Here is a 72,089-nt window from a genome sequence, read left to right on the forward strand (position 1 = left end):
ATCCTTCTAATATTTTACTTGTATCTAATTGTGCACCAAGATACATACAAGTCAACTTATAATTCTTGTGAGATGTAAATATTAGTTTTATTCTAATCTAAGGGATCATGTATATCTATTTAGGCATTTTAAGTTACGATCATCCATCTAGGATGACACTTAATAATTAATGTCATTGTCCTTAATCGCAAAGAATTAAAGCTAATGCAGGATGATTTATGACATACATTAAAAATGAGTTTTTTTCAAATAAAAATATCTATAGCTACATGATGTATGTATGACATGACATATGATATCTTCATAAAAATATGAATACAAAATATGATGGCATGGCATATGATGGGTAATCAATCATGGTAATTTAGCATAAATAATATACATAGATTATCTATCTAAATATCTCTAATTAATTGCTAAATTTAAAGAATTGACCTAAGTTTGCCTTTATCTCTCAAGAGAATGTCAAAATTCTAACTTGGCATTTATTTTACTCTGCCTATTTGTGTCAATTTTAATTAAGTCCAAATCTTTCAATTTTGGGGCATTTTACTCTTTCAAAAGAGTAACATTTAAATCTACATTTCAATGGTTAACAAAACCTTGAACATATCTCCAAATATCAACTTTATCAAGGTTGGGTTAACTACCCTTCCAATTGGAGTTGACACTCTCTAAACTCATCTAGGGTGTAAAGAACGCACTCTTAGGAACACAAAATCTATTGGTGCTCTTTGGGTGTGCTAGGTACTCACTAGGAATAATTTCCCTAGCTACCTTCCTAATGACCTTTTTAGACTTCTTAGAAGCCTTGGTCACACTAGACTCTTCTAGGTCAACTCTAGGGATAACTTCCCTTGTGACATTCTTAGTGATTTTCTTAGACCTTTTAGAAGCCTTAGTTACATTGATCTTTTCAAGGTTAATTTTAGGGATAGCCTCCATTGAAACCTTGGCTTGACCCTTAGGCCTTAGGTTGGTTCCATAACTATATGAAACCCTATGATAAGAAGGCACATCCTTCTTGGCTTTAGATTTGTAACCCAAACCTCTCTTACCTTGTGATGATTCTTGTCTATTTTGACCTAAGTTTGACTTCCTTGACCCTTTGACACTATTTGTCAATTTTTCTAAGGTTCTCTCCAATTTTCCAAGTCTTGACCTCAAGACTTGATTTTCACTTCTTAAGTTTTCAAATTTTGATTTTTCATTAAAACCTTGAGTTTTCCTTTTCTTAGGCATGTATCTAAAATCCTTAGGGTGTGTTTAGTTCAAGTTATCATGTATAACCTTGGTTATGTGATTACCTGGTAATCACATAACCAAGGGTATGGGGAATAAAATATAATCAAATATTGTTTGGTTCAACCTAGGTAATGCAACAAAAACTTGTTTGTTTGAAAGTTTTAATGAATACTCTAGTTTAATATTTTACCGTATTACCCTCAGTTACAAAACCAACTATACATAATATTATTATTATTATTATTATTATTATTTTTTTATGTTTTTTACTTTTCTTTTTCCTGTATATTTTTTTTTTACTTTTTTATGTGTTTTTTTTTATTTTTTAATGTTTTTATATTTTTATATTATTTATATTTATATTTTTTTATTTTTTTACATTTTTTAAATTTTAATTTTTATTTATTTATTTTATTTTTAAATTTTTTTATTTTTAAAATTTTAAATTTTTTTAAAAATTTTTAAATTTAAAAAAAAATTAAAATTTTTAAAATTTTATTTTTTATTTTTAAAATTTATATTTTTAATTTTTTTTATTTTTTTAATTATTTATTTTTTTAAAAAAATAAATTTTAAAATTTAATTTTTTAAAACAATTTTTAATTTTTTTTTACATTTTTTCTTTTTTTTTTCATGTTTTTTCTTATCGGAGGGTATTTTTGGTAAAAAAAAATCGTTAACCCCGGAATCATGAAAAACCTTAGTTTTCTAAGGTTTCCCGATTCCGGGCTGCATGACCCTTTTGCTAACGTGTCGGGCATGGAACATTACTCGGGAATAATCGAATACCTAAACCAAACAAGGTTTTTGTTGATAACCTTGGATGGATAACCAAGGTTATCAAGAATAACCCCGAACCAAACGCACCCTTAGAGTTATTGCCTAAGTTATCACCTACCTTCTGTTGGATCCAAAGAATTTAGATATCTCCACAATGGTATGATATTATCCATTTTGGGCCTAAGTCATCATGGTTTTGCTCTTGGGCCATACCCAAAAGACCTCATGCCAATGGAGATATCTTTTCTCTTATAAACTCATGATCTTTTCCATGTGTTTTCAATGTGGGGCTATGTTTGCAACCTTGCAACCCCAACACCTTCCTCGACTTAGGTGAGGTAGTCCTAGCATGATATGAAACACATTTTTTCTTAATCCTATCATACTTTCTATTTTCATGATAAATAGCATTAAAATGATATAAACTAGACCTAGCAAGTTTTTTTTTATCATAGTACAAAGGAATTGGTTCAATAAATGATATCTTGGATTTATTTTTTAAAACTCCCCTTTGAGTTGAGCTTCCTTCTTGACTCTTGGTTAGTATCTTCCTCTATGGGCATTAACTTTGGTAATGTTCTTTTTTACTATACAAGAAGCACACAATGTGCTCCTTACCCTTTCGTATCATGGGGCCGACCTTTCTTGGCTTCTCCTTAACCTTTGGTACCACTTGACCTTTCTTCTTAGTCAATTTGGGACACTTACTCTTATAATGCCTACTTTTCTTATACTCAGAGCAAATAATATGATCTTTATTATTAACAATTAAAGTTATTATACCTTTGCTGGTAGGATGACACATGATCCTTCATTTGATTCGGATGTAGAGGCTTCTTCTTGATTCGGCATTTATGATGCATGCTCCCCCTCAATCCTTGAGATGGATGCTTCTTTCTCTTCACCCTCGAATGTTGAATATCTCTCAACCTCCGAATCCTCATGAACATGAAACAAAGAGTATACTCCCTCATTGCCTTTATCGTTGCACTCCATTGAGGATGGATCTTCATGGAGCTTCACCAAATTACTCCAAAGATCTTTGGAATCTTTGTAATCCCCAATCTTACATATAATTGTGCTTGGCAATAAACTAACCAAAATTTTGGTTGCCTTATCATTTGCCTCGCATCTTTTGATTTGTTCTAGCTCCATTTGCTTTTCAAACGAATTTTGCCTTTGATATCCGTTAGAGCCTCAAATCTTTCCATTAGAGCAAGTCATTGCTCTATCTCCATCATGAAGAAGTTTTTGATCCTTGATTTTCAAGAATCGAAACTTGTACATACAAATGGTGGAGGCATACTTGTGTCATATCCAAGTCCATCTCAGAAATCCATCTTGAAGTCGAGCTTATTGATGAAGTCTTTGACTTGTTGACTTTAGGGCTTCAAATTCTTTTTCTTCCTCTAGCTCGTTGCCCTTCCGGCGATGGGTCTGGTGAAGAGCGGCCTAACTATGATGCCACTTGTTCGGTCACTTCGGAGTTGGAGAGGGGCGTCTTGCTCAATCGCTTGCTTTGTAGATATTGTTGCAGCAGATAAACTCGAAGCAAACTCCTCTAATGCTAACAAGATGGATTTACTTGTTATCCACCTCAAATGAGATAACTAATCTAAGGATCTCCAGCCCTCTCTCATACATCCACTATGAAAATACTTCTTCTCAAAAACACTCCAGAGGTGAAGAAGCCTCGTACAAGCTCACACACAAAAATACAAGAAGAAGAACAAGAAAAAGTTAATACAATATGAAATCTTACAAGATTTACAACAAATGAAACCCTAGCTTCTTACTTCTTGCGTGTAGACACCTCTTGATCAAATTGGAAGTGTAGCAACACTTCTTTCTAAATCTCCAAGAATTGGTGTTGAGTGGTGAGAAATTTGTCATGAAAGCTCTAATGAAACAGTGCATGAAAAACTCTTTACTAGGGTTACCATTAGCACCTTAATCAATTATTATGTCAACAACTTGCACAACGACTACTTTTCTAAAACTTAATCGATTAAGCCTTCCTAATCGATTAGCCTAGTCGATTAGGAAGCTTTCTATTCACACGAGAATTAGCTATAAGCGATTAAACTTCCCTGCTTAATCGCTTACCATAGCTACTATTTCCCACAGAATCAACCTTAATCGATTAGCCTAATCGATTAAGGTTTGCGAAATCAATTACCCTAATCGATTCAGCTCTATTTTGTTTCCGTGATCAAACGGCTTAAACGATTAGGGTAATCGCTTAAACTATGGTAATCGATTAGCCTAATTGATTACCAAACCCTAACTTCCAAATCTAAGTCTAGGGTTTTTTTACCTAACATTCGGTCAATCGTAACCTATTATGACTCCTCATTGTCAAACATCCGGTCAACCTTGACCTGCTGGGACTTCTTCACCAAGTGTTCAGTCAATCCTTTGACCCACTTAGACTTTTCTCCTCGTGCCAAGTGTCCGGTCAACCATAACCCACTTGGACATACGATCTCATACCAAGTGTCTGGTCATCCTTAACCCATTTGGACTTCCAATCACCCAGGTGTCCGGTTAACCTTTGACCCACATGGATTTTCAACTACCTGGCTTCACTCACCAGAACTTTCTCACTACCTAGCTTCACTCACTAGGGCTTTTCACATGACTTCACTCACCAAGACTTTTCATCACCTAACTTCACTCACTAGGATTTACATCTGCCTAACTTTACTCACTAAGACTTTTCACCTGACTTCACTCACCATGACTTTCAACTGTCTAGCTTCGCTCACTAGGGTTTTTCACCTAGCTTCACTCACCAAGATTTTCCATCCGCCTAGCTTCACTCACTAGGGCTTTTCAACTGTCTGGCTTTACTCACTAGGACTTTCACATCAAGTGTCTGGTCAACATTGACCCACTTGGATTTTCTTCTTCTGTCAACCATCCAGTTAGACTTGCTCTTGCTTAACTTCTAATTAGAACTTTCCAGTCAAGTATCCCGTCAACCTTTACCTATTTGACTCTTCTTTACATCAACCTGGTCAAAATTGACTAGAGGAAAATTACACCAACAATCTCCCGAAACGGATAATTACACATGCAATCTCCATATATCGTCAAATATCAAAACTCAAACATAATGACTCAAGCTTGAGCCAACTTAAGCTTCGTCAAACTGTTCAACCTTGACCTAAGAAAATTGCACCAACAGATTCATCTCATTTGGATATTTTGTTTGATATGATCTGGCTAATTCTGGAGGTGATCAGCCCAATTTTATGAAAACTTTTATCGACAAATGAGTCATGACAGACGATCCAACGTTCAAATTTTTTAAACTCCTCGAGTATAATGTGTATTGGATGAGATTTGTGTTGGTCCCTTGGCGACCAATTAGAGGGGTGAATAACCTGCACAATAAAAATAAACCCTTCTCGACTTTATAGCTATATTAACATAAACACTTGTACAAATGAAAACTAATCAAAGAAAGAAGAGGCTCAGAGATTTTACTTGGTTACAACTGGAGAAGTTGTTAATCCAAGGAAGATGAAAAGTTCACTAAACAATCTCCTTTAGGCGGAGAAGCCTCTTACAACAGTTGAAACACTTAATTACCAAACAAGACTAAAGAATAATCAATTACAAGTATTGTTTTGACCTTATGGGACTAGGGTTGTATTTATAGCCTTGGTCGGGACGTTTGGAAGGGATCCAAGTGCCATGAGGGGGATAAACTTTGATCCCCGTTGTAACGGGACGTGCCATGTCACGTTTGGATGAAATTCCTAATCCAAGCGCCCGGAAGGGTTCCAGGCGCTCGGATCGTGCACATAAGGCTCCCTCTGGGCGAGGCGCTCAGGGGGCACCCAGCCGATCTAGGCGCCCAGAATCAAAAGTAAACCCCTAGTTGACTTTTTGGTCTGGGTCTTCTACTCTAGTTCCGCTCGCATTGTTCCGGGTCTTCTGCTCTTGTTCCACTCGTTTGGGTGATTTTGGTCATCCAAAATAGGGCTCACTCGAACCCAACTTCCGATTTTCTCGAGCAAACTTCCGCTTCGGCTTCTCGTCCCTTGAAAATGTCGCACACCTCCTTCTCGTCCGCCCGCGTACTCTTTTGCAGTACCTCGTCCCTCGGACGCACCGAGCCTGTCAGCTCTCTCTTGTACCGTCTTCTCGCTAGCTGCGTCTTTCGCTCGACTTCCTGTGCTCCTAAGTTACTGCACACTTAGACACAGGGGTTAAATCACAACATGACCTAACCTGACTTGGTTGATCATATCAAAACTATCTTGGGGTACTAACAATCTCCTCCTTTTTGATGTGAACAACCCAAGTTAAATTAGGGTAAAACAAATATAAATAAATAATAACAAGTTAAATTTTGCAAATAATAATGTGCAAAGTCTAAGGGAAAATACTATTAAATTTTTTTGAAAAATCTGGAGTCTAATAATGAACTTAAAAAATAAATTTACTAAGGGTTGAGCAGACATAATTTTTTTTAAAAAAAAAAATCTTTTCTAGAAATATGATAATGTTTCATAGAAAAAAAATTTTTGAAATTTTTGTACAGCTAGGTGATGAAATTTTCTTTGTCGAAAAAGAAATTATCTTCTAAATAATTTCTAACAATTTGTTTAAAAGCATTAGATAATTTTTTAATTAAATGCTTCACAGTTAGTAATTAAATATTTATTTCAGTAATTGACTTCCAGACTATGGCGAGGCACTAGTCCTTCTTGGTTATTGGAACAACAACCACTTCTAGATAAAGCCTTTTAATGAAAGTAAATATTTAATTTTCTCTCTGAAAGTCCAACAAAAATAATTAATCTAAATATAATTTTGGAACCCAAAATAGATTCCTTCCTACATGATTAATAAAAAATTTCTTAGGAATATATTTCTGTGATATTTCCTAATTTGGCCCTTATGGTATTTAAAATACCAATTTAAACCATTATATCTTCTAATATTTTGAACATGTGAGTATAAATGATCTTTCAAATTTTCTATTTCAGACTTTTCAGTTTTTAATTTTTCATTTTCAATTTTTATTTTGTAGAGATCTTCTAATTGACAAGATATAGCTAAGGTTGATTTTAACTCTTTATTTTCTTTTTCTAACTTACAGTAATTTTTTGATAATATTTTTATAAACTGAAATAACTTGTTAGGAGGAAGAGACCGTACCTAACTTATCTTGTCGATCCTGAAATCTGAAGCTCCCCCTGAAGTGTTGCTTTCTTCCGATGTCGCTCTCCCTTCATCAATGCTTTCGATGCTCATTTTGGACGAGCTTGCTTCATCTTCGTCTTCTTGGTCTTGCCACTAGTGCAAGTCCGGCTAGGTCTTCTATCTCTGATTCGGACGACGTTTCGTCCCATGTCGCCGTAAGATTTCTATACTTGTCGGTTTAATCTGGCTTCTTGTTCTTGTCCTTGTCTTTGTTCTTCAATTTTGGGCAATGATCTTTCACATGCCCTTCTTCATTGTAGTGGTAGCATCTTATTTTTCTTTTTCTTCTTGTACCCTACACTTGATTAAATTTTTTTATTTTAAATAATTTTTAAAATTTTCTTACCATGAGTGTCATTTCGCCGTCATCGAGAGAAGATTCAAAATCTCGTTCGTCCATTTTTGCCTTTAAGACAATGTTGTGCTTTAGCTCCTTCTTCAGATCTGCACATCTTGTTTCATGGACTTCAAATGTTGAAAATAATTCTTCTAAAGTACTTAATTCTAGATCCTTAGATATATAATAAGTATCTACTAATGATGCCCATTCAGTGGTCCTAGGAAATGCGTTAAGTGCGTACCTTAGCGAATCTCAGTTGCTTAACTTTTCTCCGAAATTCGTGAGTTCGGTGATGAGTTCCTTTATTCTTAAGTGAAGGTGTGCAATAGTTTCTCCTTCTTCCAATTTGATGTTGTTGATCTGGTTCCTGAGCAAATCCCGTCTCACGAGTTTTACCTTAAAGGTTCCTTCGTGTAGTTCCAGGAATTTCTCCCAGAGCTCCTTGGCAGATTCGTAGGCTTCGATCCGGTTGACTCCTTGTTGTAGTAAGACGCTCAGCAGATGGAACTCTGCTTTGCCGCTTACCACGAAGTCGACTTGCTCCTTCATCCATTGGTATTCTTCTTTACCCTCAGGTGCTACAAAATCAAATTTCATTATTAAAAGTAAATCAAAATCTGTCTTAACGAATACCTCAATCTTTTTCTTTCAGGTCATGAATTCTCCCACGAACTTCGGTGGGTTGATGCTCGATCCGACCATCTCTTGTGTTTCATTCGACGGTTAGTCCTCCTGAAGCTGTTGGACTCTAATACTACTTGTTGGTCCCTTGGCGACCGCCTAAAGGGGGGTGAATAACCTGCACAATAAAAACAAATCCTTCTCGACTTTATAGCTATATTAACATAAACACTTGTATAAAAGAAAACTAATCAAAGAAAGAAGAGGCTCAGAGATTTTACTTGGTTTAGAGTTCCAAAATGGTTCTAAGTTGGATCGGCACCTAAGTTCCCTTCCCGGGAACGCGTCCTCACAGTCACTCCCCTCCAGTGACTTACCTCAACTTACCCGTCAAACATCCGGTCAGTCCTTTGATCCGTCTAGACTTCGTGCCAGCTATCAGGCCAGTTCGTCGACCTAGCTAGACTTTGTGTCAGACGTCAGGTCAGCCCGTTTAGACTTCGTGTCAGCTATCCGGTCGGTCCGTCGACATAGTTGGGCTTTGTGCCAGACATCCGGTCAGCCCGTCGACCTGTCTGGACTTCGTGCCAGCTATCCGGTCAGCCCGTCGACCTAACTGGGCTTCTTCTGCATACTTGGTCAAAGTATTAGATTACAATGAAACTAACTTAACCTACTTTGTCATTCATCAAAACTTGAGTTAGACTGTTAGTGCTAACCGCACCAACAATCTCTCCATTTTTGATGCAATGACAACTTGTGTTAAGTTAGTGAAAAAATATGCAAGTAAAACAACCAATTATAAGGTTATTTTAAGTTAGTCAGATTAAGGAAGTAAAAGAAAATATAATAAAGAGTTTGAATTAAAGTCAGATCGACTTAGGGAGTCTAAAGTAGAAAACATAGAATAGTTTACTTTAAACTTTAGCTTTTTCAAAAAAAAAAATAGTTAAGTTTTTAAAAAATAGTCAACTTAGAAAGATAACTTTAGAAGAATAACTTTGTGAATTTTAGAGTAATTTTTAAAGATAAACTTTGCAAATTAATCTGATTTTGCAAAATAAGTTTTGCAAATTTAAAACACTTTTAAACACAATTTTCAAAAATAAGTTTTATAAAAGTTAATTTTCAAATATACTATCTTTGCAAATCTTTGCAAAAGTGAGATTATTAAAGCCAAGTTTATAAAATCCAAATTTCAACTCAGTGGATAAAATTAATATTCAAAATTAAATTTGTAAAATCCAATTTTCAAAATCAGAAAAATAGATTTAAAATTTTTAAGGAAATATTTTTCAAAAACTAATTTCAAAATAAGTATGAAAAATAATTAATTCTCCCCCTGACATAATTTTAAAATAATACTTTTTTAAATATTTACCAGAAAAATATTTAAAGTAAGATTTTTAAAAAAATTGAGGTGGGATTTTAGAAAACCAATCTAAGAAATTTAAATAAACTTTAGGAGATAATTTTTTTTGAAACAAATGATTCTCTCTCTAAATTTGGTATTCTCCTAAATTTATTACTTCCCCTTAATTTATCTCTCCTCCTTAAGTTAACACTAAGGTTTGAGTTAAATTTCAAAGCCTTAATATATTTTTCTACGTAGGTATTTGGATTCAATATTAGTAACACTTATTTTTATCGAGTATATTATTTACATAAGTATTTCTATATACTTGGTATAATTGTTTGATAAAAATAATATTATTGAAATTAATCAATAATCAATTATTTTCAATAATTTGTTACCAACTTTAATAATAGTTAATCATTATCAATAATTTATTGATTAACTTGACTTATCTAATTAAATTTCGTATTGATTGACTTAATATCAATGGAAAAAATAATAGTTATAATTTATATTTTGTTTTTCATTTACTTAATCTTTAAGTTTTGATTAAGTAACTTAAGTTACATTTAATTAGGATTAGCTAAGTTTAGAATTAGTATTAATTGATTAAGGTTCAATTTGAATCAGTCGTTAATAATGATAAATTATGATTTAATTACAGTGAAGTTAAGATTTTGACTAACGTTAAAATTAAGATTGATTCAGTTAAATTAAGGTTAACTTTTAAGGTTAGATTTAATTTAGAGTACAGTTAATTTTTTGAAGTTTTTTACTTTAATTATTTAATTCAGTTTAGAATTTTAAGTTAATAAAATGTTAATAATTTCATTAGGATTTTTAAATAATTTTTTTAAAAGAAAAAGGATTTTTAAAATGTTTTTTAAAATATTTTCTTAAAAGAATTTTTAAAAAGATTTTTTAAATGATTTTTAAATAATATTTTTTAAAAGAATTTTTAAATAGATTTTTCAAATAATTTTTTAAAAGGATTTTTTGAATAATTTTAAAATAATTTGTAAAAGGATTTTTAAAATGATTTTTTTAATAATTTCTAAAAGGATTTTTAAAATAATTTTTTAAATGATTTTTTAATGATTTTTTAAAATAATTTTTAAAATAATTTTTAAAAGGATTTTTAGAATAATTTTTAAAATATTTTTTTCAAAATAATTTTTAAAAGATTTTTTTAAATAATTTTTTCAAAATAATTTTTAAAAGATTTTTTTTAAATAATTTTTTAAAGGATTTTTTTAAATAAATTTTAAGTTAAAAAGATTTTTAAAATAGATTTTAAGTTAAAAATATTTTTAAAATAGATTTTAAGTTAAAGGTTTTTTAAAATAAATTTGAAGTTAAAGGATTTTTAAAATAAATTTTAAGTTGAAAAGATTTTTAAAATAGATTTTAAGTTAAAATGATTTTTAAAATAGATTTTAAGTTAAAAAGATTTTTTAAATTAATTTTAAGTTAAAAGTTTTTTAAAATAAATTTTAAGTTAAAGGATTTTTAAAATAAATTTTAAGTTAAAAAGATTTTTAAAATAGATTTTAAGTTAAAAAGATTTTTAAAATAAATTTTAAGTTAAAAAGTGTTTAAAATAAATTTTAAGTTAAAAGTTTTTTTTTTAAATAAATTTTAAGTTAGGAAGATTTTTAAAATAGATTTAAAGTTAAAAAGATTTTTAGAATAGATTTTAAGTTAATAAATTGTATGTTAAAAGGAAATTTTAAAAAGAATTTAATTTAATTTAATCTAATTATTTTAATTTAATTTAATTAATTAATTAATTTAATTTAAATTTAAATTTAATTTTTAATTTTTAATTTAATTTAATTTAATTTAATTTAATTTAATTTTAATTTTAATTTTAATTTTAATTTTAATTTTAATTTTAATTTTAATTTTAATTTTAATTTTAATTTTTAATTTAATTTAATTTATTTTTATTTTAATTTTAATTTTAAGTTTAATTTTTTATTTAATTTATTTTTTAATTAGATTTGATCGATTCGATTTGGTTCGATTTGAGTCGATTCGAAGTCCTTAGTTATCTCACCCGATCTATATTTTCAATCAGTGAAACCTATAATTTTTGTGAGATGAAGTTAAGTTCAATTTTAAGGTTGGGTTTAACTTTGTGTTAGATTCAGGTTTAGCTTTGGGCTCAACAAATAGACATTTTTTGGATAAACTTATGGGCTATGGTGAGTCACTTGGACATCATTAAAGTAATCATGCATTCGAGGTTTTCCAAATAGTCCTATCCACTAAACTTAGTACAAAACCTTGGTCTAACGGGTTAGGATCTGTAAGGTGTAGCTTCAGTTAGTTCCACTTAGCCAAATGCACAAAGTCGAAGCCATATCTTCCTAGTCATGCATAGACTAAGCTTCCCTAACCTACTATCATCCAAAACTTCACTAGTACCGTAGGTCAAGTTAAATTTTATTCTTTTTTACTCTAATTCTAATTACCCTACCGGGTAGATTAGTTTTGGTTACCCTGTCGGGTAGATTATTTTTGGAGGTGTCAGCTATTCTGGAGCCTCCCCTGAATTATTAGTCTATATTTTTTAGTTCTATGTTTATGTCTGTTACTTTTATAATTATATTTAACTTGATGATAATCTAATTTTTGATGGTTTCTAAAATTTTTCGATTTTGATTTTGTTGGTCTAGGTTTGTGTTTCGGGTTTTTATTTGATTTATCAGATTTTACATAGTATATTTTGTCTTTGGGTATGTAATATTGGTTAATTCCTACTTGAGTGGTTAAGCACGCTTTCGGAACCCAAGCTTTATTTTGTTGTTTATGCTAGGTTATTAATGATTTAAATGTTTTATTTGAACTTGACTTATAACCAAGTCTGATTTTATTGTAGATTGATTTTTGACTGTTTAAAATAAGATCTAAATTTTTAGATCTTGTTGTAAAGTTTTCTAAAATACTTTTTAATTTATTATTTTCTGTTTTTAGTATTAAATTTTCCTCCTCAAGTGTTAGGTCTTGAGTTGGATTAGAATTTGTGATTTGTTCCTTGAGGTTTTGGTTTTCCTCAAGGAGCAATTTATTTTCATTTTCTATTACAGTTAATTTTTTATTTAAAAAAGCAATAATTTTAAAAAATTTCTTATTCAAATTAAAATATACCTCTTCGGGACCTTCTGAAACGAGTACGGACTTGTGGCTCGATTCGGGTTCAGACCCATCTTCCGATTCATCCTTCGATTCTGCTTCGCGGGCCATCAACATGAGGTGACTCTGGTGCTTCTAATCTTCGGCCTCCGGTTCTTCTGAGGATGAGTCGTCCCAAGTCGTTTTAGGAGCCTTCTTTTTGGATGTCTTCGACTTGTCGCTCTTCAATCTCAGACACTCGTTCTTGTAGTGGCCTTTCTTATTGCACCCGAAGCAAGCCACATTCCTTGGTTCAGATGGGGAGTTGATCTCCTGCAGGTCCTTTTTGCTGAAGCTCCTCTTCCTCATGGTGAACATCTTCCTTACTAGGTTCACCAGGTACTCTTCGTCTTCATAATCTTGGTCGGACTCATCTTTAGGGTTAGGCTTGGTCTTTTTCCTTTCCTTGGAGGGACCTACAAACAAAGCAATACCTTTCTAGGTTCCGGCGTTAGTCTGCTTGTGTAATTCAAGTTCGCAGAATAGTTCGTCTAGTTTCAATTTAGATAAATTTTTGAAATTTTGGAGGCATCCACGATAGATGCCCACAATGTATTTCATGGGAAAGCATTTAAAGCGTACCTTATTAAATCTCGATTTTTAATTTGGTGGTCTATCACGTGGAGTCCGTTGAGGATGTATTTGATCCTCGCATGGAGTAAAAAGTTTATTTAACAGAAGGCCACACTTCGTTACCTTAGCGTCGCTTGTTCCTTCGTGAAATTCGATCAGCTTAATTCTTTCGTATTTTGGTGCAGCACCACTCGGTTCAGCTCTTCCTTTGTCAGCCCGCATTGCAGCGTGTTGAGAGCTTTGTAGTCCGTCGAGGATTTCTTTCTCATGTTCGGAGTCCACTGTTCCAGGTCTAGCGGATTTTCAGAGTTGTCGACTGGCACCTTGTATCCTCTGGTGACGCTGAACCACTGGTGGAAGTCAGTCTTCAAGTAGACCTCCATTCGCTTCTTCTAGTAGGGGAAGTCATCCCCGTTGAATAGGGGGGACAAACTATGCTGAAGCCTTCGACTTGAGACAATTTATCCTGCACACAAATAAATAAAGAAACTAGGAATCCCAAGACTTGGTCTTGGATTAGTAGTGCGGTATAAAATTAGAAAGAATCTAAAACTAAATTGGTGTTGCACTAATTCATCTTAATTACTACGAAAAAGATTTCCAAAAAGGTAAGGATACCAGTTTGTATTTATAACTTAAAACTGAAAATCGGAAAGAAAATTAAAAAAAAAAATTCACCCCCTGTCTGACTGGTGGTTGCATCAAATCAGAACGGTACCTGCTCTGATACCACTTGTTGGATCATGAAAGTCGATAGAGGGGGGGTGAATATAGGGATGTAAATGAACCAAACGGTTCGCGAGCTATTCGGAGCTCGATTCGGTAAAAAGCTCATTCGACTTCGTTCGTTTATCTTATCGAGCCAAGCTCGAGCTTAAGGATATTCGGCTCGTGAGCTCGCGAACATGTTCGTTTATTGGCTCGCGAGCCAAAAAAAATGAGTCTTAAACCAAGCCTTAAACCGAGCCAAAAAATGAGCTCTAAAACGAGCCTTAAAATAAGCTTTAAAATGAGCCAAAAAACGAGCTCTAAAATAAGCCAAAAACGAGTTCTAAACGAGCCCAAGCTCGCTTAACGAGTTAGACTCGTTAACTTTGATAATCGAGCTAATAACGAGCCGAGCTTGAACTGTTCGGGAGCTTGATAATTCTAAAACGAGCCGAGCTCGAGCCTTGTGATAAAAGCTCGAGCCTAATACTGTTCGGCTCGGTTCAGCTCGTTTACATCCCTAGGTGAATATCGATCGAAAATGTTTAAGTGAGTACGCAACGGAAAGATGAAAACACAACGCTAACACGAATCGTTTTACTTGGTTTAGAGCCTTGGTCGACTCTTACTCCAAGGCCCGCACTCGTTGAGTCTTTCGTTGGCCAATTACTAATAATTCGCAAAGTTATTACAAAAACTAAGTACAGGAATTATTAGAAAGAAATAACGACAACACTGAAAAGAAAAACTTGAGCCGCTTCTTGTCGGAGTAGCTTCACAGCGTCGCAGCATCGCAGGAGCATAACACAGCAGAACAAGCTTTGGAAGATCTTGTTGTGAGTTATTCTTTGCTCCAGGGCTCACCCTCCTTATATAGGATGCTTCGGGCGCCCGGATCCCTTCCGGGTGCCTGGAGTGTGACGTAGCCCTTGCCAACTATGAAGCTCCACGTGGCGAAGCGTGATGAGGATAACTTTTGCATTTCGGGCGCTCGGATCCCTTCTGGGCGCCCGGATCCCTTCCGGGCACTCGGACCTCTGGGCGCTCGGACCTCTGGGCGCTCGAATCCCTTTCGGGCGCCCGAACCTTTGGGCGCCTGGATCCCTTTCGGGCACCCGGACCTCTGTTTTCTAGCAGCTTCAACTCCTTGCAAGAAAACGTTAGTCCTAAGCACAAATGTAAATTATATATCCTACAAAACAAATTGTTAGCACAATTTTTATAATTAAACAGGAGTATTAATTAGATTCCATCTCACCGAGATCAGAATCTAGTCAAGATCTCAACTTAAAGTTCCAAAATGGTTCTAAATTGGATCAGCGCCTAAATTCCCTTCCCGGGAATGTGTCCTCACAGTCACTCCCCTCCAATGACTTACATCAACTTACCTGCCAGACGTCAGGTCAGCCCTTCGACTTGTCTGGACTTCGTGTCAGCTATCAAGTTAGCCCGTCGACCTAACTGGACTTCGTGTCAGACGTCAGGCCAGCCCGTCGACCCGTCTAGACTTCGTGTCAGCTATCCGGTCGGTTCGTCGACCTAGCTGGGCTTCGTGCCAGACATCCGGTCAGTCCGTCGACTCGTCTGGACTTTGTGTCAGCTATCCGGTCGGCCCGTCGACCTAGCTGGGCTTCTTTTACACACTTGGTCAAAGTGTTAGATTACAATGAAACTAACTTAACCTACTTTGTCATTCATCAAAATTTGAGTTAGACTGTTAGTGCTAACCGCACCAATAACAACCGGGGAGGTTGTTAATCCAAGGAAGATGAAAAACTCACTAAACAGTCTCCTTCAGACGGAGAAGCCTCTTACAGCAGTTGAAGCACTCAATTACCGAACAAGACTGAAAAATAATCAATTACAAGTGTTGTTTTGACCTTCTAGGACCAGGGTTGTATTTATAGCCCTGGTCAGAGTGCCTGGAAGGGATCCAGGTGCTTGGAGGGGGATAAATTTTTATTTCCATCGCAACGGGGTGTGCCACGTCGCGTTTGGATGAAATTCCTGGTCCGAGCGCCCGAAAGGGTTCCAAGCACTCGGACCGTGCACACAAGGCTTCTCTTGGGCAAGGCACACAACCGATCTGGCCGCCCGAAACAAAAAGTCAGCCCTAGTTGACTTTTTGGTTCGGGTCTTCTACTCTGGTTTTGCTAGCATTGTCCCGGGTCTTTCGTTCCGGTTCCACTCACTTGGATGATTTCGGCCATCCGGAATATGACTCACCCGATCCTAACTATCGGCCTTCTCGAGCAAACTTCCACTCTAGCTTCTCATTCCTCGGAAACGCCACGCGTCTCCTTCTCGTCTACTCGCGTACTCTTCCGCGGCATCTCGTCCCTCGGACACACCAAGCTCGTCGTCTCTTTCCCGTGTCGTCCTTCTCGCTAGCTGCATCTTTCGCTTGACTTCCTGTGCTCCTAAGTTTCTGTACACTTAGATATAGGGGTTAAATCATGACAAAACCTAATTTGATTTAATTAATCATATCAAAACTAGTTTAAGTACTAACAATTTGAACCTTCGTTACTTAAGGAGTTAATTCCACTTTTTATCATTATACTATATCTCCAGAAGCATCTCATTTGGGATCATTAGATCTTGCATTAAAGGACCTTAAATTGGCAAAGTTTATTTTTCCCCTAAACAAAAGACAATTACATCAGGATTCAGTCGTATGAAAAGGTTTCCTATCTTCTTTTAATACTTGAATTAACATGAACAAACAATATACATAAACTTTTTAAATCTAAGAAAAGAAATATTGTATAACAAGTTTTCCATAATTAGTATACTTTGTTGGCCCAAAGTAAAAAAACACCCTATTTTGATTTTTTTTTAATCAAAAAAGGCGCTCCATCTCCCTGCAAAATAACGTAAGTATCCTTACATACTATTCATCTCTGGTTTAAATCTTAAATTAGTCAGGTGAATTATAGCAACTACTAAATTAGTATAGTTGTTACAACATTAAAAAAAAATTACAATATAATTATTCGAAGACTCTGAACAAAATTTAAATGATATTTTTATTATCAAATTGGGTTATTATAGGTTCCATCCAATAAATAATTAGTTGTATATCTCTGAACGAATTTCGATTTGATATATTATATATCTATAGTCCAATCCGAGTTAAAAATTATGATTTCTCAAAGTTTAAGATTTAATATTCACATGATAATAACTATAAAATTGTAGCTACTACAACTAAATCACCATGCAATTATAGAAATCACGGTATCATAACTGCTACAATGTAAATATTAAATCTTAAATTTTTAAGAGATTATAATTTTTGACTTAAATTGAATCACGTGACGCATAATATATTAAATTGAAACTAAGATCTATAATCATTTACGATGTGGAACTCGTAATGACATGATTTCAAACTTAAAAAACATCATTTAATTTTTTTGAAATCTCCAAATAATTTTAATCTTAAAATATTTTTTTGTATATTATAACCGCTACGAAAATGTAATTACAATAACTATATATAACAACTATAATTTTATAACTGCTATAATATATTCGATTAATTTCAAATTTAAACAAGGGAGATATATGTAATATAATAATGGGAACAGATATATCATTTTTATTAGGTGGTGGGATTAGGGAGGCAATGGGGCGGGTTCAAACCCGGCCCCGTAATAAACCCGTTTCGGCGGGACAGATTTAGACCCGCCTAAACATGTTTACGGCGGATCCGAGACGGATCTTGGGTTTAATCGGACCCACCGCGAACCTGCCCCGAATCCATATATCTATAATACATATATAGTTTATTAATATAATTATAATTTTTCTTATATTGAAAATTAAAATTTTATTTTATAATATTTAATATTAAAATAAATATATTTTAAATATGACGAATCTAGTGAATCTAACCCGAATCGTCTCGCCGAGTTCACGGGGCAGGACGGGTCTAAAGGAAGATGAGATGGATTCCGAATTAGGTCAAATCCACTCTAATTCTGATCCGTTATCATCCTTAGGTGGGATATGTTTTTGATGAAAAGTCAAATCGTATGCTTTTTCACGATTCAGTAAAAGTGAGATTTTCCTTTTTGACCTTGGCCAACTTTTTATATTTTTCAAATCTACTTAATACTTTTTATGTGATATCCTCATGGAATTTTGTTAATCCAATCAAATGCACACAAATGGATATTGATGTAGATGGCTAACATAAAGACCTGTCAATCGAGCTTCTGAGGGACAAATCTTTTTTTTTCCACGTCTAGAATGTGTTAGATGTGTAATGTACTTCATAAATATTTACTAGATTCTTTTTAAGAAATAAAATGTCATATATTAACCATACTTTTATCTGTTTATCATCCTCTCCTTTATTGGCTTTTTTTTTTTTATCTCGAGAGGCATGCCTTTGCTTTTTTGCTGTCAGTAATCCGTCGGCCCATAGTCTTTAGCAACTGTGGCTCCAAAAGCCACCAACCCTGCATTTAGATAAACCGTCAGAAATTCATCCGTTAAACTGCAACTCAATCCTTGTATGCAGTTCGTCCTCTTTATCTCATGCTATACTAACAACAAACCTTTATCATCAACCATTTCGATAATTTATTTCGACTGCATAAAGCATTCATTGTACTAAACAGAACGTTTTGGATACCCATTCAATCCGTGCTATCGTCATTGGGAACATTAGTCCCAATCAAACTGATCTTGTTGTTAAAAACCGGGCAATCATGGTGCCAGACAACGATAGAAAATGAAAGCAATGTAAGTAACATGGGTATAATTATTCGCTATTTAGATTCATGAATTAAGGAGTAAAATGAATCCAAATGGGAAGAACACTGCGGCACTGACCAATTGTAAAAGGAGGCACGAAATCCATTCGCTACTGATATCTGCATCATGGTAGAATTAGCAGCGTAAACGACTCAAAATGCTAGCTCATTCCAACAGAATGCCACTAGTTGCACTGGGCTCAACCAAAATACACTTCGACTATATTGCAAGTAAAACTTTGGCTGAGCTAAGACCACAATCAAGAAACCACAATCGTGGCAAAAACTGATCCTCTTAACCTCCTTAGCGATGAAGATACACTTAAGACCTATACATGATTATCTTATTATAAGACGCCCATATCAAAAATTTCCTTTACATATCGGTCACCTCTTCCCCAGGTCATTGGCAAAACAAGAAATGTTTTGAATATTTCTCTCAGATTTAACATTACCTCGTTGCTCATATAATTAATGAATCATAATTGTACGTACCAGCAAGTAAATATGAGGGTGAACTCCGTCTCTATCATCTTTGTAAGACATTCTGGGTAGTTTCGAAGATTATGGATCATGAGAATGTTGAAACTGTAACCAGTAGCATGGCTTGTACTTGCACTTGAACAACAACAATATCTATACAACAAAAACCTTCATGACGGCAACAGCAAAACTCACCGCCATGTGATGCCTTTGTGATGAAAACTGTTTTGCCTTGTATCTATGGAACTAAAAAAGATGAGTCAGTAGCAATGGTGCTACAGGTATATGACTAGGCGCAGAGCACTATTTGTCGGCTGATTTGCTTGACATGATCACTTTTAGCGCCTCGTAAGTCATGAAAACAATGCCCACACTGGGTACAACTTTGAAGTACTCTGGCAAGATACCTCGATATAAACCTCCAAATCCTTCAGTCCGAACTATATGCCCAAAGGTGCCAATGATGCCAGAACTATAAACTCGTGCCCTTCCAGCTGCCCCTTCCAACTGCATTCTCCGTCTAACAAGATCCAGCGGGAATGTTGCTGCAGAGGAACACAAAGTGTGGAACTATGAACTCAAATTCACATTGTGCTCAAAGATTACAATCACATGAGGCAAAAAAATTCATATGTTCTCCGTCCTAAATATTGTACTAAGTGTAATACATAAATAATAATTTAGAATGCAAAGAATCATCAGTCAAAACAATCATGAAACTAGACCATATTTCGAGACAAGTTGCTCCATGCAGTTGCAACAGCTCAGTGTTCACATGCATCAGTGAACCAGCGTGGGAGACACAGGAACTTGCACACAATTCTACAGAGGCATATTCAACTGGTCAAATTATGCAAATTACTAGTAAGGGTGCAAGAGATAATTACAGAACTAAATTGCTGATTTTGTATCAATAAAGCATTGACTTTACTAATGCAAGACAAGCAGAGAATGTCGATCCCAGCAATCTTGCAGTAACATGCCTTGATCAGCAATATCGTGAGGAATAAGAAGGAAACGCTAAAGTTGTAGTGTCATTGATTATATTATTCATTGCAAAACTTAAACAATGATATAATCTTCTTTATAGATGCACTATCATTGCTGATGACGAAGAAGTGGGCTCAAGAAAGGTAGAAGTTGTGCAGCATGTAGAGTCGGGCTGAAATTCCTATCGTATCAGTTCGGGACAGTCAATGGTATCCCCCTCCAAGCGAGGCCATCCAAAAGAATGAAGAGGGTGGGTGGAAAATGCTAAATCAGACAAAATTGAACCCTCTTATGAGAGTCGGCTTGGTTTGGGGATTAGCTTACTAGGAAGCCTTTCGCTCGTCCCTTCGCACGTGAATCTTGATGTCCCACAGGCATTAGTCTCCTGGGACTCGTGCAAATTCACTAGGTTATTTTGAACATTCTGCTCTAGCTTTAGCAAGTATTAGTGAGAATCCGCAGGTGCCACTTATGCACCTACTCTCTTTCATGTTGCCATGCCAATTTTCTCTATTAAAATGTTCATATACCAACAACCTCTTAAATTGGCAATCTTATAGCTCCCTCAATAATGATTACAATGGCTGTTTTCCTAAAATAATGCTTATTTTGAAGTGTGGACCTTTTATGGTTTGATCTAATGCTATTGTTCTTTGGTTTACTTTTCATTTAGAACAGTTGTATTGTCTAGGTCATAAAGACTATATAGAAGAGGTTTGTAACTATTCTTCAATATAAGTTTTGAATTAAATAGAATTCTCTCATTCTTTCCTCTTCTTCCACTCATATTGCACTGAAAAATTGCCAATTGGGGCTTGCAATTGTACTGCATTAAGAGGTATCAAATTGAGCTTCTGTTAGATTACAGTATGAGGAATGCGGGCAATATTGTGTCATTTAACTTCGTCACCGACTTCCACATTGTCTACCAATGTGGCAGCAACTTGAAGTCAGCAATCTTTCTAATTATAAGGATCAAAACAAGGTAAACACGGTTCCTCTAAGATAAGTGGAAATATGACAAACTTCCTCAACAACAGGATATATCAACAGTCAAGCTGCAATTGTAAGTGTATACATATTTTGCATATTTTTTTCTGTGACTTCCTTGAAACTAATAGTTCTATATGTATGACACTTTTTAGGAACTAGCAACTCATTCAGTTCAGAGTCTTCCATTATAAATTAATAAGATTAATTGTGTTTTCCTCAATAACTACTTCATGTCAAACAGACCAACCTCTATTTGTGTAGCAACTTAATATGCTTCAGTAACATACCTGTTGATGATGTTATACCAGAAAGACTTCCACAAGCTAAGCTAACCAAGATAGGAGAATCACATGGCCTGATTTCAAAGAACAAAAGAAAGATATAATAAAAATCATATTTTAAGTAGAAATAAACCACAAACAAAAGGCTTACCTTTCAACTTGCCAGTGGGATCTCAAAGTTTCATAAACCGAAAAGCTTATTGCTATGCTAGGTCCAACACCCTGCAACCAGATGATGGTCAATAGAAATCCAAAAACTAACTAAATTGTAATAACAGTATGAAGGATGGTTGGGAAATTAACCAATAGTGTTGCTCCAAGTCCCTTGTATAAACCTCGCATACCCTCATCTCTGCAGATGGTATACAGAGCATGTGAGATGCCCCTGTAATACATAGTACGTGTCTGCAAATGATTAGGAAATTTAAAATGTTATGAATCAACTAATTCTGCAATTACCTAGTAAAAATATCATCACCTTTAAGTCATAACCATACAGCTACAAATGATAGCAAGAACCATGAAGAACCAATATTGTAATTTTTTTTTAATACAATGATAATTACAGTTGCAAACAGCACAAATTCCAAAAATGAATATATAGACAGAAAATCCCAAAAATGACTATAAATGAAAGGTGCACTTCATAGTGGAGTTAACAGCAAGCAAGTTTATGTATAGGAAAGACATTATCATTCCACTTAAAAACATCAAATTAAAATAATTCATTCTATTTTCACACATCTATATGTTTTATATCTTTGAATATGTTAAAAGTAAGAGCTTCAACGAAGATTTTGTTGCCCATGAAGAGTAAAAATAGAATACTGCTTATACTCATTCACATAAATCATGGTATTACCTGAGCTGCAAGGCGTGTCCTGACAAGATCCAGTGGATATGTAAGTGATGCAGCTGTTATTCCAGCTAAGCCTCCAGCAAACAGTCGTACACAAATATCTGTTGCGACATAATCTCTGTGCTTATCTAACCCAGGAATCATTTTCAATAACTGTAAAAAAAAATAATAATAATTTAGAGAAACAAAAATAAGTTGATGGTGCCATAGAAAATTGACATACTTATCTACTGAAATTTTCAACTTACACCCTTGTATCGTTCATAGGCATAAAAATTTATTGAAGAATAAGGTAAGCGGTGAGCAATTGTCACCAAATTTCCTTTCCAAAAAGCTCTAAAACCTTCTTCAGAAACAATTCGAGAAGCCTCCTTCCATATGCTTGCTTTCCCCAGAGCAGCTGCATCAGAGTGCATTCCTTGCACCTAAATTTGACAACCAACAATTAAACCCATGAAATATACAGAGAAAAATGAAGGGATGCCAAGTATATACATCATACTAAAAACTAGAAAGACATACATTGGCTTTGTAAGTTACATAATTATAAAAACAATGCAGATAAATATAAAGAAAATACTTTTTTAAAAAAGCCTAGTTAATATCATAGATCAATTACTCAATAACCCATCCAAATTCAGCCATACACGACAAAGAGAGAAAACCCACTGAAATGCCTAAAATCTTAAAAACAGTACACACAACAAAATCATATGCCTGCTAAATTCGTTTTCAGATTACCAACGTATGTTTTTAAGCTTCCGAAGTGGTATCTCTATTAATAATGCCCCTGAAAAAAAAAAATACAACAAAGCTGTGCATCAAAATTTCAAGCATTCTTTATGCTGGCAAATATTTTCCAACTCTATTGTCACCCAAAAAAAAAGAGGATTTCACAGTAAATATTTTCCAGTTGCAACTGTTGAAGCAGCAAATTGACAAGAATATCTCTCATCCTACATCATTTTACTAAACACGAGGAGCAGCAGGCGTGCTCAATTAGAATAAAATCCAAGACTTAGTAGAACATGGATACCTGAAAAAGAATGGTAAGACGAGCAAGAGGGGCCGTACACGTCTTGCTGACAGCGCCGGCGACACCGCCAGCTATAAGGTGCTCCAGCGTCCCAATCTGCGGCTGGTGCTGCAACTGCTGCTTCAGCGTCTGGCTCTGCTGCTGCGTGGAGAACCTCCTCTTCCCGTCACCGACGCCACCGTCTCCGTGGCCGGATGATAGAGCTCTCTGCCGACTGTCCTCCACCACAACCCCCACCCGCGCATCCGTCTGCATCTCTCCCTCGCCGCGCGTGCGCCTCGAAACCCCTAGAACGAAGCCGGAGGACCTCTGGCGTGCATCGACGGCCTCCTCTCCGAGGTATTCGAAGCCCTTTTAGTCCCTCGTTTACCCTTTGCTTGGCGTTTTTGACCTTTTTCGTGAGCTCCACGTTGCAAACCCATTAAAAATCTCCTAAACTGATGTGGACCGCGTTGGCTGTGACGTTGGGGCCCTTTTGTTGACCTATATCAGTCCAGTGTGTGAGAGTTGAGTATGGTTGGCGGTGAGGATTAGTTTCAGTCGGTAGTTCCTCAATGGATCGGACGGCTAGAGAAGTCCCACGTAGCTTCGGGGGACGATCACCCACCGACATCGCTGGAATTTAGCACGTGACAGATTCACAAGGGAGAAGGAGGCAACCGACTTCGGTTGGGGGCTCCGAAATGGGCAACAGAGACGGCCGTGTGCGTCATTTTTTGGGCCGTCACCGGCCCCAAACTCTTAGCGAGCCTTAGCTTAGTCATGGGCCCGAGGATTGGGCCAAAGCCGGTCCAGCCCGGATCTGTATTAGTCCTATTTAATCTTTTTTAAGAAAAAATTACTAATGAATTTAATTTTTTATTATTTAAAATTTTATAAAAATTAGAGAGGGTTTTAAAACACTGAATTTAGGGTCTTTAGACTACAATAAGAATCCTCTAATCCGTAAATTACGGATTAGGGGATGGTCCATTGATGTAAACCCTTGATTTGGATGGACCCTACCTATTTAAAGATGAGGTACATCCAAATCAAAAGTCCTCATATAATTAACCTATTGTATCAAAATAATATTTATCAATTTGATTAAATTTTTTAAAATTTTATCAAAATTATTTTAAAAATAATGTAAAAATTATTATATAACTTTTAAATCATAAATTCACATTAAACATATTATAGCCATCTGAATAGTTTCTACACATAAATTATAAACTCTAAATTCAAAATTCATGTTAAATACATTATAACATCTACTCGACATCTCCTACCTATTATATCAACCACGCATAACTGTTACAACAAAATTGGATCAAGGGTTTTTTTAATAAAATCAACGTCAATTTGAGTTTTTTTTTTTTAAACGGATGCTTGCCCTAATTCGGGACGTCCAATTGATTTTTGCCCAAATAATAAATTCAAAATCAAGAAAATGGATAGATAAACAAGACTGATAATAAATAATATACGATGGCGTGCAAATATGAAGAAAATAATTGATATGTAGCAAAGGTTAAAATAATAAAGCCTTATTGAGTCTACAAAGAAAAAAATATCTGTAAATTATATTATTTTTCAAAAAAAAATTAAAAATGAGCTATATATATATATATATATATATATATATATATATATATATATATATATATAAGCCTTATTGAGTCCTACAAAGAAAAAAAAACATCTGTAAATTATATTATTTTTCAAAAAAAAATTAAAAATGAGCTATATATATATATATATATCAAAAAGTAAAAATTATAAGGATATTTTTTTTGTAATGAACGTAAATATGATTTTTTTTACATTTTATATAAAGTAATCGTTTATTTTCATTAATAATTTTTTCCTATTTTCAGTCTAAAACGACTTATTATAGTAGCTATAAAAAAAATAATAATTTATAGATGTTGGCCCGTGGGAAATTTATGTCGGACTAAATCGGTCACCTCAGCAATAGTCAATGAGACTAACTGAGATTATCATTTTTTTTATAAATTTATAGATGTTAGTATTATAGCTGCTACAACTGAGTTATGATCATATAGTTGTAGTAATTATGGGAATTGTAGCTATTATAATATACAAAAATTAAGACTAAAATTATTTGAAATTTTAAAATTAATTTAAACGATATTTTTTTAGCCTAAAATCTAGCCGTTAATGTTCCATCTCATAACAAATTATAGATATATGCATGATATTCGATTTAATATATTGTAGTCTAATGATTCAACCCGAGTCAAAAGTTATAATTTCTTAAAGTTTAAGATTTAGCATTCACGTTATAGCAGTTATAATTTTATAACTACTACAATTGAAATGTCACGCAATTATAATAACTATGGTTTCGTAGTTGCTATAATTATATAACACCGAGGGAATCATAGCTGTTATAAAGGGAATATTAAAATCTAAAATTTTAAAAGGTTATAATTTTTGACTCGGGTAGAACCACGAGACACACAATATCAAATCGAAGTTCGTTAAAAAATCTTCGATTTTCCATATTGTGCGCCCCATGATTCAACTCGAATTAAAAGTTATGTTCTCTCAAAATTATAACTTTAGTGGCTACGATTTTGTAGCTGCTATAATATCTGTACTGGATAAATTTTTAAAATCCATAATTTTTGACTTAAATTGAACCATAAGACATATAAATATACCAAATCGAAGATCTCTAAACGAGTTTTGATTTGATATATATATATATATATATATATATATATATTGTGTGTCTCGTAGTTAAACCTAAATTAAAGGTATGGTCTCTTAAAAATTTTTCCATATTATAATATTACAGAATCATAGCTACTATAATTGTGTGGTATTATTTGTAACCGATATGATATGATAACTATTATAATTATATCATAGTTATAAGTTCGTAGTTGTTATACTGTATCTAAGTTATATGAGAAAATAAATAGATGAATGATAATAATACAAATAAACTTTTATTTTTCAGTGAAAAATAGTTCTATCACTTTATAGAAGTGTAAAATATCTTTTTGATAATAGAAAGACCCTTTCATTAAAAACAAATATCTATATATATAGACACACAGGGGGTGTGATTGCATGTAAAAGAAAAAGTTTAAAGATGAGTTGTCATGCAGTGAATATTCAACAAGTGGGTAATTGATCGTTGACAATTAACATTTTTAGGTAAAAAATGATTAATGATTATTATTTAACTACTTTGGTTTTCATAAATAACGAGTTTTAAGTGTATACCTCGATTAGGGTGCGGACATACAGATCTTTATTGCACATTCAATAATTCATCTTATTTTTAAAAACATCCTTGATTAAATAAAAAATCTCGGTTCATATGGTACGTCTTAGCACCCATTAATATGTCCCTAGACTAGAGCTAAAAATGAGCCGAGTCGACCCCGAATAGCATACTACTCGAGCTCAATTCGATATAGGTTTTACCTACTTGAGTTGGGACTCGAATTTGATTGAGTATTGAATTTCAAGTTCGAGCTTGGCCTATGAATGTATCGAATACTCGAGCTCGTGCTCGAAAAAGTTCAAAATTTGAGCATAATCTTGAAATACAAAATTTCAAATAAAAAAACCACTTTTATTCACCTTTTCAAACATAACCTAAGTCCAAATAATTAAAAGGGAGATCGAGAAAAATCTAAACAAAACACACCAAAAAATCAGGATATATCTACGAATGCAATAAGGCAGTGGAACTTGAAAGAGATAAAAAAAAAATTCAGAATAGAGTATTCAACTTGTTGGAACTTGAATAAGGATGAGAAACCTATAAATAAAAAATTATATTAAATAAGAAAATAAAATATACACAGTGATCCAAGTTTAACTTAAAAACATCAATCACAAATTAAAACAATTACAAACCTTTGAAATGTCAAAGTATGTGAATCAACACTCAATTATTCAAGAAAATTGAAATTCAATCTCTTTTATCTTTGGCTCTTTCTGTAAAATAATTAAAATATAATTAAATAATAAAATATAAATTCCTTAGGGCTTAAATTTACCAACAAATTTACTTTTGTCTTCTTTTTCACTCCATGGAGGCACTTACACCAATCTCCTGCACACATCAATACTTGGACTATCTCTGGAGCTAACGGTGAGCGATAAACATCAATGCCCCTTGTTCCAACACTAAATGTTGATTCAGAAGATACTATGGTTATTAGAATCGCTAATATATCTCGAGCCATTTTGGACAATATCTTATATGTTAGCCTATTCACCTTCCACCATTCCAAACAATCAAACTTCTCTTGACTTGCCTTTGGCTCGACAGGTTTTGACAAATAATCATCTAACTCAGAATTTTGAGGACATGAACCTGATTTATCTTTATATATTCACCCCAATCAGCCCAATCTTTCTCTAGTTGACCATCACCATCAACTTAATATCCACTTGAGTTTTCTCTTTCCTCACATTGTTTGCAGCCACACACTCATCATAAAAATCATACAAAGCTTTCTTAACATCTCTAATTTTTTCTTGGCCATTTGCATTCGAATATATTTTTGAGAAGCAAAATTCTACACTCAACATTTTCAGCCTGGGATCCAAAATGACCCCAATAGCCATAAATAAATTGCTTCCCCCCAATATTTATCAAATTTAACTTTCATTTTTCGAACCATTGCTTGTATAAATTCATCTCCAGTGTTAGTATTCTGATCTAATATCATTTTTATATTCTGAACTTCTTTAAGAAACAAATTAGATGTTGGATATTCACTTTCAAAAATAATTTATGTAGCTGTCCAAAAGTATTATAAAATTGAACATATTTTCTCAACTTTTTTTCCAATCTTCTAAATTGGGGCAACAATCATAATGCGCATCTCGGTCGGCAAAATTGTGGAAACACTTCATGAAATTTAAGTGCACAACTTAACATCTCATATGTCAAATTCCACCTTGTTCGACAATCATGAATTAATTTTTTCCCAAGTAATTGCAATTGTTGCACTATTTCTGAAAAAATAATAATTCTTCCATCTGAGCGATTAATATCATCTACACTTTCTCTTATATTTTTAGTGATATCCACAATCTCACTCAAGCCATCTTGTACCATAATATTTAGGACATGTGCACAACACCCGATGTGAAAAAACTTTTCTACACATAACAACTTGGTGGCCCTTGAGAAATTATCTTTCAATAAACGAATAGCAGAATCATTATTTGAAGCACTGTCAACTGGAATAGAAAAGATTTGTTTTGAATACCCCAATCTTTCACACATTTGAAGATGGCATCTAATATTTGAAGACCTCTACGAGGTGAAGGAATGTGTACAAAGCTAAGGACTCGTTTTTGCAACTTCCATTCAGAATCGATCCAATGGCTTGTCACTACCATGTACTCGATCTTCAGATTTTTAGACTTCCACATGTCTATTGTCAAGCTCACATTTTTAACCTTCTTAAGTTGATTCTTTAACTTATTTTCTTGTTCGTACACTGCCACACAATCAACCCTTCCCGTGATATGTAATATTTTTCTTTCCACTCGGGCATCCCTAACTTTAACATCATGTTAAGTCCTTCTAAAATAGTGAAGGGATGTTCATACATTAAAATCCAATGTGCAGCTATCTCTCCCATTCTTTCCATATCAAACTTTGTAAAAATTAAAACAGACTGAAATGATGCACAATTAACTGGCTGACAATTTAACAATATCCTTTGTTGTGCATTTATTTGGTTTGTTATTCTTACTGCACAAGTCTATAAATGCCTTCGAAAGCTAGTAGTCTGCTTGCTTTTAGAAATGGTCAAGCGGGCCTTACAATGCATATACTCTCCTTTTGTAATGCCATTAGCCTCAAGTTTTCTAAACTCTTCCCATACATCAGATTTTTTATGTCTTTTTTTTGGTGAAAATGGATCTGGATCGACCTCCTTTAAATGATCTTGAGATTCTTGCTCTTTATCTAGATTTTCAACCCTTTAAGAGCCATCATTATATGTTGAAGGGGTAGAAACATTAGGAGCCATTCCAATATCCATTATGAGCGGGCTAGAAGAACTAGTTGAATCCAAAAAAGAAGTTGAAGATCCTTCACATTGATTAACATTGCTTACAACATAAATTTAAATAATTCAACAGATTTAGCTCAAAAACATAACTATACTTTTATCCTAAAAAGGACTAGTATACTAGACATTGCAAAAACAACAAAACACTAAATATATCACCCAAAGTAATAGAGAATTTTGCTAAGATCTTAGTACCTGAAATTGATTGCATTTTAGTTGACTTGTCCCTATTACTTGTATATATTGAAAAAATAAAGAAATTTCAAATTTGATTAGATATAAAGACACTCTATATGCATATACTTTCATCCAATTTATTCCACAATACATCCTGTATATGCATAGTATATGTCATACATAATACATCTGGCATATGCACAATTTAACTTATCATTACTCTCAAACAGTTAAACGGACTTAGTGAGCGGTGAAGAATGGATGATGTGCGGCTGGGAAGCGCATGAGCCGATGAGTTGTTTTAGTTTTTTTAATTTTAGGTTTTAAAATTATATTTTTGGACAAAAATACCCTTAAATTATACATAATTTTTAAAAATATATACAAACACATAATTAATAAAATAGCTTGCGAGCTACTCGAATACTAATATTGAGACTCGCGCTCGACTCGAGTGAAGAGTCGAGCTACTAGAACTCGACTCGAGCTCGGTCAAAATGAGCTCGAGTCAAACTTTGACCAAGCTATTCACGAGATACTTGACTCATTTTCACCCCTATTATAAACTAACATAAAAAAGATAAATCAAATATATTTTAATAATTTTAAACTATTAAAGTATTGAATAGTTTTAAACTCCTACGATTTAAATCCAACTAGATATTTTTCTTTAATAAAATGAAAAATTCAAAACACTCCTTTAGATTTGTCTGGTGGCGGTTTATAGAGCCTCATCATCCACCTCCCAAACTAATTAAATCGAAAAGTCAAATATATGGATTATAAAAAAAATATATGATAAATTCAAATATAAGATGCATCTTTTTATACAAATAAAATTTAAAATTAGCATATTATGAATAAAAAAATTAATGAATTAATTATTTTATAACTACTTTCAAGATAAGGTTTAAATTACTTGTCATTTATATACAATTTAGATTATAAATGTCAATTTTTAAAATTTTTTTGGATATATTTTTATATATTTTTTAACTATAATATTTGATGACATTATTATTTTTTCAAACTATGCAATATTATAATAACACACTAAAAACTATTTTTTAGAAATTGTTTATACAATTATCAGGTATATTACATTCATTATTAACAAAATTAATTTGGTAATTCATTTTCAAATTTCAGACGCATTGTAAGGTATTTTTTTAAATAAGAAACAGACCTAAAATAGTGATTTAAACTGATAATTGATAGGAAATTTTTATAGGATCACCCATATTAGTCAAATTTAAAAAACTATATGTCAACTAAATAAAATAAAATAAAAAAATAAAGGGAAAAAAAATGAAGTATGGGCTTTATTCGAGGATGATCATATTCCATAAGAATATCCTCATCCAAATTAATCACGGAAAGAAGCCGAAGAAGAAACAACTCCAAAATCAACTAAAACGATACAAAGAGATGCTTCTTTCTTTTCCCTGTGGCTTGAGACGAGGCGATAAGGATCTTTCAAGGGGAGAAGGAGAATTATTGATGCCTGTTCGTCAAAATGCTTATTTGATATAATAAATTATAGAGGTTGTTTCGGTAACATTATGAAAATAGAATATATATATATATATAATTGCTATTTTAAAATAAATAACTCTTTTTTATTAACCATTTGCACACGTGCTGCGGGATATGAGTCACGTGACCCGCCCTAATTATTTATTTATTTAATTAATTAAATTCCAAAATATCCAAAGTCACTGAGGTTGACAGGAATGGAAGGCGATCTGCGAAGGTTTCGTCGCGAATCCATGGCGTAAATCCGAGAGCAGAGCGAGATTGAACGAGCGAGGCGCGTATAAATGCGGCCTCATGGAGCGGCATCGAGGCCGACACAGCGACCGATCAGAGCAGCAGCAGAGGCGCCGCCATTCCTCCTCGCTTTCGTCTTTATCGTCTCTCTTCACTCCCTCTCCCTATTTGTGCCTTTTTCTCAGTCGATCTCGAGGCCACACGCATCGAAGCGACAAGATTAGGGTCAAGATCGGATGGAAGGAGGAGGAAAGAGGCAGTCTTCGTCGATCGCCGACGAGCTTTTCCCCACCGGCAAGGATGCTTCGTCATCCTCGTCGCCTGGATACTTTAGCAACGTCTTCCCCCCTGCTTCCGCGGTGCGTCCAGGGTTTTTATTCTTTGATTGCTCGCGGGGCTTGGAATTTTGGATTGTATTTTAGGGTTTTGAAAGTGGGTTCTCGCAGGTCGATAGTTTACCGGTTGTTTCATCTTTTAGGGCTTTGATTCCTTTTTTCTATGCAATTGAACCATCAAAATGAGATTTTTCTCGTCTGCCGACATGGCGTTGCAGGTGATGGGTAAGTATTCATCACAGAACGACTTGTTCTGGACGCTGAGTAAGCAGAAGACGGATGGGCAATTCGGAAACGCTCAGGGCGTACCTCAAGGTCGTTGAATGTGTAGACTTGTTCTTTTTCTGGATTTCAATTAGTTATTTTTTTTCTTCTTATTATGGATTCGGTTTATTTGGATTTTGTACTTTGGAACTGTTCTTGTTCTCAAGGAACGAATTATTCTACTTTTAGTTGAAGTGAAGTATTTAGAGATCAAACTATCATATTCCTCTTCATTATTTAAGGGATGCTGGAATCATATTGCAAGGCAATAAGGTTTCTTGAGGCAACTGTTTGGTTCTAATGGATTAGAATTTCGGTTGAAATTTTATTTATCTAATTATCCTTCTGCAGGTGGTAAACCTCAGGGAAATCCAACCAAGAAACAAATGATGCGGAGCATGGATGGAAAACCTGTAACTCCTGATCAATATGAAGAATCAGCCTATTTTAGCTCTTCTGTTCACTATGGCGGTCGTGATTTCTATGACAGTTCTTCATCCACCCAAGTTTCTGGATCACCAAAAACTGTAAGTGATTCACTAAATTTCATAAATTAGGAAGAACAATGTTATGGCAGCATGAAACTCAACCTTTTAATGGTCTCAGTTTAAAGATGACAAAGGGGGAAATTCAAATGACCCTGATGCTGCCAATCGAGGTGAATGGTGGCAAGGTATTGATCGAGTGAATTAACATTGTATTGAATCTCATACACTAAAAAATGCACTATGTAATTGTTTTTTTCTGTTTGAATTTATTGTTTTTCAGGTTCTCTGTACTATTGAAGTACCAACTCAACTAATATGCTCTTGATCAATATTCATAGAAGGTAATTCCTTTTATCTAGCACTTCAAAATATTAGTAACCATTTTAGCTCATTGACATATATCATCTGCAAATGATCTGAATCAAAAATGAATTTATACTTTGGTGTAATTTTATTCATTTGTGCCTTCTATGCCTAGTTGCTACCACTAGATTTGGACTGAGCGTGTCATATTATTCACTATATCAGTTCCAATCTATATAGACTACATAAGAAAAACATTGCCGTTTTTTATTTTGCCTTTTTGAAAAATTGCCTTATTCGTTTTCCATTCTTCAGGTTTTTTCTTGTTTTGATTTTTTTATGCTAGATACTAATAACCAGCCTTTCTTTTAGATGTTGCTTTGGTTTTCTGAGTTTTAATTTATTCCATATATGTAATTGAAACAAGTTGACCTTTTTCTCATTTAAATACTTGGGATTAACAATCATTCTTGGGGAAAAATTAGTCAATAGCTAACTTCTAGCTTGCAGCTTATTTTACTGTCACAGAAGCAAATCTGCCTCGTACTAAGTTATGTTTAACAGATATTCCTAAATGTAATTAGCAACTCGTTGAATGATGAATATTTGTTGTCTGCTTTCTTTATCACTTGGCTTACAGGAGTCTGGATGGTTCTGGATGTTTATAGTTGACTTCCCTTATTGAGCATCTTTTTGCCATTAGAAGTTGGTCAGGTTTTATTATGATAGTGTTTAAGGATGAGAACTACTGGGAGTGGGTATCATCAGTTTGAGCTTGTTTGACTGCGACTATCTATGCTGAGACTATGGGAGTACTACACTAACTCTATTGCTTGGCCATTTTCAATCCTTTTTTCAATGTAAATCTGTCTGCGTCTATTGTTTGTTGCTTGGTGCCCACTGTTCATGTTTGTTTTGCTAGCACAATTGTGTGAAGGTTTGATCCCTATTTGTGGACTCTGGGAGAGATGAAGGCTATCTAGTTGTGGAGGTGGCTTGAGAGGGCTGAACCCTAATGGAGCTCCCTTGCTATATTATGAAAGAGATCAAGGCTGTCTAGCTTTGCAAATGGCTTGAGTTGGCTCACTGTATTAACTCTAAACATTTATCAAGGCTTTAAATAGAGGAATTTAGTTTGCCTTTTATGTAGGTCACTTGAGAGAGAGGCTTTCTTTCTTCCTGGGTTTCTTCTTACGTTCAAGCACAAAATTTCACTTGGTGAAAGAATTCTATCTTTCACTTAGCGTCGTTAGGGAGTACAGCACAATGTTGATTCCTAATTATCCTTGTGATTTAGGGTGTGATGATGCTTATTTTAGATTAAAGGCACAAAAAATCAACCACAAGACATAGTAGTTATTAAGATGAAGAGCATTTATTGGATGCCAGCAGGTCATGAAACCAGAAATAATATGTGAACTATCACTTTTGTTTAGGATTTGTGTAGATAACCATCAAGATCCGTAGAAGAAGCCTTTGAAAGCCTTTTCGACAATTTTTTTAGGACCCTTGGATGTTGGATGTCACTACCAAATTTGGGCATAGTTCCTAGTAAAAACACATTTAACACTTACATATAGTAGGTTCTATCGGCTAAGTAACGACTAATTTTTGAACTGCTCTAGCTGTCTGAAAATCGAGTTCAGTGGACTAAGCTTATTCAAATAGGTATTGCAAGATAATCCGCAAAAGTTCACTTAATTGGACAAATTTTCCAATTGACTGGAACTTAGTCCAGATAATGCTAAGAGAGAGGATTATGCTTTCGAATGGAGTTTTCCTGAATTTGCTCCAGTTTACGCCTTCATAAGCCTACACAAAGCTCTGGGGTCAAGTTTGATTGCAAATTACAATGAGGAACATGTTATTTGACACACAATATTTCTAATGGCTAACTAATGACTAGTTTTCGAACCACTCTCTCTAGCTGTCTGAAATTTAGTCATCAACTTAGCTTATACAAATAGTTGTTATGACCTAATACTTTAAAGTTCAATTCAGCAAGTTGGACAAGTATTGTAATCGACTGGAATTTAGTCTAGATAACTCAAGGCTAATCAAGAGGATTATGCTTTTGAATGGAGAGATTAAAATTGAGTCGATAATCGACTCAATACTCTAGTTGATTGGTCAATCTTCATTTGACTTGATTCGTTTGGATTTGGAGGGTTCTGGCTTACGCTTTCATAAGTCTACACAAAGTTTTGGGGTCAAGTTTGACCACAAATTACAAATAGGAACCTTGTTTTCCTTGGTTGCAGTTTCTACCTACTTTACTCACCTCATCATCTAAACCTCATATTACAATTAACGCGCAATCTCTCACAGCTCACACAAAATCCAGGTCTTTAATCTCTACTTTATCCTCGATGATGATGTTGTCCAATGACTAAAAACCTCTACATGCCTAAAGGTTTTACTTCTAGATCTTCACACCCAAAGACTTTACATCCCAACCACTTAATCCCAAAACCTTAGCTTTAGGATTTTAACCACTTGTTTAAAGGTCTCACCTTCAGTCTTTATGCCATAGACTTTATGTCTTCTGGTCCACCTCCAGCAATTTTTCAGACCTTCAAATATCTCATATCATTCTTCACCAATCAACTCCTAGTCTACCATCCTTTCAAAGTAATATGGTTGAACTCAACTGCTTATGAGGATTGTCGCATGAATTATCTTCTCAAATTACTCATCACTGCACCAGCAACTTGAGCTTATATCTTTTGCTGAGAATCACACACAACAACACGGACTATTTGAAGATGTCCTGAATCTTGTATACTTATACACTACTTTACTTAAATTTTATAACATTTTGCCCTCCTTGTAACAGATCTGTGGGAGAGCTGCTGCTGTTTCATGTAGTATCTAGTTCGTGCCAGTTTAAACAAGCCAAGGAGTCTGTTTTCTTTTTTTCCTTGCTATTTAGTTTAACAGGTAGCATGGGGCTCGGTTGTCATATTATTTTACAGTCTTGTGGACCTTTTCAGGTCTGAGCAGTTAGCCTTCGCCTCCTTTTATGTTAGTGAGGTTGTAAAGTCAAAATGTATCCCCGTTGCACTAATAAAGCTTGATTTTTGTAATAGCACTGTAAACTTGTCTTCAGGTACCTTAGCTTTTTAAAGTTGTTTTCAAATAACGATTTTGTAGGGGAAATCTACGAAAACTGACCCGACCCTGGGTCGGACCCTGGCCTATAATCAGGGTCAATAGGCGGGTATCAGTTGATTCGGTTCCTGAGCCAAAACCATAACCAGCTCAGCCCATTTAAAATATAGGTTCCGTGGTTAGGTTGGTTTTTTAATATGTATATGGACGAAAATTTATTAAAGAAAATTGATGGCGCTTATCCTGATGTCTTGATTTTTTGACAGAGAGTCCGGGATTAGGGTACTTGTGATACGATTCTCAATTATAGTTACGATGAATTTATAGAATTTTTTTAAAATGGGATATGTAATTAAAGGGTATTGGATTTTTAGGTTGTGTATCGTGAGTGTTTCCTGATTTATTTTGATAATAGTTGAAAAATTTTATGAGACCGAATTTATTTAAGACTACTGAATTTATTATTATTTTTATTATCATTATTTTTATTTCTCAAGAGAACTTATCCTAATCCATTAGGTTATAAAATATTAATATTAATATTTTTATGTGTTAATTAATTATTTAATAATTAATTAATGTTTTTTACTATATCATTATTTTTGATAGTTAGAAGAAAAACTAAGAGAATAAAAAAACTAATTTCTTTTAAAGCTGTAATAATTTATTTATAATAGTATAATTTAAAATTTAGAGGAAACAAAGTAAAAGTAATTTCGATCATTAAACTGATGCTTTCATTAACCTGATGATTTCGATATTTGTGAGAGAAGTAGGATTTTATTTTATTTTATTTTTTAAACTATTCTTAATGCAATAGACTGTAGAGGATAAGCATGTGCAAGTTATTATTTATATATTTTTTATATAAATTTATTATTTTTAAAATTTTTAAAATAATACTTTGAATGGTAATGAATCGTAAATCAAATTGAATGGGTAGTTTTTCATGGTAGACTATGTTTTTTCATCGTAATTTTTAAATTAAATTGGTTATATTTTATTCTCATAATTTTAATTATATAATTATTTAATAATTATATAATTAAGATTATACATAATAATTTAAACTAATGGCTCTAAAGGTTAAAGTTAAAGGGTTAGACGCGGCTAATGGACAACTCCAGAAATTATGAATAAAAAATTATAAGTGAGTTGTTTGGTTAATTTTTAAAAATGGCTTGATAAAAAAAGTATTTTTTTTAATTTTCTGCCGTTAATAATTGAGTGATTTAAATAGTAATATAAAAGGATAAAATAGTTCTTTCCATTACAGGAAAATTATAAAAATAAATAATTTAAAGGGTATTTTAAAAACTGTTAATTGCGTGAGATATTTTAAAAGAACCCAATGGTAGCTTTTGCCTTTCAGGAGCATGGGAAAAGGCCCAACTTTATAAGCGAATCAAGGTTTCGATGCTTCATCCATCCATGGCTGCCTATATAGATCGCCTCCTTCCTCACCCTTCCTCTTCTCACTCCACTCTCCTTCTCCTTTACCCCGTCAAAATTGCGAACAAAGTTCGAATCTTTGAGCGACCATCTGCCTCTTCCAGTCTCTTCGCTTCTCCCGTCAATTCAGGCCGCATCGACGCCAACCTAGAGGTTTAACTGGATTCTTACGTTTTCCTCTGGTTATTTTGAGTTTCGATTTCTCTTTTCGAAAATTCTGCGCAATTCCATTTTGATTTCGCTATGGATCCATAAGTTTGATTATTTTCCTCAATATTTAGTTTTAGGACACTGGGTGAGTACGTCCTCTACTGGAAGCTCGCATTGTTTTACCACTGTTTGGATCCTGTTGCTTCTTTCTCCTAATTTTGAGTTCAGGAGATAAATTTGCGAGATGATGGCCAAATCGTGGATGGAAGTTCTTCCTCCAGCGTCGGCACTGTGCTTCCCCTGCACAAGTTGCTTCCTTGTCGAGGGGAGGAATTGGGGCGGGCTCTCGAATGGAAACTGGACCCGGGAAGAGAACAAGCTTTTCGAGAAAGCCCTGGCCGAGTTCGACAAGGACACACCTGACCGCTGGGAAAAAGTGGCGGTGTATATCCCAGGCAAGTCCACAACGGACGTGGAGAGACACTACAGGGATTTGTTGAAGGATGTGAGCGAGATAGAAGCTGGGCGGTTTCACTGTCCTAGCTACGACTCTTCTTCTTTTGCACTGGACTGGGACAGCAATTGCGACTTCAAAGCTGTCAAGCAACTTTATTCAATCAGCAGGAGGAAGTCAGGGGTGCATATCAGCGGGAAGAAGTCAGGGCTGCACGCGGCAGTTCAGGAGAGGAAAAAAGGAGTCCCTTGGACTGAAGAGGAGCACAAGTAAGTCATCTCTGTGTCCATTCAATTTTCATAAGCTTCAACTCAATCTAAAGGTGGTGTATAACTCAAGGTGAAAGTTTTTGGCTTATATCTGATTGAATTTTGGATCTAGTTTTTGAAACTCTCAATTCTATTTCTTCTTTCTTCTAGTTGATCCGAGTTTGGTTTTGGAATTGTAGGGATTGTTTGTGTTAAATCATAAATCTACAAATGGTGCCTTTCTGATGCCATAAGTTTTCATTCCTATGTTATGAGTACGAGTCCTTCTCAGCTTCTTTATATATGTATATATATATATATATATATATATATATATATATGTTCATATTTGAGGTTTGTTCTAAACTTGGAGAGGGTATGAGGATGTTAAACCATGCATCTCTATTGGGTTCTTTAGTAACTTATCCTTTAGGGAACATATTGTCAGATGATCAATCTTTAGAGTGGTTACTAATTTTTTTTTTCTTTTTGTTTTTTTGCAGGCTATTCTTGCTTGGACTTAAAATGTATGGCAAAGGGGATTGGCGAAATATTTCCCATAATTTTGTGGTTACCAGGACACCTACTCAGGTAGCTAGTCATGCCCAAAAGTACTTCATCCGGTTACATTCAGGTAGCAAAGATAAGAGGAGAGCCAGCATACATGATATTACTACCGCCAATTTACCAGATAACAGACCTTCCTCTCCATCTCAGTCATCTTCCCTTCGCAATCCGTTAAGCTCAACTTCTACACCCATGTTGCCAAGTTCCTACTCATCTATCCTAGACATAAATCAGCCCCATCAAGTAATTGGTTTTTTAGGTGCATCAATGCAAATGAGACGATCACTTGGTGGAGTAAGTCCTTATCAGATGGCAACTGAAGCCCATGCATCTCCAAATGGAACTTTTCACGATCCTATGGTGCACGACAATAATCTGCTACACCAAATGATACCAAACCATATTCACCTACATGATTGAGATTATTTGTATACAAGGATCAAATGTACATGTTCACTTGGGATAAAGTGAGGGCAACTGCATCCTGGAATTGGGAAGATGCAAATGAATGCTGAGTTTTTTTACCCCATAATCTAGGGAGAGTTCATGGATGTATGCTCATGCCACTCTTCTCTCTCTTTTCATTCTTCCTCAGTTATAATATGTCAGTATAAAGTATAAAAATAAATATTGTACATGTAGCAAGACACTTGCCTCTGTACTTTGTGTTATATACTTCAATAATATATGATCTGCACAGTAAGAAGCGCATTGTTTATGTGATGTGTCAAAGGAATTTAACTTTCATAATCAGTGTCCAAATGTGAAAACAGTTAGAATTAATGCTCAAATATGGAATCTATTTTATTGATTGTACATTACTATATGTCTTACAAATTACAAGGGGAGAGACTAATGCTTCTTTTCATATTAGGTTCATTTCTCCTCACATCATATGCTTCTGACTCTTTACAAAATCAGGTGCAAGCTTGTATGCAATCTATCTTGCACTGCCTGAGATCAATCAATACTCAGAAGGTTTTAAACCAATTCTGTTCACTCTGTTTTGAGTCTATAATTAAGTGGGATTAGTATGATTTTTATTTGTTATTTTTGCTTGAAGTGACTGCAGTACTTCAGGGACAGTTTCGTTACAAATTAAGTTTGTTGGAAGGTGAAAGAGATGGACAATGTGCTAGAGTTACAAAATGGTGAGTTAAATTCCTTGTTGCTTATTTTCATGCAAACAATTAAAAAAGGTTATGGGCTGAGTCACTGATCACTTTCTTACATGGCAACTTTGTTTTTGGGCCAGTATAGCAAAATTGATTCAGTTGTCTGTAGTCATTATATTTATCTATCCCTCATCACCAGTTTGTCTCAGTTTGGCTACTTTTGCTATAGTTGGATCTGAGTCTGCTTTCCACTAGCCTTGCATCTCATTCTTCCATCTCTTCTCTCTCTTCTTTTGAAAGGTATCATTTCAGGGTGAAACTTTTGTCATGACAAGAAACAGTTGCACTGGGGATCAGAAACAGACAGAATTGTCATTCTCTTCAAGACTTACAGACCTTGTGTAACCTTGGAAGATAATCATAGGAAGTTTAAGATGATCGTAAGCAGTTCTGAAGTTGCAGAAATTGTTCCGTCCAGCTGTGGATGGAAAGCGCCTACCGCAAGCAAATGAGAAAGATGTGTCTTTTTCATCATAATTGTTGTCATCATCGAGCCTATTAGTTTCAACTATTTGGAGCCAGCTACAATTCTATTCTTCCATTGAACCAGGTAAAGACTTGTTCAAAAGTTTTGACTATAAGATTGACTATATATGTAGGTCTAATGCAACCCTCATCGTTTTCCTATCTTAGTTTAGGATTGACATTGTGGCAATTTTATATTTTTTTTTATGCTTTATCAAATCTCAAATTTTCACTTTACCGGTTTACATTTACAGTTTTTCTTTATTTATCAGCTTATATTACAATATAATTTGAGTCTCAACACAACAGATCAATGCTGAAGCATAATTTGGCCACGCTAGTGATCCTATACAGTTCATTTAAATAATATTAGTGATATAACCATAGATAGAGTTCAATGGAGGGGCAAGATTCATGTAACCAAACCAAAATACTCGGGACAAAAATGACTTGATTATGACGACGAAGATGAATCAATGAATATACTTAGTGGCCTTATCATTAGTTGTAGTTGTGCTGTGAGAATAAGCACGAGTAGCATTATTTGGTCTAAGATCCTTCAGATTTCGAGTCACTTTATTTATCTGAAGAATCGAATAACCTCCCAATCTTTCTTAAATTGTCATCTTCTCTAAAAGTCAAATAGCCAATTGTCTCCGTAGCATCTATTCTTGTTTGATAACTAGTTCAGCTATAAATTGATCCTGTGATTTACCTCTCTTCACATAGGATGGACTTTGAAGGACATCTGGGTTAGTGTAATTACTTTTTGCTATAATTGTATGATAACTAGCTGCTATCGATCCCCGGCTACGGTGCATTTGCAAGGATTTTTTCTCCAAATGGGGCGCACAATCACCGAATACTGGGATTTTAGGTTGCCTGCCACGAGTGCTTTCCGATTTACTCTGACGGGCGGTGGTGGGAACTTTCAGTGTTACCTGGTTCATCATTTTTTTGGTATGATGACTAGCTTGACTCAGTTGAACATTCATTCTCTTATAATACATGCTTTTAACAAGCGAATTATTCCTTTTTTGGTATGAACAAGTGGCCAAGTGAATTATTTTTTGACTGGAGATCATCATGCATCAAATGGAGCGATATTTCTTTTCTTCTAAAAGTCTTCCTTTTTCTCTGATTCTCTTGTTTGCAGCTTCCACTGTTGCTATTGCTGAAACAAGCATTGATGCCATGGCTGCAACTACGAGCAACTGTTAGTGTCCGAAACCTCTGGCCCCACAACCTGGGAAGCAAATGTAGAAGAATCAAGGCAGCAACAGCGGCAAATGGACATACTCAAGAGCACTTGTGCAAGGTAGGTGACATCACACTGCACCTTCACTTGGCAACGTACTGGAAACCTTTCTGCAAGTGGTATGAAGGCTTTAGTTTCGATTAGGACAGGATACATGGTGCTTAACCTTTATATGTTCTTTTCTTCTTCGGGCAGAAGTTTTTCTCAACTGTTCCAAGGGTTAGAATCAACACTGATCATCGAGTGACCCCCCACCAAATTCTTCCGGTGATGTCACTTCTTGGAGAAAAACGACTAGACTAGCAACGTCGCCATCACTGATTTTCAAGGAGACTAATGATTTGCAATTCCTGCCTAGTAGCTCAAGGTCCTGGGGTGTAACTCAGAAATCTGTCATGTAGAAATTTGAGCTTTCTTCCAAGAATAATGTTGTGACTTGTGAGGTTTCTGCAAATTACAAATGAGAATCAGTAACCAGCAGGAAGATCATTATGAAACAAGCAATATGGGTGAAAGTTGTAGTGAATTACATAGTAAAAGAGCCTTGGCTTTGCAACTTTCATCAGATTAGCTATATTGAACGTAAAGATGCTTTGATCTGCCAAATTTTGCAGACTTTGTTTGATTGTTCATTCTTTAGCAGCTATTAAATAACTGTTATAATAGTTTTATAGTGTTTGATTTTGTTTTATTTTTAATCTGTTATAGATAATTTAAAATTATAAAGCCTATAAAATATAGTTTGGTTTCTATTTTTATTTTTTTTCAAAAAATGTGTGTTTTTCCTTTTATTAGAAAAGGGGTTTCAGATATTTTCTATTTTCTCATAAAATAAAATGATATATCAAACTGATGAATTTAAATCAATATGAAATCAATTAATTTTTATTTTCTAATAAAATAAAAATAGAAAATTGCCTTAACAAACGTGACATCTTTCATATATATATATATATATATATATATATATATATATATATATATATATATATATATATATATCTTATTATTTTATTAAAAATTTTCCCTCTTTACTAATTAACTTTGATGAAGTCTAAAATGAATTTACGTTAATATCCTTTTTTTTTTCTATTCATACTAAAAATAATTCAGTGATCAGGAGTTCGAGACACATATTATTATGAATTTTTTTCATCATTAATTTTCTTTGATTGTTTTATATAAAAAAATATAGTTATCTTTAGTCCCACATCTTAAAATTAACAATACTATGATCAAAGAAACTTCTATAAATATTTTAGGTCGACAATGTTAAAAAAATATATTTTTCTTAGTTTTTTTTACTAAGATAAGTATAATATTAAATTAAATTAATTTTTTTTATAGAGAAGCCGTAAGGGTAACACTCGAAAATCCAAACAATTCGGATTTTCAAAGACTCAAATAATTCAGATTTTCAAAAATCAGGTACTTTACCCTAATGACTTTACTAATGACTCTATTTTAGTATTTTAATGCTAAAATACTTTAATTAATATAATTTCATTATAAAGGGTCAATGTGATTTCAGTGTATTATATTATACACGCGACGCGTGTGCACACGATCACTAGTATATATAGTATTTGTTGATCCCTTATAGGTCGTTAAGAGGGGGTAAATTGACCGGTAAAAAAATGAACGTGTTTTTTGAACTTTACAGCTTAATTAAAATAAACACTTGCATAAAAGGAATTAAAAAACTAATTAGAAAGAGAAAGAGGCACAGAGATTTTACTTGGTTTTTAATCACAAGATTACTAATCCAAGACGTTGAAAGTCCACTAAAGTCTCATTCAAGTAGAGAAGTCTCTTACAGTAGTCAAAGTACACAATTACAAAGCTAAACTCAAATAGAATTATTTTTAAATGTTGTATTTAGCTTCTGGGATCAGTGCTGTATTTATAGCCCTGATCGGGGCGCCTAGAAGGGTTCCAGGCGTCTAAACGTGGATAGAATTTTATCTGCGCGCATCGGATCACGACAGTGCGCGTTTTGATAAGTTTTTTTGATCTGAGAACTTGGACTAGGCTGAATCAACTCGACCAGGCGCGAGCCTAGGGTGCCCTAGGTTCGGGCGTTCCGGGCGCCCGGAATAGCTCCGGGTTCCTGGAGCACAATCAACCTCCGGTTGACTTTTTGTCCGGGTCTTCTACTCCAGCTTCGCTCGCTTGGGTGATTTCAACCATCCTGAATAGGCCTCACCTGAACCCATTTTTCGATCTTCTCGAGCAGTCTTTTGCTCAGACTTCTCATCCCTCAGAACCACCGCACGTTTCCTTTTCGTTCCCCAGCGTATTCTTCGGTAGCACCTTGTCTCTCGGACGCACCGAGCCCGTCGACTCTCTCTCGTGCCGTCCTTCTCGCTAGCTGTATATTTTGCTCGACTTCTTGTGCTCCTAAGTTCCTGCACATTTAGACACAAAGATATCAAAACATAACAGGACTTAACTTGACTTGATTGATCACATCAAAACTATCATGGGGTACATATAGTTTTGATATCATACACACCTTATTTTACACACCATATGCATAGAGAATTTTTGTGTGCTTAATACTATATATATATATACAGGCTTTTTGGGGTGCTTGGAATTAATCCGGGCGCCTCGAATCAATTTTTTATAAATCCAGGGCCTCAATTTTTTTTAATTTTTAAAAATAAAAATTTCTCTAAAATCTCCTTAAATATCTAATATTATACCCCTTGAACACCTAAAATTATCTATCTTGAATACTAGAACCCAAAAGAGAAATCTGAATCTTAAAGAAAAATCTTATTAGCTTAAATCCATTATAATCCAACCCCTAAATTCTAAAATTATAAACCCTAAATACATATAATGTTAGGACCTTTGCGTCTGACTAGAGGAGAGTGAATAGCTTCTCTTCAATTTTTACCTACAAATTGTTAGCAGAAGCAAGAAAAATGGAAATGAAATAATGAAATAATGAAGTAATAAGAAAGCAATGCTAACTCCTTGATTTACTTGGTCTCCACTGTTGAAGCAATCCCAATGGTCCGTGCGACCATGTGTTTTGGTGTTTGGGCAAAGTGTTTAAGTTATGTTCACCCTTGTTATTTGATATGTGTACTTGAGTTGTGCAGGACTGCAGGATACACATGTGACTCAAGTTGACGGCTTCAGGTCCAGTGAAGGATGGAGCATCCGAGGGACCGTGGACAAGGCAGCGAGGACAAGGGCCGAGGGAAGCGACTTCGAGGCATACGTGAAGGATGACATTGGGGACGAGACGTGGGCTTGAATGCATCCGAGGGACGAGAGCCAAAGGAAGTAGGCTTAAAGGCAAGATGCCAAGGCTGCAAAGAAGCGTCAAATGAGTCGTAAGGGTGAGGGTACGAGTGCATGAGAAATTGTACTGTAGCAGTACTATAGCAATCGACTGCATGTTTTAGCAGTCGACTGGTAATTGACCGTTGGCCAACCGTTGATGCTGCAAAGTAGCCGTTGGCTACCTCTAACGGTAACACCAGTCGACTGATGGTTTTGTCAGTCGACTGGTGCCGAGATGAGTTGATATGATGATCAACTCTCTCCTCTTATTTATAGGAGGCTTTGGGGCTTGAAGGAGTTTACTGATTATTGTTGAATCACTGCTTGTCATTGCCCAAAGCTTCCAAGCCTACTCTCTTCCTCCTAAACCTAAGTTCATCTTGTAAGAGGAAGAGAACCTTGTGAGAGGTTGTACTCCACCGAGAAGAAGTAAGAGCTAGCCGGAGATTGCCGGGGATTGATCCACCGAAGGATCAAGGGCTCGTCCACCTCAAGGACACGCCGTGGAGAAGGAGCAAGCAATCTCCGAACCACGTAAAGGATTTGTGTTAGCGTTTATGTTTTCTTGCTTGTTCTTATTGTTTTTGTTTAGTATATTCCGCTACACACTAACACCTTATAGAGAAGAAAGTAAATTGGGGGTGACCTAGCTATCCAACCCCCCTTCTAGCCAGCCACCAATCCCTTACATCCATCTCCTTGAGATGACTAATCCAAGGTGCACACACATACATGATCAAGCTTCACTATGATTTTCTCCTTTTCGAAACAAGAATGAAGGTGGAGAAACCTTTACAAGATGATCTCTCCCTCTTACAAGATGAAAGATAAGCTTTGGAGGAAGAGATTGAGAATCTATCAATTTGGAGATCACTTGGAGAGCCTTTTGATTAGAGTAGTAAAAGTAAATGTTTCCAAGCTTCAAGAATAGCTTTTATATTTTTCCGACATCAATCGACTGATGTATTCATCAGTCGACTGATGGGCTTCAACGCCATTTAAGATTTTGCGAGATTTTCTACCGTCACCTTGTAATAGTCACTTACCAGTCGACTGGTACCTGTACTAGGACTGGTAGTTGGCTGTAACTCTCTGTTCAATTTTTGATATGGTATCAGTCGACTTGTACAACTACTAGTCGACTGATACCTCATAAATTGATAATACAGCAGTTAGTTTCACACTTGAATCATTCCCTTAGCCTACATTTATACCTTCAAGCATCTTCCATCAGCCTTGCTCCTTAGGATGCTTCCGGGTCCACGACTCCTCATCCTTGCGCTTGCCTTCAAGTGCTTCCTTCAGCTTCCTCATGCTAATAGTCAGTTTACTTGGGAGAGCAAAAACTAAAATTAAGGAAAAGTTTTGCAGTGAAAAAATTTTCGTCCTTTATTTTATTAAAATTTTCAGATGGAAAAAAAACACAATTCATCAACGAATAGTTCTGGAGCCAAAATCGATCACCTCAAAATCTGATGGAAAGCAACGGATGGAAAAAAATGACGCATGTACTCCTTTTCATTTACAAAATTATACTATATACCAAAAAAATGACACATGCACCCTTTTAACTCACAAAATTACACCATGTACCTAAAAAAATGATGCATGTACCTTTTTTTATTTATAAAATTATATTGCATGTATCTACCTTCCTCTATCTAGATAAACAAGCATGCAAAGGAAAGAATTTCTTCACCCTTTCTCTTCTCTTCTTTCGAAGATAATTTTTCAAAATAGATTCCTTTCCTTTCCTTATCCGTGCTTTAGAGTAAATAGAGCATAAGTCTTCTTTTGCCAAGAGGCCACACCTCCGGGACTTCACCATTAAGAGCCACACTCCAGAATCTCATCCGCTAAGACTATCTTCTTGGACTTTCCTTGCTAAGTCTTCATACTTGGAATTTTCTTCATACTTGCTTACTCAACATTTACGTTAGATTACTAACATTGCCTAATTTAAACTCATTTAATCAAACATCAAAAGTAAACAATGCCTGGAGCAAGATTGCAACAACATATAATACACCCCGTGAATATCTAAAATTTTTAATCTAGAACTCTATAACTCAAAAGGAAAACCTGAACCATAGAGGGAAAATCTTATTGACTCAAACCCGTTATAATCCAACTCCTAAATCCTAAAAATTTAAACCCTAAATATATATAGTATATCCCAAAATAAAAAAATAATAATAATACTGAAGGAGTCCATTCCAGGTGCCTGGACTATTTTACCTACGGGCACCTGGATTAACTTCAGGTGTCCCGAGTCCAGTCCAGATAGGTCCAATAAATTTTTGACTTTAGGATTTAAGGGTTGATTTATAGTATTAAAAAAAAATAAATAAAAAATTTGTTTAGGTGTGTACTGGGTGTAGAATATCAAAACTATATATATAATTAATGAACCTTTAATAAATAAATTTATTTAGTATTATTTACTAAATAACTATAATAATAAATAAGTAATAAATAAAATGAAGCTTACTAATAGTCAATTTATTTTATAAATTTTATATTATTGATAGAATATAAATCAGCTGCTGCAAAATCAAATATCAAATATATATCGTTTTTTATTTTAAATTATTTTTTTAGGAATTTCTTACGGCTTTTGCCCAAGTCCATTTCCTTGACATAGTGGGCCTACTAACGGCCCAGCCGCTTAGCACCATGACCATCTTCCTCACTGAAAGTGTGACACACTATTAGAGCCCATGGACATAGCTAGCTGAATTGATACTCAAGTGCAGGCCAAGGTTTGAATCCCCTAATGTTCATTTCCTTAAATAATAAGTTTCTTCCCTCTAGAAAATCATTTAGTATCGTGATTTATCTTTTTTTTTTCATAAGGCCTTGCAATACAGCCCCACTTATATTTTGAAATACTACCCCCAAAAAAAAAAAAATTGAGTTCTTTTGTTTGATTTTAAATTCAAATAAATTTATATGGTTATTAGCATAAATTCATGGTAATTATGATAGTAAAAAGTGGTTCATTCGCCCCTAATCTGTCAAATTAGAGTCAATGATAGGTAACTTGCCATAACTCTTTTTTTTTTTTGTAATCTAGGCATTGAGCTCTTTTAAACCTGATCTAGCAATACGTCCTTCGATATGAAAATATCTTATTAATCAAATGAATGAAATTAGACAAATTTATATTAAAATGAGATCATATCAATTTAGTAAGAATAAATATCTAATGATCAAATTCAAAAGTTAAAATCGACCATTTCAAAATTATTGATTTAAGAAATTTACTTGATTATAATACTCTCCTTCGAAAGATGTTATATTTGACTTTTCATAATTCGAATTTGAATATAAGCATTCTCGCAATCTTCCATTTACAATGGAAAGAGAGTTAATGATGGGATACACTCACATTTTTTGTGTATATAATCCAATACTATTGTATTAATTAAATCATGTCAAAAATCATTCTAGTGGTTAGATCTAGAAAGTATTTCATTGTCAGTTATTGACCTTCAAGTTTCTTGATGATAATACCCCATATAATGACCATCTACCTATCTCGTGGGGACAAGATGATTTTAATTCCTACTTCTATATAAAGACATGTATAATATAAGGTTTAAATATATTTTTGGTACATATCAATAACTTAAGTTTATTTTATCCTTTCTTTAATTTAATTATTCCTATCAGTTTGCTATCAGAGTCAAGTAACCTTCCAGACTATTTTTTTTTCTAGTGGTAAAATATGACAAACAATTTTAATATTGTTTGGTCAAGTTCCAAATTAGATGAGAAGCTAAATTACAATTATTGACAGATAATGATATCTACACATTTGAAAGCTCAAAATTTTTGGAGTTCTATTGATCTAAGTCTTTCAGAAGGAGCTGATGTAAACTCTCAACATCAAGATCAACTCATGTTCGGACAAATTCATAAGGGAGTAGATTATTCAATTTTTAGCATGATAGCAAATACATGCCAAGACGACGAAGGAGGTATGAGACATCTTAAACTTGTCATACAAAGGAGTTGATCGAGCACAAAAGTCAAAGTTGCAGTCGCTACGAAGGTTATACGATCAATGTGAGATGGCCTCTACTAAAATATGTTGGGTTTTTCGGGCCGCGAAAACCGCTTTTTCGCGTCGCGGAAACCCCGAAACCCCCTAGCCATTGGATCCGTGCGAAGAAAACTTTCAAAAATACGAGTACGAGTTTCAAACTATGATCTACAGTAGATCTACAAAGGAAAAACATTTTATACCTTCGATGCGTGCCCTTCGCGAATCCCGCTCGCCCAAGGTACGCCGGATCTCGTGATTGTCAATATAGACAATCCTCTAGAAGTATCCACACGAACAAGATGTGTTCTCTAACACACAAGGATGGAGAAGAGAGCACCACAAGTGTGCTAGCACTCTCTAGGGCTCTCTGGTAGGATTGGAAGAAGAAGAAAGGAAAAGAAGAGAACGCACTCCTCTAAAATCTCTATGTGACTTTCACTAACCTTTCTTCTTGGATTAGATTCACTCTACTTTCTTCTCCCTTGCTTGAAACCCACGACCAAGAGAAGAGAAGGAGCAAGAAGAGAGCTTAGAAGGAGGAAGATCACTTGAATGAGAGTTATTCTTGCAAAATGAAACTCTTTTCATCTAATTAAGTGGTTTGTAACCTCCATGGGATACCAAAAGTCACAACTCTTGGTAACTCCCATGAGGTGGCACTTCACTTAAGTAACCATGATGATGTGGAGCATCATCATTGGTCCACTTAATGCCAACTCACCAATGAGGTGGCATAAAGTCAAGTCAAACTTGACTCTTCATCTTCCTCTCAAGTCAAGTCCAACTTGACTTAATCTCTCTCATGGTTGATCTAATCCAACCATTTAATTCAAGCCAATTTAATATAATGAATCTAATTCATTTAATTAAATTGATTCAATGAGTCATAATCTAAATTAGACTCATTGAACACATGAATCAACTTGAGTCCAACTCAATTAGCCCAATTAGGATTACTCTTAATCCAATTTGATTCATCAAATGAATCTAATGCTCTTGGTTCATCATATGAACCTAATCTCTATCCACTTGTTCTTTGTGTGTGACCCAATAGGTTCTTGTAACGTTGGCAATACCCCTAAACTCATTTAGAAACATAAGTAATGAGCGGTATCTAGCAATACATCATTACTACCCAAGTTACAAGAATGTTGAGATCCAACATCACCTTGTGACTACTAATTGTGACTCCTCACAATATATGACAAGTGTCTTTCTATCCTAGACATCTAGATTGATCAATGTGAGGCATAGACCGTGTCATCCTCTAATCAATCTAAATCTTGAACTCCAAGTAGACTCACTCAATCATATGAGCTCAATATCTCATATTGACTCATTTGGGCATGGCCATGCACTTCGTGGTCTCACTCTATCAAGAATACCGATGTCTCTCCCGTCATATAGGAGGGATAGATCCCATCTACATCACTCACATCCCTCCGCATAATTTGTTACATACCCAGTAATCGCCTTTATAGTCCACCCAGTTACGGGTGACGTTTGACGAAACTAAAGTACATAACTCCATATGTAGGGAACCATGGTGACTTCAGGTCTAAGGACTAGTAGTCATACTAATAGCCACATGAGAAAGTATATGACACTCATATAACGATCCATGATACTTTCTCATGGCGGGTCATTCAGTATACATTCTCCAATGCATACCCATGTGTCAACTTGATATCTCTATATCCATGACTTGTGAGATCAAGTCATCGAGTTGACCTACATGCTAGTCTTATTGCATTAACATTGTCCCTGAATGTTAATACTCGACTAGGAATGATTAAGAGTAGTGTTCCCTATATCATCTCACTATCGGTTCAACTAACCGATTGATATAGGTGAGAACCATCTACTCAAGGACGTTATTATACTTAGTTTATTTGGCACCAATACAAGTAAGTATAATAACCAAAAACCAAAAACCAAATGCCTTTATTTATATAGATAGAATATGATACAACAAGTCCAAAATACAATCATCAAATGATTGGCTCTAGGGCTCTAGCTAACAATCTCCCACTAGCACTAGTGCCAATCAGTGTAGGCTCTAAGCCCAAATGACCTAGTGTGACCATCATGCTTCCTCTGTGCCAAAGCCTTGGTCAAGGGATCTGCGATGTTAGCCTCTGTAGGTACTCTGCAAATCTTCACATCTCCTCTCTCGATGATCTCTCGAATGAGATGGAAGCGCCGTAGTATGTGTTTGGTCCGCTGGTGTGAGCGAGGTTCCTTCGCCTGTGCTATAGCTCCATTGTTGTCACAATAGAGCTCAATGGGGTCAGCAATGCTAGGAACCACCCAAGTTCAGTGATGAACTTGCGGATCCAAACTGCCTCCTTTGCTGCCTCTGATGCAGCAATATACTCGGCCTTTGTCGTAGAATCAGCTACTGTGTCCTGCTTCGAACTCTTCCAGCTCACAGCACCACCATTAATGTAAAATACGAACCCCGACTGCGATCTATAGTCATCCTGGTCGGTCTGGAAGCTAGCATCACTGTAACACTTTACAGCTAGCTGATCATCGCCTCCATATATCAAGAAATATTCTTTAGTCCTTCTTAAGTACTTAAGAATATTCTTGACCGCTATCCAGTGACTTTCACCGGGATCTGACTGGTATCTGCTCGTCATGGTCAAAGCATACAAGACATCAGGTCGAGTTCATAGCATGACATACATGATCGATCCTATGGCTGAGGCATAAGGGATCTGATCCATGCGGTCTCTCTCCTCTCTAGAAGAGGGACCTTGAGTCTTCGAAAGACTCACGCCATGTGACATCGGCAGAAATCCCTTCTTGGAGTTCTGCATGGCAAACCGAAGGAGTACCTTGTCAATGTATGTACTCTGACTTAGGCCAAGCAATCTCTTAGATCTATCTCTATAGATCTGTATCCCTAGAATGCGGGATGCCTCACCTAAGTCCTTCATTGAGAAGCAACTCCCTAGACAAGTCTTGACAGACTGAAGCATAGGGATGTTCTTCCCAATGAGTAGTATGTCATCCACATACAATATGAGGAAGACAACTATGTCCCCTACAACCTTCTTGTAGACACAAGGTTCATCTTCGTTCTTGATGAAACCAAACTGTTTGATTGCATCATCGAATCGAAGATTCCAGCTCCGAGAAGCTTGCTTTAGTCCATAAATGGACCTATGCAGCTTGCATACTCTGCTAGTATGCTGTGGATCTACAAAACCCTCAGGTTGTGTCATGTACACATCCTCGAGCAGGTTTCCATTTAGAAACACGATTTTGACATCCATCTGCCATATCTCATAGTCATGGTAGGCTGCAATAGCAAGCATGATCCGAATGGACTTAAACATCGCTACTGGAGAAAAGGTTTCATCATAGTCAATACCATAAATCTGCTTGAACCTTTAGCTATCAAGCGACCCTTATAGATAAGTCCATCCATGTCAGTCTTTCTCTTAAAGACCCACTTACACCCAATGGGTTTTACCCCTTCAGGTGGATCAACCAAAGTCCATACTTGGTTGGTGTACATGGATTCCATTTCGGATCTCATGGCCTCTAGCCATTTCTCGGAATCTGGTCTCATCACAACTTCTTGATAGGTGGCAGACTCATCCTCTATGAGCACAATGCCATCATGGTCAGACAAGAGAAATGAGTATCTCTCAGGCTGACGACGTATCCTATCAGACCTGCGAAGAGGTATGTCTACTTGAACTGGTTGTTGTTCCTCAACTCCTTGTGGAACAACATTATCCATAATACTTTGTGGTTCCAGTTCAATTTCCATCGAGGCATCAGTGCTATTGTTCGCATCTTGAACTCCTTCAAGATCGAACGTGCTCCCACTAGTCTTTCTAGAAACAAAGTCCCTTTCTAGAAAGACCCCAGTCTTTGCCACAACTATCTTGTGCTGACTGGGAATGTAGAAGTAATATCCCTTAGTTTCCTTGGAATATCCAATAAAGTAGCACTTGTCGGATTTGGATCCTAATTTGTCTAAGACTTGACGTCTAACGTAAGCCTCACAACCCCAAATCCTCATGAAAGACACCTGAGCATCTCTCCCAGTCCATATCCTATATGGTGTCTTTATCACGACCTTGGATGGAACTCGGTTGAGTATAAAAGCTGTCGTGTCTAGAGCATAGCCCCAAAGGTATGTCGGAAGATCTGTGTGACTCATCATAGATCGTACCATATCTAATAGTGTACGATTCCTCCTTTCGGATACACCATTCCACTGTGGTGTTCCAGGAGAAGTGAGTTGGGATAGGATCCCATACTCTGCTAGATAGTCACGAAACTCATGGCTAAGGTATTCTCCACCTCGATCGGATCGAAGTATCTTAATACTCTTGCCAAGCTGGTTCTGTACTTTATTCTTGAATTCTTTGAACTTTTCTAAGGATTCAGACTTATGTGTCATCAAGTACACATAACCATATCTACTGAAGTTATCAGTAAATGTGATGAAGTACCTATAACCGCCTCTAGCAGCGACATTGAAAGGGCCACATACATCACTATGTATGAGTCCTAACAAATCAGTCGCTCTTTCGCTGTGCCCACTAAAGGGAGTCTTGGTCATCTTGCCTCGTAGGCATGACTCGCATATCTCATATGATTCTAAATCAAATGAGTCCAACAAACCATCCTTATGGAGCTGGGATAAGCGCTTGTCATTTATATGACCTAAGCGACAGTGCCAGAGGTAGGTTTGGTTCATGTCATTTGACTTGAACCTCTTGGTATTTATGTTATAGATAGGGTTCTCAAGGTCTAGAATATAGAGTCCATTTATCAGAGGTGCACTACAATGGAACATATCGTTTAAATAGACGGAACAACATTTGTTCTTTATTATAAACGAAAATCCTTTCTTGTCCAAATAAGAAACAGATATAATGTTCTTAGTTAAAGCAGGCACATAACAACAATCATCTAATTCTAGTACAAGCCCAGAGGGCAGAGATAGATGGTAAGTTCCTACAGCAATAGCAGCAACCCGTGCTCCATTGCCTACTCGTAGGTCTACCTCACCCTTCGTCAATGCCCTGCTATTTCTCAGCGCTTTGTGCGAAGCACATTCGGTATCTAATACCCACGATGAAGAAATAGAGAGGTTGACTTCTATAACATGTATACCTGAAGTAGAAATCTTATTTCTCTTCTTCTTAAGGTCTTCCAGGTATTCTTTGGAGTTCCTCTTCCAGTGCCTTGCTTGTCCTTGATATAGGTGACAAAGATGTTCAACCATATCGTAAGTGCCCATCAACTCATGTTGCTTCTGAAGCTCAGAGTTCATGGTCGCGAGTATAAGACAGGACACATCTAATGCGTCATCTTGATGCTTCTTGTAAGCATCTCGGTCTGCTCACGTGGCAGTGGCAAGAGGAGCCTCCGGAATGGGCTGCTCCAGAATGTACAGTTTACGTTCTTGGGTGAGAACTATTCTCAGGTTCCTGTACCAGTCCAGGAAATTTGCTCCGTTGAGCATGTCCTTCTTAAGGACAGATCGCAGAGAAGGTGTTCGTATTCGACGTCATGGTAATCTACAACAGGAATAAATGCAGAAATAAATATCATATTCTTAATCATTTAATTAGGCCTTTAATTAAATGATGCTCCCATTAAATTCTATAATTTTGTGGGACAAGATCCACATCATACTAACCCTTGAGTTAGTTTTGGCTAATACGCCCAAGATTTAGTATGATCGGTAGGTAACGATTACCAATTACATCTCTATGCAACTCTTGTTTATAGGATCAATATCCGCATTTATATTAAAACTCGAGTTAGCTTTGGCTAATACGCCTGAGAGTTAATATATATGTGATTTTGACCTATCTTTCCAACCGTTGGAAGAATGCCTATAGTTATACTCGATCCAACCGAGTTAACTAGGAATACTCAATCTAATTGAGCTGTACTCACCCATGCGTTGATAGGCGGGACCAAGATTGTCTCTCCGTACCCTACCAAGATAGTATGTGTTGCTCTGCTTTGGCAGATTCAACAACAACATGCGATCGAGGTAGTGGTAGGTATCACGGCATGGTAGGCATTACGAGTTGACGTGATTTAGATATAATCTAAACGATGATGTGTATCATATACTCGATAGATCTAATCTAATCGAAGGGTGCATCATGTGCACGACTTAGATCTAATCTAATCGTAAGGCACTAATTAATTACTTAATTAACTAGCATGCATCACATACACACAAAACAATTAATTAAATAATTAATCAAATAATTTTGTGATTATGTCATGGTCCTACTACGATCTTATCAAGCCAATGAGAAGATCGGATGGTCAACCTAAGGTCAATAGCTTCTCAAGCTCCTTCCTTTTGACCACCTTGTGTTGCTCGCGCCTTCCTCGTAAATCCGTCTCGAGTGGATCTTCCACCGCTCCAATTTTTGTACATTACAATTTTAGAAACTCGAGTTACATTTGAGTCTAAATCTAATTTACAACAAGAATAAAATAGAAGGCACGACGTGCAGGTCGCGAATCAAAATACAGCACACACATCACATGACGGCACGCAGGCCGTATTATGAATTACAACACAAATCCAATCACATTGGGTCTTTTTGGGCCATGACTATCAAAAAATTAATATATAATTCAAAATTATATATTTTCATAATTTTCAGTAATTTTTTTATAATTTTTACAATTTTATGAGTAAATTTTTCCCGGCGGTCCCGTTTAGCGTTTTCGGGCGCAATCGCGGAACGAATCACCTTGCGAGGCCAGGGGCAGCGCCCCTACCCGCGATCTAACCATCGCGAGGGTTTCTTTGCAATCTAACAGCGCCTAAGCCCGCTGTCCCAAAAAATTTTGGGGCGAAACTTTGCCGTTTTGGAAAATTCTTCTCGGTAGTCGAAGCCTACAAGTGCCGAAACACTTGTGCTTCGCTTCTACGAGAAAAATACCCATAAAAACTCTAAAAACCATAAAATTACAGAATATCACAGAACTGAATTTTTGTCATAAAAACAAAAACTAAACTCGTACAAGCTCCGCACGTGGCTCTGATACCACTGTTGGGTTTTTCGGACCGCGAAAACCGCTTTTTTGCGTCGCGGAAACCCCGAAACCCCCTAGCCATTGGATCCGTGCGAAGAAAACTTTCAAAAATACGAGTACGAGTTTCAAACTATGATCTACAGTAGATCTACAAAGGAAAAATATTTTATACCTTCGATGCGTGCCCTTCGCGAATCCCGCTCGTCCAAGGTACGCCGGATCTCATGATTGTCAACATAGACAATCCTCTAGAAGTATCCACACGAACAAGATGTGTTCTCTAACACACAAGGATGGAGAAGAGAGCACCACAAGTGTGCTAGCACTCTCTAGGGCTCTCTGGTAGGATTGGAAGAAGAAGAAAGGAAAAGAAGAGAACGCACTCCTCTAAAATCTCTATGTGACTTTCACTAACCTTTCTTCTTGGATTAGATTCACTCTACTTTCTTCTCCCTTGCTTGAAACCCATGACCAAGAGAAGAGAAGGAGCAAGAAGAGAGCTTAGAAGGAGGAAGATCACTTGAATGAGAGTTACTCTTGCAAAATGAAACTCTTTTCATCTAATTAAGTGGTTTATAACCTCCATGGGATACCAAGAGTCACAACTCTTGGTAACTCCCATGAGGTGGCACTTCACTTAAGTAACCATGATGATGTGGAGCATCATCATTGGTCCACTTAATGCCAACTCACCAATGAGGTGGCATAAAGTCAAGTCAAACTTGACTCTTCATCTTCCTCTCAAGTCAAGTCCAACTTGACTTAATCTCTCTCATGGTTGATCTAATCCAACCATTTAATTCAAGCCAATTTAATATAATGAATCTAATTCATTTAATTAAATTGATTCAATGAGTCATAATCTAAATTAGACTCATTGAACACATGAATCAACTTGAGTCCAACTCAATTAGCCCAATTAGGATTACTCTTAATCCAATTTGATTCATCAAATGAATCTAATGCTCTTGGTTCATCATATGAACCTAATCTCCATCCACTTGTTCTTTGTGTGTGACCCAATAGGTTCTTGTAACGTTGGCAATGCCCCTAAACTCATTTAGAAACATAAGTAATGAGCGGTATCTAGCAATACATCATTACTACCCAAGTTACAAGAATGTTGAGATCCAACATCACCTTGTGACTACTAATTGTGACTCCTCACAATATATGACAAGTGTCTTTCTATCCTCGACATCTAGATTGATCAATGTGAGGCATAGACCGTGTCATCCTCTAATCAATCTAAATCTTGAACTCCAAGTAGACTCACTCAATCAAATGAGCTCAATATCTCATATTGACTCATTTGGGCATGGCCATGCACTTCATGGTCTCACTCTATCAAGAATACCGATGTCTCTCCCGTCATATAGGAGGGATAGATCCCATCTACATCACTCACATACCTCCGCATAATTTGTTACATACCCAGTAATCACCTTTATAGTCCACCCAGTTACGGGTGACGTTTGACGAAACTAAAGTACATAACTCCATATGTAGGGAACCATGGTGACTTCAGGTCTAAGGACTAGTAGTCATACTAATAGCCACATGAGAAAGTATATGACACTCATATAACGATCCATGATACTTTCTCATGGCGGGTCATTCAGTATACATTCTCCAATGCATACCCATGTGTCAACTTGATATCTCTATATCCATGACTTATGAGATCAAGTCATCGAGTTGACCTACATGCTAGTCTTATTGCATTAACATTGTCCCTGAATGTTAATACTCGACTAGGAATGATTAAGAGTAGTGTTCCCTATATCATCTCACTATCGGTTCAACTAACCGATTGATATAGGTGAGAACCATCTACTCAAGGACGTTATTATACTTAGTTTATTTGGCACAAATACAAGTAAGTATAATAACCAAAAACCAAAAACCAAATGCCTTTATTTATATAGATAGAATATGATACAACAAGTCCAAAATACAATCATCAAATGATTGGCTATAGGGCTCTAGCTAACAAATAGTTGAGCAATATTGTTCACGTCTTACTGATCTTGTCAATAAAATGAGATTATATGGAGATAAAATTGGAGATGATGTTGTAATTGAGAAAGTTCTTCGAATTATCCCATTGAAGTATGATCATGTGGCGACCTCAATTCAAGAATCATATGATACAAAACTACTAAAAATTACGGAATTATAAGGTATGATAGAAAGTCATATTGGCAGGATCGAAGCAAAGATAGAAACATTAGTAAATGAAGAAGCTTCAAAGAGTCAGGTTACTCTTAATACGACTGACTCTTGTCAAAGAGGAGGAGGATCCAATAGAGATCGTAGAAGAAGAAGAGGAGGATGTAAATGAAGAGGACGGGGTAATTATCCAAATCAAGGAAGTGGTAGAGATAATATCAAGCAAGATAAGTGGCACGGTGATATAGGGAGGTCCATCTAGCACGGGGTCAACTGTCAAGGTAGAGGTCAAAGTTAAGGTGGTCAATATCAGGGTGTCAAAGGGTCGAACGGAGGATGATTGTAATGACCAGTCGGAACAGTCAGTGCCTGACCGACGGGAGACATGTCCGAGCGAACCACTCGTCCAGCTCGGGATAACATGATAAGATAATCTAACGCTCAATGTGGAGCAACAGGACACCAAGGAGACCAGAGAGCTTGTCCGAACGGTGAGCTCACGCTACTACACAGTCATCGCAGGAAAGAGCAACTAAGGTCGACAGAGCGGAGGGGTCCCGGCCTAGCGGCTACCTGCTCAGCCAAGCAACGGGACTTGACCATCAACAGAGTCGAAGAGTTCCAGCCGAGTTACTACCCCGCTTGGCCAAGTAGCAGGTGTTGGACCGTGAAAGTTGATAGAAGGGGAGGGGGGGGGGGGTGAATATCGATCGAAAACGTTCGTAGAGAGAACACAGCGGAAAAGAATAAAAGCAATGCTAGCAAGAACCAATTTACTTGGTTCGGAGCCTTGGTAGACTCCTACTCCAAGGCCCGCACTCGTTGAGTGCTTTCGTTGGGCAATCCACCAGCAGTTCGAAAAGATGATTACAAAATTAAAGTACAGGAATGCTAAATAAATGAAATACCCACAACAATTAAGGAAAAAGAAAGCAGCACATTGTCGGAGAAGCTTCGCAGTGTCGTAGGAGCACAACGCTGTATAGCAAGCCTTGGAAGACGTAGTTGTGTGTTGTATTTTGCTTCGGGGAGAGACATCCTTATATAGGATGCTCCGGGTGCCCGGATCCCTTCCGGGCGGTCGGACCGTGACGTAGATCCGGCCAATCAGCACGCTCCCCGTGATGGCATGATAGAATTTTTGCCTCCGGGCGCCCGGACCGATTCCGTGCGCCCGGGCAGATTCTGGGCACCCAGATCACCTTTCTCCAGAATGTCCTTCTCATGCAAGAAAGAGTTAGTCCGAGGCAAAAATAATATTTTAAACTACCCTGCAAAATAGAAGTTAGCACAATAAAAGAAGAGTAGTAATTAGATTTCATTTCACCGAGACCGGAATCTAGTCAAGATCTCAACTCAGAGTTTCGAAATAGTTCTAAGTTGGATCAACGCCTAAGTTCCCTAACCGGGAACTCGTCTTCACCAAGTCACTCCCCTCCAGTGACTTACCTTAACTTACTTACTAGACGCCCGGTCAGCCCGTCGACCCATCTAGACTTCGTGCCAGCTATCAGGTCAGCCCTTCGACCTAGCTGGACTTCGTGCTAGACATCCAATCAGCCCATCGACTAGTCTGGGCTTCGTACCAGCTATCAGGTCGACCCGTTGACCTAGCTGGACTTCGTGCCAGACATCGGTCAGCCCGTTGACCAGTCTAGGCTTATCCTGCACATTTAGTTAAAGTGTTAGATCACAATGAAACTAACTTAACCTACTTTGTCATTCATCAAAATCTGGGTTAGACCGTTAGCGTTAACTGCACCAACAGCGGGACCTTTGTAATATCTCTCAATATCCTTCCGGGAGATAGTGTCGTTGACATGAGGCATGATCGACAGAAGGATTGTACGACGGAAGCATCTACTATCTTATCAGGAATATGCATGGCCTGTTAAGGTATGGTGTCAGAGGTACTTTCCTGATAGGTCCCTTCATATAACATATTAGAGAACGTGTCCATACCTCGAGGAGTGTGCACGTCACCCACTAGGGCTCTATATAAAGGGGGTCCATCACCGGCGGAGGTACGCGTTATTCACTGTTTGCGCTAGGGTTATTATTGCTCCACTTTATTCCACTATTCCGATGATTGACTTGAGCATCGGAAGGCCAATGTCGGGGACCCCTTCCCTAGCTTGACACTGATGTTACTTGTTTTGCAGAGTGGAGAGAGGTCTACAGTCGGTCATCGAAGTCACCACATCTCCAGCTTTCCACCTTCTCGCTTTCAGATAGGATCATTTTGGCGCCGTCAGTGGGAATGTAGCTTGCATCTGAATGAGAAGATGGAGGACGTTAGATGATTCACCACGGTGACGGTGACATAAGAGGAGATCGACATGTTGATATAAGCCCGAGCGGTAAAAATAGTGGAGCAACAACAACAGGTGCTGGATGAGCGCCAAATGCAGGAGCCAACAGCATCAGCCGCGGGTCGTCAGGCTGAACCCGGAGATCAAGCAGACCAAATATCTACTCGAGGAAAGAACAATAAGTCGACCGACATGTATGGGGAGGCACCCAATGCGCTGATCCCCTTCCACTGAGCGCTATTCAGGACTCCATCAGAGGAACGGGGCCGAGCGGGCATGGACCGGGGGTCTTCCTCAGATGATGCACCCGATTGGGATGCACGAAAAGGAAAGGCACCCAGGGACGATGATTCTCCCGATTGGATCAATTAACAATACTCACAGGGGATTTTGGACAACCCTCTATCAAGACACTACACCCCATTAGCGATCGGAGAATACAACGGAACTACAATCTGGGCGACCACTTGGCCAAGTTCGACAATGCAGCCATACTTCATTAGTACACCGACGGGGTGAAGTGTCTGGTCTTCTTCACCACCCTCTCTAAATCAACACAGCGTTGGTTCAAGAGGTTATCGAATGGATCCATTCACAGCTTCAAGGACTTTTGAGCGATATTTCTACACCACTTCGCCAATAGCCGCTGCCACTAGAAGACAAGTGACAACTTATTCTCCTTGAAGCAAGGGTCTAAGGAAGCATTGAGGGCCTACATACAGCTCTTCAACCAGGTGGCCATGGACATCCCAGCGGTCTCCTCAGATGTACTGGTGAACGCCTTCACCCAGGGGCTCACTGAGGGGGAGTTCTTCCGATTGCTCATTCAAAAGTCGCTGAGGGACTTTGACCACTTGTAAAGGAAGGCAACAGAATACATAAATGTGGAGGAATCCCAAGCGGCCAGAAGAAGGGAGGTGCCGACCGAACCCATAGCAGCGCCTGAGCGGCGTCTGCCGAGCAACCATCTATAGGACCATTGGCGGCCGACTAGAGAGAGAGAGGTGAATAGCCCTGACAAATAAAAATAACCTTTCTCGAATTTACAGCTTAATTAATCTAACACTTGCATAAATAAAATAAATGACTGAAAGAAAAGAGGCACGAAAGGGTTACTTGGTTACAACCGGAGAGGTTATTAATCCAAGTAAGTTGGAGCTCAGTAAACAATCTTCTTCAGGCGGAGAAGCCTCTTACAACAATTGAAGTACTCAATTACAGAACAAAACAAAACTAGAAAGCTATAAAAGGAAAGATTTCAAATCTCTCTTTTATTCCTTTGTAGAAAGCTATAAAAGGAAAGATTTTAAAATTTAAAACTCTCTTTTAAAACCAACATAAAAGGAAAGTTTAAAATAAAAACTTTCTTTTATTTCCTTTTATGACCGATCTAAAAAAGGAAAGTTTTATATTAAAATCATCCTTTTAAATCCTTTTAATGGATCTCTATAAAAGGAAAGATTTTACAAAATAAAAGTTCCTTTTAAATTCAATATGGTCGGCCACCCTTGCTTGGGTTCCAAGCTAGGGTCGACCACAACTTGAACCCATCTAACTTTAGTTTGGCCGACCCTAGCTTGGGCTCCAAGCTTGGCTTGGCCGGCCACCTTAAGGTGGGTAAGAAGTTGGATTTGGGTGGATATAAGACTTTATAAATAAGAGGCTACAATAGGGACCGAGAGGAGGAATTGGTTTTGGTCTCCCGATGAGCTTGAGCTTCCCGTGTTCGCCCCGAACACTCAACTCAAGTTCATCAATAATATCTCATTCCACTAAAGAATTATTATTGCACTACTGCACCAATCCCATATTACTATATGTGCTCCTTCTTATCATGAGTGTGTTAGTCTCCCTGTGTTTAAGATATTGAATGCCCACTAATTAAATGAGTTATTGACAACTCACTTAATTAATATCTATTTCCAAGAGTAGTACCATTCAACCTTATCATCATGTCAGACTAAGTCCATCTGCAGGGTATACATGACAATCCTTATGAGCTCCTCAAGGGGACATCATCAACCTAGATTACTAGGACACAGTTTCATTCTATAATCAACAACATACCATATAAATAATATTATTTCCCAACTTATCGGGCCTATTGATTTAGCGAGTTAAATCACACCCTTTGATAAATCAAAGAAATAAATACTAAGTATATGTGCTTGTTATTATATCATGATTAAAAGTACACACTTCCATAATAACAGAGGTATTGTTCTTTTATATAGTCAGTATAAAAAGAAAACTACCTCAATTGGTCCTGCTCAATACGCTCATAGTATACTAGTGTAATTTATTAGTCAAGATAAACTAATACCTAATTACACTACAACCACTCCAATGGTTTGTCTTATTCCATCTTGGTTGTGAGCAACTGTTTATAATTTATAAGGATCTGATAACATGATCTTCTATGTGTCTCCTCACACCATGTTATCTACAATATAAATTAAATGGATAACTACACTTAGCATAAATGTAAGCATTTAACCAATGTGATTCTTATATGTTTATACAAAAAGCTAGACTTTTAGTATACACTCTAACAACTGCAACCGGAGGGTGATCCCGAGGTCCTTTCAAGTCGGTGATCTGGTGTGGAAAAGAATAAAGCCAGCTAACAATGTCACCAAGCTCGAAGCCCTATGGGTGGGACCTTACAAGGTCATGCAGAAGCTCAGCTCGGGAGCCTACTACCTGTAGGACAATGAAGGAAGAAAACTCGAACGACCTTGGAGTGTGAATCATCTCCAATCATATAGGGTCGGGTGAGAGGTGCGTGGATAAATTTAGATGTATTTGTATAAGTACATGTCTTATGGATGCAGGAAGAGAATGAATAAAAATCCCAAGTATTCCAGACTCTTGTACCGATCATCCATGTTAAAAGTCAAGTGGTGACTATAAACTCTTGTCTATGCAAATCAACCGTCGACCGGTGACCTTAAATCCTAGTCTACACCAATGGTCGAGCGGCGACCTTAAACCCTAGTCTATGCCAACCATCGAGCGACGACATGAAACCCTGGTCTTCGCCAACCTCTAGCGGCGACGTTAAACCCTGACCTTCACCAACCATCGAGTAGTGATGTTAAACCCTAGTCTTCGCCAACTGTTGAGTGGCTACGTTGAACCCTGATATTCGCCAACCGTCGAGCGGCGACATTAAACCTTGGCCTTCATCAACCGTCGAGCGGTGATGTTAAACCCTAGTCTTCACCAACTGTCGAGCGGTGACATTAAACCCCGGTCTTTGCCAACCGTCGAGTGGCGATGTTAAACCCTGGTCTTCGCCAACTATCGAGCGACCACCTTAAACCCTAGTCTTCGCCAACCGTCGAGCGGCGATGTTAAACCCCAATTTTCACCAACCGTTGAGCAGCGACGTTAAACCCCGGTCTTCGCCAACTGTCGAGCAACGACGTTAAACCTTGGTCTTTGTCAGCGGTCGAGTAACGACCTTAAACTGTTGTCTACGCATTTCAACGGTCGAGTGGCGACCTTAAACCCCAGTCTTGGTCAATAGTCGAGCGACGACTTTAAACCCAAGTCTATGCCTTCAATAGCCGAGAGACGACTATAAACCCGAGTCTCAGCGAATAACGGCCGATCAGTTGCTCTAAAACTAAGTCTACGACAAATGAAGAGAAACGACGAATATGTAAGCCGAGAGTAAGGCTGACTAGGAAATGTGCTGCCCAAAGAAGCAACAGTTTTCACTAAAGTAACGCTGTTGGCAACTTTGCAGTGATCGCTCGGGCAAGATAGCGACTGGTTACATGGGAGATCGGACGAACATGGAAATACACTTAGAAATTTCTTGTAAAGCATAAGTGGTTCGTAGTCCCACTTGAGCCGAGTGATGATGCATGAACAGATGTGACGACCAAGAATGCAAGGAAATGCCGAACGACGATGTGTGGCGATGCTTGAATAGACATATTCAAATGAACAAAGGTACACCGAATGAGCGATCTTGCATTACCACTTAGAAAATTTTTACAACATATCAAGGGGTAGCATAAAAAGAGGCAAACTTGACAAGAGGTGGGTTCACTCCAGATAATCCAACACATCATCGGGCAGTGACTCGATCAGCTTATCCCAACTAATGACCTTGTTCGTTAATGTGGATGGAATATAGCCGCTGCCCTTCAGTTGGTCGAGCATCCTGTCAATGATGAGGTTGAAGAGACGGAGTGCTCGGTCGGTGAGCTGATCGTTGAACAGGTCCTAGTAGAGGTAGTCTCGCTTTAGCATCTCGAACTGGCTTGACTTGGTGCCTCAATACTCCTCCATGGTTGTTCGGATAGTCTGCAACTTAACCTTTAAAGTAGCCAGCTCGGCATCCTTAGTGGCGAGCTGGTCTTGCACCGCTGCTTGTTTAGCCGAGCGGCTTTCCCGCTCGGTAGACAGAGCTATAATCGCCTCCTTCAAGTTTTGAGCAAGGATCCGAGTCTCCTTATTCTTGATCTCTAGGTCCTCGATGGCTCAGAGCTTCCTGGTATTGGCCGAAAGGATCTTCGCCTCGAAGGAGCTAGCCTGCTTATTGAGCATCGTCAGTTGTGAAGCCTGCTTGATGCTCTGGCCTCTCTCTGCCTCCAGCAGCTCGGCGCTCTTTTGCAGATCGACCTTTAGTTGAGCAACCTCAGCAATCAGTTGCTCCATGTGCACCTTAGAAGCTACTGATTGGCCGCTCGGAGCGCGCAGCTGCTGGACTTCGTGCTCCAAAAATATGAACCTTTGGCACATGACCAGACTCTCTACCCAATACTGCAATGACCAGGGAATTATAAGGGTCGAGCGGATAAAAACAAGCTAACCCAAAGGTAAGATACATACCCCAGCGGACATCTGGGTATGACTATTCGCGAGCTCCCCCAGAGAAATGACCGTTGTACGAGCCCGTGCATCGTGTTGGTGCAATATTCCCTCGGTTAGGTTGACTAGGTTGACTAAGCTTGAGTTGGCTCAAGCTTGAGTCTTGATGTTTGGGTTTCAATATTTGACAATACATGAAGATTGCAGATGCAATCGTCCGATTAGGGAAATTGTTGATACAATTCCCCTCTGGTCAAGGACTGACTAGTTAGATGTGAAGAAGAGTCAAGTAGGTCAAAGAGTTGACCGGATACTTGACTGGGAAAGTCCTAACTGAAGGTTAGGCAGGTAAAAATCTTGGTGAATGAAGCCAGGTAGTTGAAAAATCTTGGTGAGTGAAGCCAGGTGAAAGACCTAGTGAGTGAAGCTAGGCAGTTAGGAAATCCTGGTGAGTGAAGCCAGGTGAAAGATGTAAAATACCGAAAAAATGATGAATAATGATAAGGGAATTTTTTGAAATTTTTAGAAATTTTCTGAGAATTTTTCGGAGACCGTATGACTTCGGTTATGGGGATAAAAACTGGGCCCTGGGAATGCTTGTTTAGGCTACCTCATTTAATTGATGAAATGTTTATATTTATATTTCTTTTTTCCTTTATTTTTCTTTTATTTCTTCGTTTCCTTTCTCCCCTGCCGAAGCTCTCACCCGACGCCACTTCTCGTGCGCCGAGCCTCCTCTCACGCCCGTGCCCTAACCGCTTCTAACCGGCGCCGCACGCGACCTCTTCTCCTTGCATACAAGACCCCAAAGGCCAAGGGAAGCCTCACATCGCTCTCTTCTCCTTCCCTCCTCTCCACTCGAACCTTTCCCTCTGCCCTTTTCAGCGCCACCGACCACTGCAGTGCCGCTGACCTCCCCTGTGCTCGAGCATCACGCCGACGCTGACGCACAGAACCTCTTCGCCATTGCCCTAGATCTGCAACACTCCGCCGCCACAAGAAATGACGCTAGTCGCCTCCCCTGTGCCGAGTTTTTCTCCTCTTCCTGCGTCGCCATCTACTTCGCTGCCCCGTCAAGCACCGACGCAAGGAGTTCTCCAGCCGACCTCTTTTTTTTATTGTAACGACCCGACCCCTTGGGCGGCCCAACTGGCGGCCCATTTGGCGGCCCCTTGGCGGTCCCTTGGGCGGCCCAACTAGCGACCCAACTGGCGACTCCTTATGTCATCGACCGACGACCTTCGGCCGTGCTGTTACTCACTAGGTCTTCCCACCCCTGGCCAGTGGATTTTTGCCTTCCCCAGGATTCGAACTCTAGACCTCAAGGCTAAGTACTAGAGTTTATGAATCCTGGTAGCCATGTGAGCGTCACTTGGCTACCAGGATTCATAAACTGTAGTACTTATCCTGGAGATCTAGAGTTCGAATTCTGGGGAAGGCAAAAATCCACTGGCCAGGGGTGGGAAGACCTTGTGAGTAATGACACACGCCCGAGGGTCGTCGGTCGACGACATAAGGGGTCGCCAGTTGGGTCGCTAGTGGGGCCGCCCTATTAGTTAATCCTAGGAAAACGTACCGGTTCCACTGTACAAAAAAATTTTGTACAAGTATCGAACCTTTCCTTAAATAACCTATTGTGTTCTTTAGAAGTTAAATTAGGAATCGCAGACGGAACTTAACATCATTGATTCCAAATTTAACTTATCTGTTCTTAATGGTTTAGATTTGAATCGCAAGCGGAACTTAGCACTATTGATTCAAATCTACCTAGGTTATTAATTCCATAAATATTAATTTCCAAAATTGACTTCCAAGACTGCATGGCGAGGCACATGGCCTTCTTGGATATGGGAGCAACCACCACCGCCTAGGCAAAGCCTTTTAAGGAAAGCTAATATTTATTTCCTTAAATAACTCTAGGTTAACCAAAAGGAACAATCGAATCACAAATTCAAAAAAAGAAGAAAACACAAAATCGAAAAATAAATTCGATAAACTAGATCTAATTGCCTCTTGTATTTAGAATTCTTACAAAGAGAAAAACTAGCATGATGCAGAAAACAATTGCTAATTATACCTTCTCTTTGTATGCTAATGACCTCGAGATCTTCTGTCGTATTCCTCGCCTCGCCTTGGACGTCGTGTGGGCGACGATCCTCCAAGATGAACACCACCCAAAAGCCTCCTTCCTCTTCTTGTAAAATCCGGCCACCACCACCACCACCACCACAAGGAGAAGAGAGTAAAAGGGAAAAGAGAGAAGAAAGGGAGAGGGCCGGCCACACCAAGGTCTCCAAACAAGAGAATAAGAATTGTTCTTACATAAGGTCTCCTCACCCCTTCTTTTATATTACTTGCTCAAGGCAAATAAGGGAAGAATTTTTACAAAAATTAAAATCTTTCTCTAATTTTTTCCTTTTCCCTTTTATTTTTCCTTTTCTTTCCTCTTGATTGAATCAATCACCAAAATTAATTGGATGATGATTTTATTATTTTAATATGGCCGGCCACCTTGCTTGGGCACCAAGCAAGGTTGGCCGGCCCCCACAAGAGAAAGAAATAAATATTTTTTATATAAAATTTTACTAGAAAAATTCTTATAAAATTTTACAAGCTCTCTTTCCTAAAGTAGGAGTTAAAAAAGGAAAGTTTCTAAAAATTAAAACCATGTTTTAAATTTAAAAACTCTCTTATAAAATTTCCTTTTTTAACATGATGATAGAAAATTTTAATTTTAAAACTTATCTCCCTTTTTTCTTAAACCATGAGGATGGTTAAAAAAGGAAAGTTTTAAAACTTTTAAAACTCTCTATTAAAACATGTGGCCTAATTCAAATAAGGAAAGTTTTAAAAATTAAAATCTCTCTTTTAAAACTTATAGTTTTCTATAAAGAGAAGATTTTAAAAATTTAAAACACCTGTCCTATTTGAATTAATCTTGGCCGGCCCCTACAAGCTTGGTCACCAAGCAATAGGGCCGACCCCTATAAGAAGATGTGGTCGGTCATTGCTTGGTCACCAAGCAATGGTCCGACCCCCTTCTTGGATACCAAGAAGAGCCTTACATTTGGATGGACTTGAGGCTATAATGAGGCTACGACAGGGACCTAGAGGAGAAATTGGTTTTGGCCTTCCGATGAGCTTGAGTATCTCGTGCTCGCCCCGAACACACAACTCAAGTTCATCGATAACAACTCATTCCACTAGAGAGTTATTACCGCACTACCGCACCAATCCCAAATTACATTATGGGCTCCTTCTTATCATGAGTGTGTTAGTCTCCCTATGTTTAAGATTACAAATGCCCACTAATTAAGTAAGTTATTGACAACTCACTTAATTAATATCTAGCTCCAAGAGTAGTACCACTCAACTTTATTGTCATGTCGGACTAGGTCCACCTGCAGGGTTTAACATGACAATCCTTATGAGCTCTTCTTGGGGACATTCTCAACCTAGATAACTAGGACACATATTCCTTCTATAATCAACAACACATACTATAAGTAATATCATTTCCCAACTTATCGGGCATATTGATTTATCGAGCTAAACCTCACCCTTTGATAAGTCAAAGAAATAAATATTAAATATATGTGTTTGTTATTATATTAGAATTAAGAGCACACACTTCCATAATAACTAAGGTTTAGTTCTTTTACTAAGTCAGTACAAAAAGAACATACCTAAATGATCCTACTCAATACACTTAAAGTGTATCAGTGTAATTTATTAGTCAAGATAAACTAATACTTAATTACACTACGACTATTCTGATAGTTTGTTCCTTTCTATCTTAGTCGCGAGCAACTGTTTATAATTTATAGAGAACCGACAACATGATCTTCTGTGTGTGACACCACACTCCATGTTATCTACTATATAAATTAATTGAACAAGTACATTTAACAAATAAATGCAGATATTGACCAATGTGATTCTTTTATTTCAACAAATAAATGTTTACAAAAGCTAGGCTTTTAGTATACACTCTAACACGCCCAAGGGACCGCCAAGGGGCCGCCAAATGGGCTGCCAGTTGGGCCGCCCAAGGGGCCGAGGGGTCGGGTCATAACAATAAAAGGTGCCTTTTTATTGTAACCTCTTTATTGTAACGATCCGGCCCCTTGGGTGGCCCAACTGGAGGCCCATTTGGCGGCCCCTTGGTGGTCCCTTGGGCGGCCCAACTGGCGACCCCTTATGTCGTCGACCGACGACCCTCGATCGTGCCGTTACTCACTAGGTCTTCCCACCCCTGGCTAGTGGATTTTTGCCTTCCCCAAGATTCGAACTCTAGACCTCCAGGATAAGTACTAGAGTTTATTAATCCTGGTAGCCAAGTGAGTGGCACTCACTTGGCTACCAGGATTCATAAACTCTAGTACTTAGCCTGGAGGTCTAGAGTTCGAATCCTGGGGAAGGTAAAAATTCACTGGCCAGGGGTGGGAAGACCTAGTGAGTAACGGCACGATCGAGGGTCGTCGGTCGACGACATAAGGGGTCGCCAGTTGGGCCACCCAAGGGACCGCCAAGGGGCCGCCAAATTGGCCGCCAGTTGGGCCGCCCAGGGGGCTGGGTCGTTACAAAAGACCTAGTGAGTGAAGCTAGGCAGGTGAAAGTCCCGGTGAGTGAAGCTGGGCAGTGGGAAAATCCTGGTGAGTAAAGCCAGGTGAAAACCCTAGTGAGTGAAGCTAGGTGAAAGTCCTGGTGAGTGAAGCCAAGAAGATGAAAAATCTTAGTGAGTGAAGCTAGGCAGATGGAAAGACCTGGTGAGTGAAGCTAGGCACGTGGAGATCTAGGTGGGTCAAGGTTGACCGGACACCTGGTGTTGGGAACCCCAAGTAGGTCAAAGAATTGACCAGATACTTGGCACGAGGAAATCCAGATGGGTTAAGGGTGACCAGACATCTGGTGGAAGTCCAAGTGTGTCATAGAGGACCAGACACTTTGCACGAGACAGTAAGTCTAAGTGGGTCAAGGTTGACCGGACACTTGGCACGAAGGGAAAAGTCCAAGTGAGTCAAAGGATTGACCGGACACTTGGTGAAGAAGTCTCAGTAGGTCAAGGTTAACTGGATGCTAGGCACGAGGAGTTCCAACAGGTCACGATTGACCGGATGTTGGAATTGAGATCTTAGACTTGATTTAAGCAAGTTAAAGGGAGGCCAATTGATCAACCAGTCGATTGGACCATAGTCCAATCGATCGATTGACTGTGTGCGCGAATAAAGGCTGGCTCAATCGATCAACTAATCGATTGGGAGTTTATATCGCGCAAACAAAATGCTTCCCAATCGATTGGGCACTGCCAATCGATCGACCGATTGATTGGGGGTTGTCTCTCACGCATGGACGTGAGGGAGGCTGAATCGATTGACTGATCAATTCAAGCCTCCCTAATCAATCAACCGATAGATTGGGATGTGACCGTTGCACAAGTAGCAAGTGATGGATGGCTGGGATGACATGGATCTAACGTGACAATCGATTGGGAGCATGCCCAATCGATTGGGAGCCCTAGAAGCGCAAAGTATATAACCGTTGGCGAGCTTCTTCTCCGTAGAGCTTTTCCCCGACACACACGATTCTCTCCGATGATCTTTCTGCTAGTTCTTGAAGCTTCTTGGGGGTAAGTGCTGGTGCACTTCCAAGAGTCAAGAGGTGATCTACATCGATAAGAGCAAGCAAGAAAAGGGTTTTATTTATACACTTAAGTATTTTCTTTTTGTTTGAGTGTATCTTGTTGTGAGGAGATTGTACGAGGTTTATCCACCTCCGATAGTTACCAAAAAGGAGAGTTTTCTTAGTGGATGTGTGTATGAGGGCCGGATTATTGGATTAGTCACCTCTTCTTGAGGTTGATACCAAGTAAATACTAGCGTTAGTATTGTGAGTGTGCTTTGGGTGTATTTCCACTGCATTTCATCATCACAAAGCAAGCAACCGAAGCACGATAAGCTATTCACCCCCTCTCTAGCTACAAATCGACCCTAACAAGTGGTATCAGAGCGAGGTCGCTCTTCACCGGAATCATCATCGGAAAGGGCAACAAGCTAGAGGGAGACGAAGTTGAAGCAAGTTCATCAAAGTTAAAGACTTCAAAAAGCTCAACTTCAAGATGGAATTCCAAGATGGACTTGGATTCGATACAAGGGCGCCTCCACCATTCATGATGATTAGCTTCGATTCTTGGAAATCAAGGATAAAAAATTTTCTTATGATGGACATAGAGCAACGGTTTGCTCTAATGGAAGGCTTTGAAGTTCCAACAAATTCAAAAGGAAAAATTCTCATGAAGAGCAAGTGGAGCCAAGAGTAAATCCAAAGATACGAGGCCAACGATAAAGTGATCAAGCTATTGGTCAATCTATTGCCAACCAACATCTTGGAGCGAATTGGAGAATTTGAAGATGCCAAGGAGCTATGGAGAAAATTGGCTAAAATCCATGAGGTTCCCTCCACTGTACCAAATCAAGAGAAATCCAAAGAGGACAACTCATTGGATCAAGACCAAGAAGAAGAGGACTCAAAAGTTGAGAGATGCTCAACATCCGAAGAAGAAGTCCAAGAAGCTTCATCTTCAAAAAAATGCAACAAAAAGGGAAAAGAGGGAGCATACTCTTTGTTCCATGCACATGATGAAGATGAAGAGGCCTCCACCTCTAGGGTTGAGGG

At 37.2% G+C, this 72,089-nt stretch overlaps 3 protein-coding genes across 14 annotated transcripts; 2 read left to right on the top strand and 1 right to left on the bottom strand.

The window, feature by feature from the left end:
* Positions 1–19,369: 19,369 nt before the first annotated feature.
* Positions 19,370–23,823, bottom strand: LOC122020572 (mitochondrial substrate carrier family protein B-like). Its single transcript, XM_042578546.1, has 7 exons — positions 23,430–23,823; positions 22,642–22,818; positions 22,397–22,546; positions 21,838–21,939; positions 21,686–21,756; positions 21,541–21,608; positions 19,370–19,815 (listed from the first exon to the last, which is right to left on the bottom strand). Exons 1-7 carry the CDS (start codon positions 23,682–23,684, stop codon positions 19,574–19,576), a joined length of 1,065 nt encoding a protein of 354 aa, XP_042434480.1. The 5' UTR covers positions 23,685–23,823; the 3' UTR covers positions 19,370–19,573.
* Positions 23,824–31,381: 7,558 nt separating this feature from the next.
* On the top strand, positions 31,382–35,936 carry LOC122021041. Of its 2 annotated transcripts, none has more exons than XM_042579109.1 (6): positions 31,382–31,797; positions 31,992–32,088; positions 32,389–32,564; positions 32,644–32,710; positions 32,806–32,866; positions 35,665–35,936. In XM_042579109.1, the coding sequence occupies exons 1-5, from the start codon at positions 31,675–31,677 to the stop codon at positions 32,820–32,822; spliced, it is 480 nt and encodes a 159-aa protein (XP_042435043.1). In that variant the 5' UTR covers positions 31,382–31,674; the 3' UTR covers positions 32,823–32,866; positions 35,665–35,936. The 2 variants fall into 2 exon arrangements, with proteins under 2 accessions (XP_042435043.1, XP_042435044.1); XM_042579110.1 differs by lacking the exon at positions 35,665–35,936 and adding an exon at positions 33,751–35,658.
* Positions 35,937–37,297: 1,361 nt separating this feature from the next.
* On the top strand, positions 37,298–42,321 carry LOC122019876 (transcription factor DIVARICATA-like). 11 transcript variants are annotated; one of them, XR_006122061.1, is made up of 10 exons: positions 37,298–37,544; positions 37,673–37,686; positions 37,770–38,264; positions 38,747–39,362; positions 39,685–39,788; positions 39,883–39,961; positions 40,226–40,535; positions 41,180–41,410; positions 41,607–41,768; positions 41,904–42,321. XR_006122061.1 is itself a non-coding variant. In XM_042577463.1 (3 exons), exons 2-3 carry the CDS (start codon positions 37,786–37,788, stop codon positions 39,228–39,230), a joined length of 963 nt encoding a protein of 320 aa, XP_042433397.1. In that variant the 5' UTR covers positions 37,299–37,544; positions 37,673–37,785; the 3' UTR covers positions 39,231–39,528. The 11 variants fall into 11 exon arrangements, 1 of the variants encoding a protein (XP_042433397.1); XR_006122062.1 differs by lacking the exon at positions 37,673–37,686; XR_006122053.1 differs by having other exon boundaries at positions 37,299–37,544; positions 37,673–38,264; positions 39,874–39,961.
* The last annotated feature ends 29,768 nt before the right edge of the window (positions 42,322–72,089 follow it).

Source organism: Zingiber officinale, chromosome 9A (assembly GCF_018446385.1).
Source record: "Zingiber officinale cultivar Zhangliang chromosome 9A, Zo_v1.1, whole genome shotgun sequence".
Lineage (NCBI taxonomy): Eukaryota > Viridiplantae > Streptophyta > Magnoliopsida > Zingiberales > Zingiberaceae > Zingiber > Zingiber officinale.

Coding starts and splice junctions, on each gene's coding strand:
- LOC122021041 (XM_042579109.1), top strand. CDS start 31,675: ATGGAAGGAGGAGGAAAGAGGCAGTCTTCGTCGATCGCCGACGAGCTT. Junction 32,089..32,388: donor CGCTCAGGGCGTACCTCAAG/GTCGTTGAATGT, acceptor ATCCTTCTGCAG/GTGGTAAACCTCAGGGAAAT. Junction 32,565..32,643: donor TTTCTGGATCACCAAAAACT/GTAAGTGATTCA, acceptor TAATGGTCTCAG/TTTAAAGATGACAAAGGGGG.
- LOC122019876 (XM_042577463.1), top strand. CDS start 37,786: ATGATGGCCAAATCGTGGATGGAAGTTCTTCCTCCAGCGTCGGCACTG. Junction 38,265..38,746: donor TGGACTGAAGAGGAGCACAA/GTAAGTCATCTC, acceptor GTTTTTTTGCAG/GCTATTCTTGCTTGGACTTA.
- LOC122020572 (XM_042578546.1), bottom strand. CDS start 23,684: ATGCAGACGGATGCGCGGGTGGGGGTTGTGGTGGAGGACAGTCGGCAG. Junction 21,757..21,837: donor GACTTGGAGCAACACTATTG/GTTAATTTCCCA, acceptor ATCTGGTTGCAG/GGTGTTGGACCTAGCATAGC. Junction 21,609..21,685: donor TCCCACTGGCAAGTTGAAAG/GTAAGCCTTTTG, acceptor CTTTGAAATCAG/GCCATGTGATTCTCCTATCT.